The sequence below is a fragment of the Henckelia pumila genome, chromosome 3, assembly GCF_033568475.1.
Source record: "Henckelia pumila isolate YLH828 chromosome 3, ASM3356847v2, whole genome shotgun sequence".
Taxonomy (NCBI): domain Eukaryota; kingdom Viridiplantae; phylum Streptophyta; class Magnoliopsida; order Lamiales; family Gesneriaceae; genus Henckelia; species Henckelia pumila.
Window position 1 is genome coordinate 196,109,804 of NC_133122.1, and position 72,089 is coordinate 196,181,892.

Sequence of the window (72,089 nt, forward strand, 5' to 3'; positions counted from 1 at the left end):
AAATAATAGGGAAATTAGCATCATCCTTACATTATCACTACCGAAAAACTTGCATTTTGGTTTTATATTTTTATCTTTTGGCGATTTTGATAGTTTATGCTGTCAATTTTTAGCTTTAGTTCAATATCTGTGTTTTTGTTGTTTTTTTTTTAAATAATTTTTTTAGTAAAACCCAGTGTTTACAGAATCGGACCGGCCGGTTCAACCGGGAACTGGTGGTCGGACCGGTCCGGACATACGATAAAACCTAGAAAAATGGTTAAACCTGTAAAAACCGGATCGAACCGGTAAAACCGGCCAAAATCGGAAAATCGGCCGGTTTTTATAATTTTTTTAAAAAAAACCAAAAAAAATTAAAAGAAATGTAGGGTTTTTTTGCATCCGCCGTCTTCTTTCTCTCTTTCTATTTACTTTTTAAATTTTTCCTATTTTCTCTCAATCACCAACTGTGCAAGACCGCCACTTTCGCCCAATTTTCGTAACTTACCTTGGAAATCGAAAACCCAAATTGCAAATAATAGAGATTTCACCTTAACACAATGCTTTGTAAAAAAAAAAATTTTGTTAGCTCAATCCCACAAAACTTTGTCCCGCAGTGCGCAAAACAGAAATACAAGGAAATAATAATCCATAAAATACAAGAATATTTTTTGAAAAATCGTATAAAAGGGAAAAAAAAAAAAGACCTGAAGTCTCGGTTGTGGATTGGAGATATGAGGAATGGAGGAGAGAATCAATTGTTTTTTTTTTTTTTTTTTTTAGAATCGAGAGAATCAAACATAAAGTTGGACAACCCATTTCTGATGGTGAAATATAATACTAAAAGGCTAACAAGTATAAAGTAATTAATAATAAATATATTAAAATTTTATTTATTATATAAAATGAATATAATATTAATTTTTATTAATCTGGTTGAACCGTTTGATTGAACCGTTTTTTAGTGGTCGATCGGTTCGATCACCGGTTTGATTATGAAAACACTGGTAAAACCTATTTAATTTTAAGTTTTGGACCATCAAATTTTAAAAGTTCATTGAAAAGTTTTAATTTTCAAATAAAACATTTAAAAATGTTGATGGGCCGCTTAAATTTGTTAAAATAAAAAATAAAAAATCATATCACTTACTTATTTGTTAAAAAAAATTTGATTACCAAAAGAACCAATTATGTCGTGAAGAAGCAAACGTATAAATATAATACCAAAACTATAATTTATCTATTAGTGCCTGTCCCTTGAAAGAAAAATAATATAGGTGTGAGACTGAGTTTAATTCAGGTTGATCTTTAATTATCTTATCTTCGCAGTAAGTACATAACTACATAAATATATCATATAATATTTCGAATAACTAATGCAAACATTACAAGCAATTTTTTTTTTTTTAAAAAAACATTTCAATATACATGTCTACTATTGTTAAAAAAAATTTATAATAATTAACTTTAAAAATTGCAAAATTACTTTTAAAACTCGAGGAAAAAAACAGAATAGTAATTTGAATATGACAAAAACTTATATGAGACGGTCACAATGATCATTTTTTTGCGACGAGTCTCTTATATGAGTTATCAATTAAAAAGTATTACATTTTATGCCAAAAGTATTACTTATTATTATAAATATGGGTAGGGTTGGCCCGTCTCACGAATGAGACCATCTCACAAGAGTGCTACTCTTTGAATATAGGTGGGGACATGATAGCACACACAAGGGGGCAAACAATTAACAGACACGAGCCCCCAAGAAGGTGTCCAAATTGGTGGAGCACGTGAACTCTTGGCCAAAGGTCAGGCGTTCGATTTTCCCTGCCAACACTTCTTGGACTAGCCCGTCACACAGGGTTTGCCCAGTGTAGTTTATCTGACTAGTGTTGTTTGCAGGCTATTGCGTTAGTCCGGGGGTTACCCAGAGCGCACCTCAGGGTAACGGCTGTGGATTCCCACGTCACAAAAAAAAAAATTAATAGACACGACATATATACGAGTTGAACTAATTAATTTCTAGCTAGTCACATCACATTCTTCATGAAAATTTCTTAATCTTTTGATGCTAAAAAATTAATTCGAGATAAATATTTCAAAATCTAGCGACCCGTCAAATTTGTATTTTCATTATGCATTATTAAGATCTTATCTAAAATGTGTTTCCATCTCGTGAAAGGGAGGGGTTACTTGTGCTCTATAAATTAAGATCTTCGGATCCCTCGAATAATTAAGCACTCGAAACCAAACATAAATTTTTTTTAAAAAAAAAAAAAAAATCAATGTCTTCCACCAATGCTCTCAAAGAAATCTCTTTCCTACATGCAAATAACATTTCTTTTTGTAATCCTAAATTCACAACCAATATTCTAAAATTTCCATCCAATAATAATATTATGCTTGAAAACAGAGCTCCCACAGTGTGTTCTTTAATACTTCACCAAGAAAGGGTGACTTCAAAGGAACATGATCATCGTGGCGTGAGAACTACTACTCCGACAACATCGGAAGTCGTCGGTCTGATCGATCGGACGCAAGAGGCTTCGTTTAGGACAGGAAAATTCGGTAGGTACGGAGGAATATTTGTGCCGGAGACGCTCATCAGTTCTTTGAACAAGCTGGCTGCTGAATTTAATCTGATACTGCATGATCCCCAGTTTCAAGTACTTAAATCTCATCATCTACGTACTTGTCTACTTTTTGAATCATCATACATATATATATATATATATATACCCAATTTCATAAGGTTGCTTTGTATATATATATAGGAAGAGCTTGCCACGGTGCTAAGAGATTACGTGGGGCGTGAAACTCCACTGTACTTTGCTCAGAGGTTGACAGATTATTACAAGAATGCCAAAGGACAAGGTCCGGAGATTTATTTGAAGAGGGAAGATCTCAACCATGGGGGAGCACACAAAATCAACAACGCAATTCCTCAAGCTATGCTCGCAAAACGAATGGGTCGGAAAAACGTGGTGGCCGCCACCGGAGCCGGCCAGCATGGGGTTGCTACAGCCGCTGCATGTGCTAAATATGGCCTCGAGTGTACGATATTCATTGGGGATGTGGACATGGAGAAACAATCATACAATGTTCTGCTAATGAAGCATCTTGGTGCTCAGGTATTATATATTAATTATATTATAATATTATCTACTAGTTGTTGGTTACATTACATATATATAATTTCCAAAAAAAAAAAACATTAGAATTTAAAGTCGATATATATATAGGTGAAATGTGTGGAGGGAACATTCAAGGATGCAACATCTGAAGCAATACGAAACTGGGTAGGAGATTTGGAGTGCAGCTATTATTTGTCGGGGACGGCGGTGGGGCCGCACCCATGCCCGAGCATGGTGCGAGAATTCCAGGCGGTGATCGGAAGAGAAACAAGAAAACAGGCGATGGAGAAATGGGGTGGGAAACCCGACGTTTTAGTAGCCTGCGTGGGTGGTGGATCAAATGCATTGGGTCTGTTCCATGAATTCGTAAGAGACGAAGAAGTGAGACTGATCGGAGTCGAAGCGGGCGGGGACGGAATAGAGAGTAGTGGGAAGCATTCAGCAACATTGGTTAAAGGAGAAGTTGGAGTGTATCACGGGGCCATGAGTTACCTTTTGCAAGACGAAGAGGGCCAAATCATTGGCCCACACTCCATTGGTGTCGGGTACGTAAATTAATGAAAAAATTGCAAATTTAGTCATGTATATTTGTCATTTTGCGACTTTAGTACTCTATGTTTTTACATTTCAGTTTTAGTCCGCTATCTTTATTTTTTGGCAATTTTAGTAATTTTTTCCGACGTGGCGCTGACGTGGTATTAATTCAGTGCTGATGTGGAGCTGACGTGTAGAGTGCCACCACATAAGCATTTTTGAATAAAAAAGGACCGAAATTGCCAAAAATCAAGACATGCATGACTAAAACTAAAATGCGAAAACATAGGGACCAAAATCGCAAAGTGACAAACATACAGGACTAAATTTATAATTTTCTGTAAATTAATTAATACTGTCACTTTCATACAACAATCCATTATCACAAGTGTATCCAAATATGTGGAAATTAAAACCTTTTGCAGGCTAGAGTACCCTGGTGTTAGCCCGGAGCTAAGCTTTCTCAAAGACGTGGGCCGAGCCGAGTTTTACACCGTAACGGATGCAGAAGCCCTGGATGGTATATATATATATACAATCTTTTAACCAATATTCCCAAGATTTAGATTATATATTCAGAAATGATGCTGAAGATGATGTATATATAATTGCAGCTTATGGATTGTTGTGCCGGCTAGAAGGGATAATTCCGGCGCTGGAAGCGGCTCACGCGTTGGCATACCTCGAAAGGCTTTGCCCGTCTCTGCCCGACGGCAGCAAGGTGGTTGTTTGCTGCAGTGGCCGCGGAGATAAGGACGCCGCCACAGTATGGATGGCTTCTAGAAACGAAAATATAAGTCTAGGGATGTGAATGAATTCAGCTCAAGGGCCACCATTACTGTACCGTGAGCTGCCACGATAAAGATAGTTATGGATAGAAATTAATTTTATTTCTTTTTAATTATTAGATCAAGTTATCTGAATTGAACGTTTGCTATAATGTCTTGTTTATTTAGTGAACATAGTTTTTTTTTAGTTTTGTATATTTGTCATTTTGCGATTTTGGTTATTTATATTTTCAGATTCCAGTTTTAGTCCTCTGTATTTTTTTTTTTTTTGTGGTAATTTTAGCCATTTTTTGATGTGGCGTTGATGTGGAACTGACGTGTATAGTGACACGTAAGCATTTTCGAATAAAAAAGACTATGACGTAGACCTATGTTTGGACCTTTAGAAACGTTTGTAGTGTTTTAAGTAAAAAAAAAACATAAAGTAATTGTTCAGTTACGATTTTTGTAAAATATTTAATTTAAAGGTTTAGCTGGATCATGTAACAATTAAAATAATATCAATTTCCTAATTTATCAATAATTCATATACCAAAAAAACATTTAGTAACAATTTTAATAAACTCAGTCTTCAGCGTCGATCTATAAATCCCTAGCTACCATTTCAATCTTGGTATATAAAATTTGTGGTAGTTTTAGCCAAATGCTGGCCGTGTAAAGATAACTTATAAATTTCAAGGATCAATACCTTCTCCTTTTTCTCCTTTATATCCTGCTTCTGAAACGATTATGAAATTCTAATTTTTTTTTTGAACTATGAAATTCTAAAATTTTACAATATTTTTATGTTATTTAATTTTAAATTTCAGAGAGAAAAATTATTTTAAAATATTATATTTTAAGTTTTATGGATCAGTTTTCGGCCCATAAGCTTTTCTTTTAGAGAATTAAAATCCAAACATAATGTAAAAAACTTTTCCTTTACTCTTTTTCTGCGTTAGCCACCCCTCTCCCTCTCTCCAAAGCCAAACGAATTTCCCAAAAGTTTTTTCAGGGGTTTTTGGGGTCGTACGATCGAATAAATACTAGAAACATGTTCCGAGAGCGCAGATTATTTCATGCCGACAAGAAAAAGATATTTTTTTCAATCTTTGAACCACTATCCAAGCAGTATTATGTATTTGATATTGATGTGTTTATCCTAACATATATGATGTTCTATTGCGAGGAACCACAATATTTTGAAAGAACGGTGTTGTCTATATGTATAAGCTCAAGACAACGTATTGTCTCAGATGTTGGCAACATCTGGTATGACACCCTAGTCTGCTTTCGCTTTTGACACGATTCACACACAAATGGAATACCATATTTCAAATTAGGCATACCTCTAACAACATCAAGCTTACTTAGGTTTTTTAAAGTATTGAAATTTGCATGACCCAACTTTTAATGTCACGTGTCAAATTCTGTCACTTTTGTGTGTCTAAAAGGCATCTCTTCTCCAAGTTGATAACAATTATCGGATGACATTGTACTTGTCAATACGCACAAGTTAGAACTATCAAAAACTTTACAAAATTTCTTATCAAATTGAGCATGCAAGTTATCATGACAAAGCTGGCTAATGTTTATTAAATTTGTTGTAAGCCCTTCTACATGAAGTATGTTGCGAAACTTAGGCAAACCAGCAACATTCAGTGACGTTTCCCTTTGAACCTCCTCCATGGGTTACTTTTTCACTCTTCTGTTCAACATAATCAGTGAGAAACTTTTTGGAACCTGTCATAAGACGTGAGATACCGCTATCAAAGTATCAAGCACCTGAAACATTAGTTTTCAAAGCAGTATAAATCATATAACAATGAATATAAGCTTTTGGTATCCAAACCTTTCTTACAGTAGATATGTTCCTGTAGATGTTGTGGGAGGTGTTGTGCATCACATTTGGCAACACCTTCGATACAGATCTCTGTTTGTAGTCTTCTGCAACTTAAAACAGTATCGTTTGATATGATCAGGTCTATGACAGTAGTAACAAATAAACTTACGTTTCCTTATAAACTTTAAAGGAGAAGTAGATTGTGGCTTTGATTTTGGAGGATCGATGGATGTGACTTTTTTGGTTGAACTTTCTATACAGCTACTTTCTTTGACAAACACAAGAGCTTTTGAACATTCATCAATCTCAAATTTAATGTTCTCAAAGCCTAGTCCAGCCTTACCATCTCTTCACATCAAGAGCAAAGAATCGAGCTTGGTTTTGCTTGAATTAAACTTGGTCAACGTAGCTTTAGCTTTCATGAGTTTCTCCTTTACCTGACATAATTACAGGTCCTTCTTTCTCAGTACAACCTCAAGTCTTGAAGAAGCAGCCTTCAAATCAGTATTTTCTTTCCCAAGAATCTTGTTCGATTTATTTCTTTCAATCCAGTCAGCATACAACTCTTCATACATCATACGAACCTCTTACATAGACATTGTTTTATCTCATGCATTAGGATTACACTTGTTAGCAGTAGAAGAAGTTAAATAAACTGACCTTTGGGAAATGTTGCAGCCAGGCATGGCAACACCTAAAGGATTGACTTGAAAACACTTCTTTATTTCCAGTGAAGCTGTAAGAACTGTGTGACTTTCTTCATCTTCCTGTTCTTCATCTTCTTCAGATTCATTACTCAATGATGTGTTCATCCCCTTCCGAAGAGTATTAGCACACTCATTGTCATAATGTCCAAAACTTTGACATGCATGATACTGAACAGTGTCTAACTTCTTTGAAACATGCTTCTTTTTCCTTTCCAACTTCAGTCGAGGCTTATGAGGATCAGGAACCTTTTTTGGTGATTGATCTGGTCCAGCAATTCTTAAGGGCTTGTTAGAAAACATTGGAGCCTTAAGTTTCTGGTCAGTCTTCTTAACCTCCTTCATCATTTTCAAATAATCATTGAACTTTTTGGTGATTAGTGAGATAGAATCATACTCAAGATCAGATTGAAGAACTTCTTGACGAAACTAAACGTACTCCTCATATGAGTCATTTGAAGCTTGAAAGGCTATTGATTTTCCCTTATCCTTCTTTTGCGGAGTAATATTCATCTCAAACACTTGAAGAATGTTGATCAATTCTGTCAGCTTCATCTTTGAAGTGTCTTTGACTTCCTCAAGCGCCAAAGCTTTCCATTGAATCTTTCCGGTAGTGAACGAAGAACCTTATTCACAAGTCTTTCATTAACAATTGGTTCTCCAATAGTGAATGCTTCAGTGATTAACTCTTGAAGACGCTGATCATATTCAAAAATAGTTTCATCTTTACGGAGATTCTCAAATTTTGAGTTAAGCAACCTCATCCTTGTTCTCTTGACACTTTCAGACCTTTTACAGTGCTCTTGTAGGGTATCTGTAAGGCCTGAAAATATTAAATTCTTAATGATGGGATTTAAGAGTTAAATTCCAAATAAGAGTGAAAAGATGAATTTAAGAATTTATGGAAATTAGAGATTTCAATTTCGGGTCAAAAATATTTAATTTGAGGATTTTCGGATTGTAAGATTTTAATATCCGAAATTTTTAAATTAAAAGATTAAAATTATTTGAATTGATATTTATAGAATTTAAGATATAAATTCCAAGATTATAAATATCAAGAATTTAATTTGAGGATGAAATCCGAGCAAGTGCCAATTTGCAAATATTGAGAAATTTAAGGACTAAAATGCGATAAGATCCAAAAGTATTTAATTTTAATTTAAAAATATTTAATTTGAGAATATTTAGAGTTTAGAATTAAATTCTATTATTTTTAAATTATTTAGGATTGAAATTGAATTAAATCGCTTGTCCAGGGACTGAATTGCAAATATGCCAAAGTTTAGGGAATAAAATGCAAATAAGTCTATATATATCCAAGAAATTCACGTGAGAATCAGAAGTGGGCAGAAGAAAACCGAGAGAGATGAGATAAAAGCTTCTAAGCCATTTTTGATATTTCAAGCTTCGATAAAAATCGATCCGCCCGATAGAATTTTCGATTGAGCATATATTTGCGATCACGGCTCCGAGTTCTACGTTTTGACGTAAGTTTTAAGAAGTTCTACCATGTTTGAATTTTATGACGTTGTTAGAATTAAGATTTGATTGTATAAACATGTTCTAGCATATACGACGATAGCATATCTAAGACGGATCGAGAAAAGATCGTCGTTTGAACATGATTTCGATTTTTGAAAGAATTTTCGAAATTCTGAATTTTTAGGGCTGATGATTTCGAGATTGTGCTGATAATTTGGTGATGCTATCATGTTGAGATCATAGTATTGATAATGTTCATGTGTTTAGAATTTCCGGTTTTGATCCGTTACGCCGTCGGTTTGAATTTCGGTCACGGGATCAAGTTATTAGATTGTTTGATCCTACATAAGAATGAAATGATATTGAAAGCTCATATTGAATTAGATATCAATGCATTTCAGATTTGAATTGCAAGAGATCGAGTTCGAGTCGGCGAGCTCGAGAAGTTAGCCTTTGAACCAAGAAAGATGGAAGAAGGTTTGACGCTAGTTTGCCTTGAATGATTGTAATGCTTTGAGCAGATTTTGATAAAAGTTCTTTGATGTCATTTGTCCAGACTTAGATCCTCTAAACTCGAGATCGAAAGGTATGAATAGACATTAATAAGATGGGCATAATAACTCGAGATTGTTTCTGATTATCGAGTTGCCTAAAATCACATACATGTATGTTTAATATATGTTATTGTTTACGTTTGCATAAATGAAATAGATTATTCAAGATAAATATCTTTTTGAATTCCCAGAATATTTATGTAAATGTTTACTTGTTTTCTTTGATTTATATTATTTTCTGTATTGAACATGTTTTACGTATTCCATGTGATGCTTACAGATTTGTCGGTATCCTTGAATGATTATATGATTATACGATTGACGTGTTCAAGATGTTGTTTTAGCTTATGTATGATTTGATGCATCCAGATTATGTTACATTCATCTTGAACTCCAGCCTGAAAAGCCCAGAGGGTTGAAAGGCCTAGAGTGCAGATGACGTTTGGAGAACTGTAGTTGAGTGACATGAAATGTAGATTTACTTCCAGAGTCAGATGACTCATGGCACAGAATTAATATAGATTTATTTCTTGATCTAAATGACTCACTATAGTTGCACCAAAGTCAGGGGAATTGAGATATTTAACACCACCTCGATTGGGAGAGTCGGTGGTCGGGTAAAGATTTTATTTCCCCGGAATCCCAGAACTATGATTTATTGATATCAGATTTGATAGCCAATTCCTTGACACATGCATTGCATTTATGCATTAACCTAGAGATTTTTATGGTTTAGAATATGCGGTTATAAATGCTAGCATGTTATTTTATGACATTCAAGATGTGAATAAGTTTATATGCTTAAATGATGTATATGCATGTTATTCATACTGAGATTTATGCTCACCGGAGTTATCCGGCTGTTGCTTTATTTGTATGTGTGTATTGCATCAGGTTGGGGCATAAGCAAGTCAGACTTGGCTTGGATTGCACGAGATTGAAAGATTAGAAGTGGAGACTCAGGTTTTTAAGCAGATGATATGTAGTTTATAAATTTGGTAAACATGTTAGAACAACAAGCACCTTTGTATATGTTGTTGTCGAGTATTGATTTATACTTGAGATTTCATGTACTACAGATATGTAGATTGATGTTTAAATGCATATCAATTATGTAGAATCATGTTGGATAGCTTATATGATATATTATATCATTTTTCAGACTTGATAGCTTAAAAAGACTGAATTTTATGCGCAAGGGACGGACCCCGTACATGCCATGTGCATAGGTCCGGATGGACTCTGTCCCAAACTGTTTTGAGAAAAAGAGGCACGGACCCCGTGCAAGCCTCCGTGCAAGGGTCCGTGTGTCCTCTGCATCGCCAAATGTCCTGTATTATTTATTTGATTATTCAGTAGACTAATATTCAGATTGAATATTTCTAGTTATTAATCGCCCTGTAAAATTAGATTAGCACCCGAGGTCCCCACAGCATCCCATGCATCCTTGGAAGTAATACAATCAGCAATAAGACATAACATCCTCATGTTCACGCTGGAGAATATAGCGTTGATTGTTTTAGCATATAAGCTTGAAATTTGTGCCTCATCGGTTGTCCATGTGGTTTCTGGATTTATGATGTAGTCACCATCTTTGTCCACGATCTTAGGAGCAGTCCAACCGGTAAGAATACTCTGTCCTACACGTTCATCCATAGCTTTAGTGAAGTGCATCCTTGTCTTCCACAAGGCATTGTTAGTGCTATCAAGAACTGGAGGTTTCAAAAACTAGGTTGCAGTAGTAGATGAGTTCATATTATTCTCTGAAATAAAATAAACAAACCAGAATCAGTTCTTAGTGTATCAAGAAGATATCTCTGATGTCACTTGTAAGAGAAAATTGGGTTGCACATAAACAGATTCATATGTTGTCACAGAGTGTTGGCAACATGTTCAATAACATCTCGATTAACTTGCAGCGAAAATTAATAAAAGCGTGAATAAAGTAAATAAGCAACCGAATAAATAGAATCAGATAATTAAGCATACTCTTGCAACGCCTCAGGGCAAAATTTTCACTAGAAAAACAATCAAAGAGTTTACAAAACCCTAAAACTAGTGAATTATTGTCAAAATCAATTTTTTCAAAATATATGAGAAAATAAACAATAAAAACATCTCCTAAAAATTCTATACGAAATAGAATAAAAAAATAAAATAAAAAGATGAATCCTTGTTGACTAAAACCGAGAGCAGCACCAACGATCCAATCTTCTATGTTCTAAAACTTTCAACGTCGAACAAGTAAACACGACCACAATTCGAGCTTCAAAATATGATGCTTAAATTTCTACGATAGAACGCTCAAAAGCTCTATCAAATCTTGCTTGGTCGTCCTGTCTCTCTTATCTCTTCTTCAATGTATACGTCTCCTATATAAAGAAGCCAAAGAATAATCCTTAGATTGTTTTCTTATAGGCGTAGGATTATTATTGATTTGATCACATCAAATCTACAAAGATAAGAAACAAATCAATTAGATATGAGATAAGTAAATATTATGATAAATTACAACAATATCTCAATCTACTAACTTATAAAATAAATAATATTAAACTTTATCTCCAAGAAGCTTTAAGTCCAAGAAAGGCAAAAAAGATTTTAAATAAATCTTTTTAAGGTTAAGAAATTTTGTAGGAATAAATATTCCTTTCACAAAACATGTTATTTTTTCATTAAATATTTTTCTTCATTACTGTTTTTTATATAATTTTCACATATAACGTGAGTGTTTTTTTGCTAGTATTTTTCTTAAAAAAAAAAATTTAGTGCAATTATATCAAAGTATATATGGCCTAGGCTAACATACCAAAAATCTTTTCACGTGTCTATAATTATATTTTTGAACTTTTATCAAATCTAATACATATGGAATAATTTCAGTTCAAAATAATAATAGTAATATGTTGAAATATTTCAAATTTCATTTGTCCAATAAAAAAAAAAGGGTTAGGTTTGGGTTTCTTCTTGGGCTACAGTATTTCAGTTGATTTGGGCTAATTGCTTTCCATTCCCTGCTAAGGCCCAGCTGGTAATAAATTGGGCAATCGTCAGATATCTAGCGCATGGCTACGAAGAATTGGCAGGTGCTCGTGGGACTTTGGGATTAATCTATTTATATTTATAATAAAAAATAATATGTTTTATGATTGATTCAAATAAGAAATTCGACTTGTAAAATTGAATAAATAAACAAGAATTTTGTGTAAAAAAAAATTAAAAGAAACAACTCCCTTTACACGCTTTCCTTCCCACCAAATTAAATTGATCCAAATTTCCAAATTTTTTTTGGTCCGGTATGTTTGTCACTTTGCTATTTTAGTCTTTTATATTTTCAGATTTCAGTTTTAGTCCGTTATCTTTATTTTTTTTGGTAATTTTAGTCTTTTTTCGACGTGGCGCTGACATGAAATCAATTCAGTGCTGATGTGGAGATGACGTGTACAATGTCATATAAGAATTTTCGAATAAAAAGAACCGAAATTGCCAAAAATCAGAACATGCAGGACTAAAACTGAAATGTGAAAACAACATGACTAAAATCGCAAATTGATAAACATACTAAACTAAATTTGAAATTTTCTCAATTTAATTTCATTGGATCGAAAATGTTTTACAGTTCAGAGTGGCTGGCAGCCTTTTCCATACAGCTTTGGATTGCTAATTATATTTCTACAGATCATTTATTATTCCAACCAACTTCTTATTCCGTTGCATTAAATTTAGGTTGGCTTGGTGACCACACATGATGTAAGGTCATGCCCGCACACGGCACACACACAACATATAATCGGTCGTCTATATAATAATTTTTTACTTCTCCAAAATATTTTAAAAGAAATTCTGTATATATATTTTTACATCAATTTGTATTAGATGAAAGAGAAAAGAATGTTTTAGATAAAAGAAAAAGAATTAATGTCATGAATTTTGAGTTTGATTTCATAAAAATGAATTATTAAAAAAGTATTAAGATGAATAAAAAAATAGATATTTATGCTAAAAGGAAAAAATCACTTAAGCAACCAACCGTCTAAGGTCTTAGCGGTTTATTTCAACAAATCTTAATAGTATTATTTTAATAGAAGATTTAATATCTCATTATAATTTGTCATTACATATATATTTATATATAGAGAAACTCAGAAGACTATTTTCCCCTAACATAATATAACAATAAAAAGAATAGCATGAATTAAAAAATCTATTATTCTTGCAAAAGAATAATTATTTTCGTAGAAGGAAAACGTCATAGAAACATGTCAATTATCGTTTCTGTTCTCGGGATGATCAATTTGTCAAATATTGAATTTTTTTCAAGAAAAACGAACATGCATACAAATTGCAAGACCTATTTATAAATATTCTTTGAGAATTAATAAATAATACATAATATAATCTGATCATCTAAATATTGATTATTGAGCGAGGCAAAATGCATAAAAACTTGAGTTTTTTTTTTTTTTTTGGGAAAATAAATAAAATAAAAATCTCTTCCGAAGTGACAAAAGGAATTAGCTAAGTTCTAACTCCGACCACAAAACGAAACGCAAAATTAAAGATGCATAAATAGTTGTTGGTCTAACAATACAAATTGACACTTAGGTTCTTGTTTACTCCATCATCATCTTTAATATGTAGCTTAGGCAGAGTCAATACCCGAACCAATTACCCTTGCGGGGCAGTGTAAATCCATTTGAATTCATATGTGTTGAATCCAAGATATATCGATAAACACCACAAGGCAAGGATATACGCCAGGTTCGTTCTTGACTTCTTCTCTTGCGTCGCGTCCTTTATGTAAACAAACCTCTCCTCCGACATCTCGACCATCACTGCAAAATATCCCGAAAAGGGTACTAGTTATAACTAGAGTATGCTATGGATATTGGATCATGGCAAACAACAAATGATGACTCATATGGTATCATGACAAATATATTATCAAGAAATCGAATGTGTAACTAGTCATGAGTTTGGGGGAAACAAAGCAAGCTAGCTCTCAAAAAGTAAGTTACCTAGAAGATGATGTTTTGGTGATCATGCACCCTCACCCACTACCGCACCTTTGATCCTTTCAACAGTGCATTTAATAAGGCTATTAACCGTCGCAACCGAGCCCAGAGAGAGTTTGGCGGTCGGGACAGAATCAACGAGTATCTGAAAGGCAACAGTGAGCAAAGATCCACCTGATCCAACCTCAGCAACTTCTCCTGCCTGAATATTGTTTGGTCCATTAGGTAGTATAGCAAAACCGGATGGTAGGAGGGCAACATAATCGGGGTCACCACCGCTTAAGACCACGTTCATGGCGACGATGTCAACTGGAGCGTAAATAACATAGGATCCGGTTGAATCAGTGCAGCTCTCTTGTAGTATCAGCATATTGCTTTGGCTTGAGTTTGAACTCTACATGAAGATTCATCTTGAAGTTATATAGAATCGATCGACATGATGTATGAGTGAAGTGAGTTATTGATCATTGTAAGTGTAACTTACATTGACACGCAGCAAAGAAACCGAGTTTCCTGGATCACGACCATTTGCTATGTGTGCCATTTCTTGAACAAGACCGCCATTTGAAAGAATATCCCACTAATTTATTGATGCAAAGAGAGAAATTAAGGTCATGTAGCAATCTAGATAAGCTAAATGTAAAGACAAACATGTTCATGTACCCAAGTAATTAGCATGTTTAAGTTCATATATACTTGACATGATCTCGATAATCTCATCTATAAGCACTAGGAATCACAAACATGAATCAAGTCCGAATAGTACCTCGCTTCTTGAATTCTCATCCCGTAGGAAATCAAAAACTCGTTTTGGCGGAACTGGCAGCCAAAACGAAGTTGCAGCGCTAAGCACGATCCCAGGAGGTCTGCCTGGATCGTCGACACTCTTTCTGGTCATGACACGAACATCGTCAGCACCACTTCCGGACAACGTTGTCCATGTGTGTGCCGTAGAAGCACCAACGCCAGTGCAGAAGCTCATCACCATTCTTTCTGCCAGCTTCAGCATACTCTTTCTACCTTCAGGGGAAGATATCACTGCACATAGTACATAATCAGAATCTGGAAAGTATCGTTGTGACGATAAGAACGGTTGTGCAACGATCTTTATTACATACCCCCAGCTTCTCCTGCTGTAATGTTATTAGCCATCACACTTGCTAGCCGTTCACATTGGCGATCAAGCGTTGCGACCCAGCGTCTAGCCCCAAATGCAAGCCCTGAGTTGACTAGTGTCTTGTATATGCTATGAACCGCTCTATCATCCACTTCTACATGTTCAACCCATGTAACCTAGCATAAGATTTGCAAAGAATTTGATTAGGTAAATTCATCTTCAACACAAATTGCTCATCAGAACGCGAATTTAGACGTACTTTGGAGTAGCCGTTGGGCAATTCTTGAATCAAACAACCGGATGGCCTTCTTCTACATCTCGAGACAGAAGTAGGTCTTAGGTTGTCCAAAGAGACATCAACAACAGCCCAGATTCCATCACTGTGGTGTTTGCAATACCGTACAAAGTAGTTTTCGCGAGTCGGCACCAAAGGAGAGGGGACTTGGAACTCAGCAGTCATCTGTAAATCAAATCAAATCAAATTCAATATTAATCAAGAAATGATCATAAACTTAGGCATACAGAAAATGAGAAACGTACCACTTGTAAAGCTCCATTGTAGTTACCAGCCACGCCAGTAGATAAGATTTCCAAAGTCATTGCTCGAGAAACAATACTAGAAAACACACTTGACCATTGATTCTGTAAGCATCCCGAATCAAGAATATATCAAATGATCTCCAATCCAAACCAAACCAAACCAAAAAAAAAAAAAAAAACCCTACAAAATTCGATAAGGAATATAATCACGAAAACCATACCGCATCCATCAGAATCTCCACCAAGTTAATGTGATTCATAATCACAACGGTCGACTCACGAGAAGCTTCAGATTTCAACCCCAAAGGCTTCGGCCCGATCCCACGTGGGAACGTCCTCATATACTCCTCTTCGTTCAAAGCCTCAGCAGAATTACCAGTGCCAGGAATCCACAAGGGCTCTCCAGTTTGAGCCATCCTGATCAATTCCTCCATTGCTGCAACAGCAAGCTCAATAATCATTGGCTTTTCAGAATCACTCGGGCCAGATACCGATCTAAGAAGATCAGCTGCTCCGTATATCTCTCCTGCAGAAATGCTTCCATGAGACCCGAAATTTCCCACTCCAAGATCAAGCGAACGAGATGCTCCAGGTGACAGATGAGGGTAAGTGAGCATTGGTTTTCCCACATACTTCGCAGCGATTCCTGAAATCCTATCGATCTGGAAATACATACATATATAGTACATATGTTTGTATGGTTTCATCAACGCCTTTAAAACAATTAAAGATTCCATTTTTCGACTAAATTAGCATTAACATTAACATACCTCTTCTCTTAAGCGAACATTTTCAATCCTAAGATGCTGTTCATCAAATGACATCTCACCAATGGCTGCCGGGCCTCCACAGTTCGGACAGGTAGCATTGCTGAGAGCTTCTTTGTATCTTACATTCTCTGCACGAAGCTTATCGTTGTCGTTCCTGAGCTGTGTGTTCTCATGGCGTTCATGTTGGGCCTGCAATTAATCCTCACAATCAAATCAATCAAAATTAAACCTCCCAAAAATAAGAAAAAAGGTTTCCAATATATCACCTTCATTTGAGTGCGTTTGTTTTGGAACCAAAATTTGATCTGCAATGGCTCCAAACCCAGTCGACGGCCAAGCTCCTTCCTTTGCTTATCATCAGGATGAGGGCATTCCTTAAAAAACCTGCACAAACATAAAGCTATTAAAAAAAAAAAAAGGAAAACTAAATGTTAGCTGTGTAAGTAAGTAGACATAGGAGCTAGCAGCTTACGATTCCATTTCCTGTATTTGGTGCTGTGTGTGGCGATGATATCTCTTCTTCTTGGGACGTTGATTGGGATCTTGATCGTCGCCGGAGGGGGCTTCCATTATATCAGTCCCCGATTTGCTCTCATACTCGTCGTCCCGAATAAGGTCCAGCTCGTTTTCCGGGCTTTTATGCCCCAAGTCCAGCAAGTGATGGTGGCTATCGAACATGTTTGGCTGAAACATTTTCCTACTTTGTACGTACGCAGGCTGGCAAAAGACTACAACTTTGATATCTGGGATAAAAAAATTAGACTCGAAATCAGATCTGATAATTGTAATTATACTCTTTTAGAGAAATATATAGAGGAAAGGTAACAAGAAACAAAAATCTGACGAAATCTTGAAGCAATTAATGATTCTATCAGGCCAGCAGATCTGTTTCTTTACTCAACAACATAAAGTATATGCACATGAAAAATGGCCATTAAAGCTTCAATCTTTGGAGTGCGAGAGTGTTCACAAGTGTTTTTAGCGAGTATTCTGAGAAGGGTTTTCAAAGAGGAATTTTTTAATTAATGTTTAGTCCGAACTCCATTACTGTAATCCGATCTAAAGATTGTCTTTTTTTTTCAATTTTTTCTTTGGGGGCAGAGGGAAACAAAAGAGGAAAATGAAATGGTTGACTCTTGACAAAGAAACAGTAGGCCATTAAATGGGTTGTCCATTTCGCGTGCTGTTTTCTTCAGAATTGAATTGAACTTCTTTAAAGATGAGTGTGCATGATTAACATGGTAGGCAAACATTAAATTCAATCTAGAACCACTCAAATAGTAGAAAAAATGTTGTACTTTTTTTTGTGTTAATTAACAATAACAAATTAAAGATAGATAAAAAATAAAAATAAAAATAAAACTCCCGACCTCGTCAAATCTATTCAAGAAAGAGGCCTTCATTCCACCATGCCTGAGCATCAGTACTCCTCCAAGATGAACATATTCACCAGAAAACCCTAGGAAACTCTGTACTTAAAAACTTGTACTTCTCTCTCTCTATATATATATTTGAAATTGGGGGATTAGCTAGCTTTTTGGCTTTTGAGTGTCAGTGCGTTGAGTTTAAGCAGATTCTCTGGCAGTGTCTGAGAAAAAGCAAACGAAATGGTTACATGTAACAACAGACTAACAATGGACTTTTGTAAATTTTTTTTGTTTTTAAGCTCCCAAACAAGACTTTTTTTTTCTTTTCTCGTATCCTCTCTCCTAAAGTGCCAAACGGCCAAAATGAGAAAAAAAAAAATTTTAAAAAAAAAACAAACAAAAGGGTTGACACAGCGTGAGCCTCTCACTTAATTTTTTTCCGAACTGGAGTGATCCAGCTCAAATATATATATATATATACCCTCTTCAAAAAAAAAAAAACAAAAAAAACAATCAGCAGAAACAACAAAGAAATGAAACTTAATGCTGTTTTTTTACAAATGAGCAGAAGCTTGAAACTTGACAAGAAAAGGCATATATTGCTGAGCAGTTGAGTGAACTTACAGTTGAAAGAAAACCCTATTCAAGAATTAGGGTAAAGCAAAAGAGTGGAGGCTGCAGAGATCTACTTGTTCTGAGGCTTAAAAAAAATCGAGTGTGGCCTCATGAAGTTTATTGCAGATGGTGCTTTTCTTGTGAGTAGAATTTAAGAGGAATAGTGGGATATGGGGATTGAAAGGGATATAAATGGATGAGGAAAAAGAGGCGATAAAATCAAAAATATAGAGAGATTATTAATTAAATTTAATTAAAAAAAACAACAAAGAAGTTGATGATGAGAGAAGGGTGGGTGATGAAGAGGCAAAGGAAGATGTGGCAGTGGAGGAGTAATTGCAGAGCGTGTAGAGAGGGTGCGAAAGCATTAATGGCGGAGGTGTGAAGAGAGAGCCGAGTCTTTATTGCTCAACAAGGAGAAGGGTTTGGGGTTGGTATCTCGTGTTTAAATTTCCTCTGTAAAAATCACCGTAGTAAATATATATATATATTCTAGAAAAATCGAGCTTCTATTTTTATTTTTATTTTTTTTAAATTTGAATTCATTTCGTTTTTTTTGTATATTTTTTGAATCTTTATGATTATAATGTATGTTTTTTAAAATGTTTTTTTCGAAAACTATAAACATTTTGTTTGTTGAGTGGTGTGTTAATACGGGCATGCATGTGCATGTATTGTTTTGAGTATTTGTTATATGATTCATGGAGTATAATTTAAATCAGCGTATTATACATAGGGCTGGGATACCGAACCAAAATACCGACTTTTTTTGGATACTGTACCGAAATTTTTTCGATATATATACATTTTTTTTGATACATCGAATTTTTTTTCGGTATCTATACGGTATTAGTATAGATTTTTTTCATACCAAAATTTCAGAAATTTGATATCGATATCGATATGAATTTTTTTCATGTCAATATTTGTGTTACGGTGTACCAAAAACTCACCCCTAATTATACATGAAACACATTGATTGATAAGGTTAATATTTTTTAGATTCTAGTTCTTGTAATTTAATTTTCTTCATATGATTTTACTCCTAAAATTGAGTGTATATGTTTGGATAAGTAGAGTGTATATAATGTCATTAATCAATTAATTAATGGTATATAAGAGCTAATTTAATGTTTTAACTTTTAACTTGTCATGTTTTTAGGTTTTCATCATTTAATTAGTCGAGTTGAGTTTTGGCGCACGATTTTTGTTTTTTTCTTTGCTTTTTGATCTGATTTCACCGCAAAGTCCTGATCTCGATCGACATTACGTTAGATAAGTCAAAGATATATGGTGTTTTCGAAGCTAAATATCATCTCAACAACATTAATGTTCAGTACAACATCAATACTTCGATCAGATAGAACTAAAACACACGATCGATGTTCTATTTACTTCAAGATCGAACTTTGACCACTTAATGGGATCAAAACCCAAGATAGTCAACATACTGGATGGATTGAACTATTTTTCCTATGTATATATTAGGGATGCAAATGAACCGAATCGAGCCGAATAATGATAAAATTTAAGCTCGAATTCGGCTCGTTATAAGTATATTCGAGTTTAATTCGTGCTCGATTCGAAACTCGATAATTTCAAATATTTTGGCTCGACCTCGGCTCGAAATGAGGTTCGAGTTCGGCTCGAAATATTCGAACCTATTCGTGAACTATTGTTCGAATATTATGGTTCGAAAAACTCGAAATGTTCGAAAAAGTTCAAAATATAAATATATATATATATATATATATATATATATATAATTATATTATATTAATTAAATATTAAGACTCGCGAACTATTCGCGAACTATCGAACAAAATAATTTTGGCTCGAGCTTGGCTCGTAAAAAGTTCGAACATGTTCGAATTCGGCTTGATTTCGATACGTTCGAATATGAATCAAATATTTATCGAGTAGGCTCGAAAAGTTCGTGAACCTGTTCGGTACGATTGCACTCCTAGTATATATGGTATCAATTAACGCATAGAGGTTTACATGGCATAGGAGCGAGCATTAATTCGGTTAAACCAAATTAAGCAACTGAACTGAATTAATTTAGAAATTCGAGCCGATTAATTCAGAAATTCAATTTTAAATTTTCAACATTTCGGTTAAATCAGTCTGGTTTCGGTTCGTTATTTAAACAAAACAAGTTAATTGATATAATTCCGATATTTAAAAAATAATAATGAAATTTTATCTATGCCTAGAAAAAATTTGTAAAATATTTTTGTATTGGGTCATGGAATTTAGCCTTGATATTTTTTTCTCTAACCTTTTGCATATACACATATACTATATATATTTATTTATCTCTTCTATATTATTAAGTTTGACTCATAGATAGTAACCACTTTTGGTAGGTTGCATCATATCAATTTTTGTCACCAAAATACACTTACCTCATAACTAATATAATTATTTTTAAATAAAATAAATAGTAATAAATTAATAATTAAAAACGTAGCATTAATTATAAATTACTCAAATCTTATTATATTTTTGGAAAATTGCTTTTTTAGTCTTGTATGTTTATCACTTTGCGATTTTAGTCCTCTATATTTTCAAATTTCAGTTTTAGTCTGCTATCTTTATTTTTTTTGGCAATTTTAGTCTTTTTTCTGATGTGGCGATGATGTGGCACCAATTCAGTGTTGATGAAGAGCTGATGTGTATAGTGTCACGTAAGCATTTTCGAATAAAAATGACTGAAATTACCAAAAATTGAAACATGCAGGACTAAAACTGAAATATGAAAAATATAGAGGATCGAAATCAAAAAATGACAAATATAAAAGACCAAAATTACAGTTTTCCCTTATATTTTCTTATAAAAGTTTGTTATGGGCAAATATAAAACTATATTTTAGATAAAAATTTAATTTATATGCACACATCGTGTGCATATGTTTACGAGTATAAATTAAAAATTCGAATAAGACCGATTGAACTAATATCTTTTAAATCGATCCGATTTGGTTACTAACCGAACCGACCAAATGTTCTCCCGATATGTATGACATATATTAGTTTTCTTAGTTTTTTGCAATTTTTTTTTTTTGGTATTTTTTTGTGTGACTAATGATTTTTAATATATTTAATGTTGGAGATTTGAAATTTGAAATTTAGTTTATTATATATATATGCCATTTATCAAGAAAAAATAATCATATAAGAAGTTAAGATAAAAATTACCAATATAATTAGTTAATTACTCCATAGGATATTTTTCAAAGTTAGTTTTTGCATGTAGAAGTGTCAAAATAGGTTAGGTTCGTCGGGTTGCCCCACCCCGCCATACAAAATTGGTGGGTTGGGTTGAAAATTTCCCAACCCGCCTAAAAAGTGGGCCGGTCTGCACCGCCTCGCCTAAAGGTGAGTTGTGGTGGGTTGCGGGTTGGCCCGCAAAAACCCGTCAATTTACCCGTGAACCCGCCGGGTTGGCCCGCCCGCCACCAAAAATAGGTGGGTTGGGTTGATGTTTTCCCAACCCGCCTAAAAGGTGGGCCGGCCAGCCCCGCCCCGCCTAATGGTGGGTTGCGGCGGGTTGTGGGCTGGCCCATCTCGCTGATCCTTTTTTACATCTCTATTTGCATGGTGTCTCAGTTACATGTAGTGTATAATTATATTATATTATAATAAAGTATAATCGTAGAATCAAGTGCTTGTCGCTTTACTAAAAATTATAGTTGATGTGAGTGAGGTTATCAGTGTAACTCAAATCTTTTAAACCGTACAACAACACTCTTAAACAATATGGTTCGATCACTCACCCGATAGAGAAAATTATTGCACTCCAACAATCTCACTCACAATAATTGCATTCCTTGCAATTAATGGAAATCGAACTCGTGACATTGGCTCTGATACCAATTGTAGGACCGAACGTTTGTCGTTTTATCAAAACTGTATAAGTTGATGGTAATAGTGCAACTCAAAACTTTTAAACTGTACAACAACACAAACATTATGGTTCGATCGTTCTATCCATCAAAAACAATTGTTACACCCCAACATTAATAATAATATACAAAAATACATAGTTAACATAAATATATACTTTACAACGAATTTAGGACGAATAGATGACATACTACCGTAGAATACAATATTTTTAAAATAAATATGTTGCTGGAAAATATGCATGTTCGCACGTTACTAAAGCATGGGGGAAAAAGCATGAAATATGGATTTAACTTAAATAAAAATAAAAATTTATCAAATACCCCCAAATGCAAGTTTTATTAATTAGTACAAAACATAAAAGTAACCGTGTATAAAAAAGAATTAGCCAAATATATATATATATATATATATATATATATATATATATATATAGTTCTTTTATGGTGCCCAACACTATATGTCAACTTCATGCCCACCATGTACAAGTCAACTCATCTATTGTACCGGTCAACTCATCTATTGTACATGGTGGTCATGAAGTGGACATATAGTGTTAGGCACCATAAAAGAACTATATATATATATATATATATATATGTGTGTATGTGTGTGGATTTTTCAGTTGCTTAATAATATTTTTTCACCTTGTCCCCGACCACATACCCGAGTTTTAGTTTTTTTTCGCATAGCTAAAATACGGTACCGGGTTTTAGTGGTTGAGGACGAATTGAGAATCATTGGTTGCGCGGCTCAAAATTTATATATATATATATATTATATTAATACATTTTGCATTTATGTAACACCAAGAAGCATTTCAACGAATGGACAACGGCATTGAATGCACATATCTAAAATCATGCGATTTTTAATCCTTATTTTTCTCCTAAATGCTATATATCCATCCATTTGTATTTTTGTAATAAAGTTATGGAATACCGAAATCATAATAACCACTCGTTTTCACTAAAAAGTTAGATATTTATATATTGGTTAATATTTGTGCCTGAAAATATAAATTATATCGTGTCACACTGTCACTCTTTAGTTATTAGATTATATAAGAATAACAATTGTATGATGTTGAGTAATAGCACGAAATGCCCCTTTTTTCTTTCTTTGTTTCTTTTTTTAATTAAATCTAATTAGTATGGCATTTGAAAGTCGTTAGAAATTTAATTTCTACACAAAAGGGAGTGTAAAATCCCTTGTTATATATATGCGGCTAAAAATTAATCCCTCATATAGTCCTAGAGGCATTGTGTTTAAATCAAAGAGGCATTGTGTTAATATGAGTCATCTAGTATAAATTCAAAAATTAGTAATTTAACGCAAGTAAATCCTAAGTTATATTATAATTAAGATTCGATTTTGACAAGTTAGAAGATGAAAACAGAAAAGGAGACAAATTTTTGGACGACTTCAACAATTTACTTAAGCAAGCTCGGAACCGAAGCTAATATTTATTAATTAATTGCCAGTTTCACAATTTAATTCCCACTTAATTATAATGCGTATCAACATATGAATAGGTCGTTGGTTTTATAGTTTATAATATAATTAATGCCCAAAAATAATTTTAAATCTTATATGATATATATATATATATAATTTTTTTAAAAGTAGTCACGGGATGTGTATTTAATATATCATTTATTTCACGTATATATAGGAGATGAGTGATTAATGTGTTTAAGGACATCTTATGAGATTGTGACATAAGCCTCATTTAATGTGTGGTAGTATGTCTTTAATGGACTAATTAAATCTAAATTTATATACACATATCATATGGTCCTAACTTGAGGGGAGCACACACATTTTGGGTTGAGCCATTTATTATGGTTGGAATAAAATAAAATCTAAAATTCATCACATTTAATACTCTGTGGTGTAATCGGTAGCACCTAGCAAGACAAAGTAGGTCAATGCATTTAATTAAGTTAATTAAAATAGGTCATTTCGTTTAATCTAATCGAAAAACTAAAATAGGTCAATATTTGATCTTGTATTACATACTCCTTCGATTCCAAATATAAAAGTAACCTGTCTCAAATATATCGTCAATTTTTCATAATTAAGACGATATTGTTTTATCTATTATTTTACTAAGTTATCTCATCGTTAAATATATAATCTACTTACAACCATTTTTCTTATCCTATCACAACATTCATTAAATAAAAAATAAAATTGAAATTTATTTTTGTAAGAGTTAATTTTTCTATAGTTTTTATAATTTGTGTGAAAACTGTTATTTGGATGGTATTTCGAATTCTGAACACACCAGCAGTAACAGCAACAACAGCAACAACAAGTCGAGGCGAGAGAATCTCTCTATCCGCAAGAAAAAATTGTCCGTTAACAATGCTTAAATGTTGGCGGCAATCGTCTCCAAGATACAACGACTTTACAATCAAGATATAACAGCACAACAAATATCTCGATCTTCGACGAACGAAAATATGTGTCAACTTGACTTTTGTGTGAGAGAGAGTGAAGAATTTGCAGAGAAATATGATGTATCACGTTATCAGATGTTACTGATTAAATCTCTGCGTTATAACAGTCATATATATATATATATATATACTATGACTCCAAAAAACACGTTTTATGGCCTAAGAATGCAACCCATGACAGAAAAAGCCCAAAAAAGATGCAATTTTTCGGAGCACAGAAGGCGCGCTCGAGCGGTAATATTTTACTGCTTGGGCGGCCAACTTAAACCCAACTTTCTGTTTTGCAGATTGTGTGTTGCGCTCGGGCGGTAATTTTTGACCGCTCGGACGGCCAAACTTACCCAACTTTACTGTCTCGCATGTGGAGTACCGCCCACATAATAATAATAATAAATATTATTTTAACAAAATTTTATCCCCGGCCAGCCGCGCGTGTTTGTTGCATCAATTAGCGTCTTGCCCTTTTACAAAGCATCTGGTACCCTAAGGGCTCAATCTCATAATTCAAAGTTGGATTATATAAGGTGAACAATACATTGGAGTTGTTTCAACGTGGGACATCTTTTCCTCCAATTTATTTCACCAAATTCAAATTTTTCAACACTTGGGACAAGCCTTTGGGACAAGCTTTTACAAAGCATCTGGTGCCCTAAGAGCTCAATCTCATAATTCAAAGTTGGATTATATAAGGTGAACAATACATTGGAGTTGTTTCAACGTGGGACATCTTTCCCTCCAATTTATTTCACCAAATTCAAAATTTTCAACACTTGGGACAAGCTTTGGGACAAGCATTTCAAGCCATTTATTCCAACAATTCATTCAATATTTTTTTCCAACAAAAACACACATGATGTGTTTATCACAAAATGACTACCCGGGGATAGGTAAATTCCCGAGCGAAAAAGGTAAGTGAAGATACAAAATATACGAATATCTTGTCCGTTTTTTTTTTCAGTCCTCCCTTCCTTTGCCCCCCAGAATGGGCTTTTATACTCGCCCACCCGGGACCTCAATGATTACTGGGTATGACCTTACTGACAACTTTTAGGGTGATAAGATGGTTATCACGTGTGATTTAGACCCCCATAATTTCCGGACAGAGCCCATTCCTTTGGCTCGTGTTTAGTAATGATTGGATTTGTGATTTGACCCTGACATACTTCAAATAGACGTGGCCGTTTCCTGGCCCTAAAAATAGAAAGGCCGGGGCCCCACTGGTGTTCCTTTCCTTTCCTAATTTCCGAAGGCTTACTCCGGAAGGTTCTAGCTCCCAGGCCCCTTTCGATCTCCTGTGTCGGTCCGGATGCTAAGACCTACCAGGTTAAGCCTTTCTTGCAGATCCCAGGTTACTGCCCCCCAGTCCCGGGTTCTCTAACATGTCGTAGTTACACCATCTTTCCGGGTCCAATCCACCCGGGGTATCGTCATCCCGGGTATGTGATATCATCACATTTCCTAAAGATAGTCGGGTTAGGACCTGCTCTGCTGTCCCGGGAGGCCAATACCATCTTTTCGGGTCCAATCCACCCGGGGTATCGTCATCCCGGGTAAGTGATATCATTACACTTCCTAAAGATAGTCGGGCTAGGACCTGCTCCGCTGTCCCGAGAGGCCAATACCATCTTTTCGGATCCAATCCACCCGGGGTATCGTCATCCCGGGTCCAATCTATTCGGGGTATCGTTATCCCGGGTATGTGATATCAACACACAAATATAAATATGTGAGACGCAAAAAATATTGCCCAAGTCTTAGTTATGATCATCCTTCTTGTCCTACTTATATTTATCTATGTCATTAAACTGAGTTCGTCGAGTTGATCATCTTGATGTAAAACGGAGACCTTATCATGTAATGACCTGTTTGATACGTTAGATAAGAGACAGAACCAAGAAAGAAGGCAGTGGGTGCGACCGCCACCTCAACTCCTCTGAGTATCTTTCCCTTACTTATTATTTCATTAGAAAATGTTTCTTTTTAAAAATAATTTTAGCACTAGACCCCATTTAATTTAGTCAAAATCTTTAGTCAAAATCTCTCATAGACGTCCCACTAATTCTTAAAATAGGTTTCTTTAATTTAACAATTCAATTTTCTTATTAAAAACAAAAGTACAAGCTCACACGATCCATAGAAACAATTTTTAGGTAAATTTTTTTTACTATTAATATTTACTAATTTTAATAGTTTTTTGAAAAATTAAAATTATGATATTTCACCGTTCTCTAATAAAATGTGTGGCTCTGTGTTGGGACGAAATTCTCTGCTACACTTGGTGTTCTAAACTGTGTTAGACTTTGTTCAAACAAGTTTCGTTTGCATAAATTATTAAAAATTAATATATTTTTATAATTAAAAAAAATAATAAATATATTGTTTTAATAATTTATCGTACTTGAGATGTAACTTATTGTCGATTTATTTTTCAAAAACCAGATGAATCAAATGTTTTATCAATGATTAATTATATTTTGTTCTCCATAGTATTGAGTGCATTTAATTTTTGATAATTTATGCAAACGAGACTTGTTCGAACAAAGTGTGATACGGTTTAGACTTTAGAACACCAAGTGTAGCAGAAGGTTTCGTCTCGTGCCTTTACGCGGTACAGAGAAGAATAATTAGAATAGTTATAATAACACCTCATCCATTGTTGGAGAAACCCGTAGTCCTAGAGCCCGTGAATCAACTCGTTGTTCCCCTACATTATATGCATCCCTCCCGGGCCCAATGATTAATTTTCACATCTCAATATTATTATTGATAATGTTTCGAATTTACCGTTGTACCCTTCTTCTCTCCACAAAATAAACACCTATAAAATCAAGAAGACACAATACTGTGATGGATGCGAAGTTGATTAAAAAAAATGTATGATTTTATAAAAGACGCTTTTTTTTTAAAAGTAAGAGAAGAAAATTAAGAGAAATGAGACCCACGATTCACAAATCAATAGAATCAAATAAAGAGAAATGGAACTTGCAGTAAGGAACTTCATTCATCATCGTTTGGTTCTGTGAAAGAATGTATGATTTTTAGGAGGTTTGCAAGAGAAAAAATCGACAGCTCTTCTTCTTCGTTCCTTTTTTAAGTGCACGGCTAATTTTTCGAACAATCGAGGGACATTAAAGTACAAATTTAATCATTCATTATAAGTATACCAAACAGGGTACATAATTTTATTAAACTAGGTATACCTTGTATATGGGATGATGCATGATATAATGATGTTAATCAACATTTAGATAAAATAATAGTACATCACATTAATCATTTATAGAATTTGAACCAAATATTAAACCAAAAAAATACATGATCAATCAATAAATGTCTTATCATTCTCATCAAATTGTGTTTTATTGCACATCTTTCTTTATATTTCAACCTAAGTTTTTTTTTTTTTTTTGAGAAGCCAAGCGTTGCGTATTAATTATATAGTACAAAATAGGGAAAATTGCAAATTTAGTCCTGTATGTTTGTCACTTTGCGATTTTGGTCCTTTATGTTTTCACATTTCAGTTTTAGTCCTGTATGTTTCAATTTTTGGCAATTTCGGTCCTTTTTCTTCGAAAATGCTGACGTGGCACTGTACACGTCAGCTCCACATCAGCATTGAATTTGTGCCACGTCAGCGCCACATCGGAAAAAGGACTAAAATTGCCAAAAAAATAAAGATAGCGGACTAAAACTGCAATCTGAAAATATAAAGGACTAAAATCGCAAAGTGACAAACATACAGGACCAAAAAAGCAATTTTCCTAATTTTTAACAAGTAAACAACAAAAGGGCATTTCTTTTACTTAATCTCTAATGTACATATGAAATAATAATGCATAGCTTTCAAAACTAAAAATATACATGTTTACCCGAAAATCAGTAATCATTATTATATACGGATATTAATGTATTCGATTCGACGACATTATTGGTCCTGGATTATACACATGTATGCACCGTAAGATAGAGTATGATTATTTTCTACTTAAGCATGATATGTGAAATTATTTTTTATTTAATTTTTTTATTTTCAAAATTTGAAATTCGATAATAAATCAATTGACCTAACTCTCCGTGGAGAGGGCGGTCCCTCTCCGGAACTTTTGGTGTAACCCACTTGTTCACAGGCACAAGCAATTTAGAATCCCAATATGGGCCGACAGCTTTTTGTCTCATTTACGTTTTATTATTAATCTCTCCATTCCAATTATATGTCCACTTTTTCTTTTTTGTTTATCTCAAATATATAGACATATATTATATTTAATAATACTTTTTTACACTTTTTTACTAATATACCTTTATTAACTACATCTTAAAAATTGTACAATCATTTTTTAATATATTAAATAGAAATAAAATAAGAAGTCTATATAAAATCTACTTTTTTAATAATTTTTTCTTAATATGTATGAAAAAAAAATAATAAATATGGGACATAGGGGTATTAATTATGCGGTGAGTTCAATTATATTAATTTCTTAATTATAATTTAACAAAATCTCCATCATATATATATATATATATATATATCGACCTGATTTATAGTGAAAAGTATTACTTTAAAAAAATCTCGATTTTTATAAAAGACACATTTTAATTTCTAAATGGTTGAGGCAAAATAATTAAGGCTGTGAAATTACAGTTTTTTAAAATAGAATTGTGAATTTAGTGAAAAAATAATCGACAAATAGGCTTCAAAGTTAAGTACTGTTAGCTGTACCTTTGCTAGATGTACATCAAACTTAACGACAAATTAAATTAAGACAATTAGCCATATTAAACATAAGGGAGTACATTTACACTTTATTTTGTGCTACATACACTCTACTTCATGTATAAAATGGAGTGCAAATAAAAAAAAATGAGTGTAAAATATCAACTCCTTAAACATAATAGATACTATATAAGAAAATTCGAGAGAAATTAAACTTCAAAGATAACATTTTAGAAATGAATATTTAACGTTAGTTTCATATTGAGTGCGCTGTTCGAAAGCTAATTAAAAAACAGAAGCAGATAATTAATACTCTGTATATATAGAATAATATAGAATGGTATATTTATCAAGTTTGATGTATATATATAGTAGGTTGAATTTTCGTCATTAAATTCAATAAACCCAGATGAGATACAATATTTTTTTGAATAATGCTAAAGGTACAACACATATCGTGTACAATGATATTTACAACAAATATATCGTGAGATTTTGCTATTATGTCGCGATATTTTACATTCAATTTATCATGAGATTTTGATAAATAAAATTTTTGTATTGATTTTTTTGTGTTTTACAAATTGATGTACAAATTTGATTGTACATGTGGCATTGCTCTATTTTTTTCTTGCTAAGTGGATTTTGAAAGTTGGCGAAAAATCTTGAAGAATCAATAAAAGGCAGTGTTTGAGATATTATTTCTAGGAACCATTTTTTAGTTTTTTCTTAACAAAATTTGACAAAAGTGTTGAACACGCAGTATCTACATGTCAGTCATGAAACCCGTCATTTCTAATGTTATATCATCACTCCAATAAAAAATCAATGCGATAAAAAAATTGCAAATTAGTATACTAAGAAGCTAGTGAATTAATCAATAACAATAAAGAAAAAAATTACAAATTATATGAACAAAATTCTAATTTTTCACGCTGTCATGTAACAATTAAAGGGTTGTATAGATTTTAACCTTGGGTTTCTGCCTCAACTAAAACTACAAGAATCGAAATTCTCCGTCCCTTTGTGGAACATTAAACATTGTACGTCCTATTAATTTAAAGTTACAATAAAATATATTCAATATTAATTTACTGACATAATGATAGTTTTATCAATGTCATTTATATCATCTGTAATTATTCATTTGGCAAATCGGAGAAAAAGAGAACGTGAACATCCGCAGAAGTGATAATTAAGGTAGGACCAATGAGTAATGTGTAATTCTTGCATGATGTGCTATTGCAACTGCATAATCTGATATCCCAACTAAATTAATCAATGGTCAATATTCATGAGAAAAAATGATTTTTTTTTCCCAATCAACTGATCAAATTTTGGATTTTGGTACATTCAGTAGTCAAATTTTAGTTTTATACAGTACTGTCAGTTTTTAATTTTTGGTTATTTTGTCCAATTACTGAAATGACATATAACAAGTCAGTAATTTTCAATGTCACGATAATATTTTTCAATGCCATATTAAAAACTGAACTAAAACATGACTGAAAATAAAAAAAATTAATATACCAAAATCGAATGTTAAAAACTTAATAAAAAACCCAAAATTGAATAAGTTAATATTATGAAGAAATTATTTTATCTAATTATAATACCACATCACCACTGAATAATCAGTATTTTAAATAAAACACCAATTTCTCTCCGAGTCATCACTCTTGAATTATAATAAGTACCAATAAACATATACACACGATGTGTGCACATAAATTAAATTTTTATCTAAAATAAAATTTTATATTTGTGCATAATAAATTTTTATATGAAATATAATTAGATTTGAGTAATTATATTTAATTTTATGTTTTTTTAATTATTTATTTTATTTAAAAAGAATTATGATAGTTATGGGATAAGGATATTTTGGAAACAAAAATTAATATGACATAACGTACCAAAAATAATTATTAATTTACTATCTATACTTCAAACTCAACAATATAGAGGAGATAATTATTCAACATGTGGATCAACTACCCATTACCAAATCTCTTATCTCTTTCTAAAAAAAATATTTTAAAAAAAATCTCTTTTCTCTCGAGTAAATAGTAATCCGTTTGGGACCCCAAAAGATTTTGTTACATTGTACCGTATTTTAAATTTTTTAAAATTTTAAATTAAAAAATATTAAACATATAAAAATAATAATATTATTAATTGCCTTCCTCTTAATACAATACTTACTATTTATAATTAATCAAGTCATTCACATTAAAGTATCACTAATGTATGAACAAAATATTACATATATACTGGGAAAAGGTCATATCATCTTGGGATCAGAACTGTCAGAATTACAGGGCAGCAAATCGAAGGTCAATGTTTTGTTTTGTATGTTATATCCGATCGAGCTTAATGATTATGCAAAGCAAGAATAAATTCGGGACAATAATCAATTTCAAACTCCAGAGCTATGTATATATTATTGTATTATAATATAAAAGCCATATTAGTTTATATGTCGAACCTAGATTGAGAATTAAAGTGGTAACAATTAATTAACCGAATCTATAAAATTGTCTTAAATATTTATACTTATATATAACTTGAATAATTTTATATGTGATGTAAGCTGTTTAATTTATTTTAATTATGTTAAAACCTTATCTTTATTTATGTATGATAGAAAAATAATATGCCCCTAAGGGGGTGTCCAAGTTGATGGAGTAGGTGAACTCTTGGCCAGAGGTCAGGAGTTCGATTTCCCCTACCAACACTTTTTTGAACTAGCCTGTCACACAGGGCTTGCCTAGTGTGGTTTACCTGACTAACGTAGTTTGCAGGCTATTGCGTTAGTCCGGGGTTTACCCAGAATGCACCGAAAGGTAGCGGTTACGGGTTTCCACGTCAAAAAAAAAAATGATATCTATATATGGTATTTTGCGATATAACAATCTGATTATTAAATTTGGTTGGTGAGACTTGATACGACTTTACAAGATTCAATTTTTATTTTTATTTTTTTGGGAAAAAAAATGGAGTTCTGAGTCCAGTACCATTGAGTCTGTTTTTAACTTGATCTGTGTGACTCGGCCCGTTCTTCAAAATAACATTTTTTATAGTCTCATCCTGCTTTGTCAAATGGGTTTTGGTTTTGTTTTTATTTATTATTTTTATGAATAAAATAGCAATTTTGTATAATTGGTTTTAAAAAAAAGATAAAAACAAATCTAACAATTTTAACATTACATATATCTACTAATTGACGGGTAAATCAAGGTTGCTTCGATCCTAGCTAGGTTGGAAATTAATGCCTTTTAAATTAGACTGATATTTTTGTGAGCCAAACCAAAAGTAGTGCACGAGGTCTGTCGGGTTACCCAAGATATATATAAAACAACCGGAGAACAAGTGACAATTCAATTATTTCATTCTTCATTTGGGAAAAATAATAAAATAATATAATATAATGAATAAGTAAATAATTAAAAGAAAGAAAGAAAAAAAAAAAAAGAAGAAGAAGAAGAAGAAGAAGAAGAAGAAGAAGAAGAAGAAGAAGAAGAAGAAGAAGAAGAAGAAGAAGAATTATTGAATATTTATTTAAATGGTATAAATTGGTCTAATCTCTATCATGACCAAATTAATTAATACAATTTTGAATTAAAATGTCTCAACCTTGCGAAATTAAAGAATTTTATCATGCCCAAAATAAAATCATATGTGTAATTAATGCTCACTTCTAGAATCATTAAATGAACTTGAGACAATTTAAGGTTTTCCGACAAAGAAAAAAGAAATGAAAAGCAAGGGAGCTAATCTAACGAGATGTCCTAGCTAGTAATTAAAAATATGTAATCAATCGTGGTGTGCAACAAAATCAAGGTTTCGCTTTAACAAATACTTATAGAATATTTTTAAAATTATTTTAAAAATAAATATGTGTTTTGACAAGTACTCTGTAAAAATGTTTATAAAGTTAAAACAAATATTTGGACAACTATTTTAAAGAACGATTTTATACTTTAAAAGTATAAATTCAAAAGGTTTCTGAGCAACTCTGAAAACTTTTTAACTCTAATTTGACTCGCGTTTTTTAATTATAAAACCATAAAAAACAATTTTTTATTGCTTTTTAAAAATTATACTTGAATAAACACTTTTTTTCAAAATATTTTTCAAAAGCTTTACAAAATTCTTATCAAAGTACATACTTAAAATTTTAACACTAATTTTTTTTAAAAGTAATTGTTAAAACGAAGTCTTAAACTTTTCCGAGCCATGTGGATATTATTATTAGATTAAAATTTGAAAGTTGACATATTCTTGAATCGAGCTCGAAGACGTTCAAGTACCTTCTCGAGCCAAATTCATATTAATTCGGGTCGACACAAAATCAAGCCATGCATTAACAAGTCATACACAAACCAAAAAACACAAAACAAAAACAATATTCAAATTATTTGCCGAATTAAATTAAAGAAACATGATCAGCTTTTGGAATCACAACGTACTTAAATATTTTTTTGTAAAATTTTTTTCAATTTCCCAACTTTAATTAGGATCCTATATTGAGCCATATAAATTCTAGCTAGCATGCATAAAAATTTCCAGTCCAAAACAGCTAACTAATACTTGAGTTTGGACTTGCAAACAGACGATGCATTCTGAGCTTGAATATAGACAGATATGTCACACGAACTATAACTCGTAGCCTTTATTTTCAAGAATTCCAGCACCTTCGCCCTGCCGTGGAAGACGGTGGACGAGGTGAAATTCAGGCAGCCGGTTGTATAATCCTCCCAAAAGTACGAATTCGACGTCAAATGATCCACGATCACCAACACGTCTGACGTGATATCGCGCTGCCCACGAGCCGGTATCTCGTCCCCCTCGATCGGTGCTTGGGCGGCTGGCGTGCCACGGTAACTTATATAAGACGTAGTGTTACCAAATCTAAAGCTTCCATAGTTAGGATTCTCGACATTTACGGTAATTCCTAGCGTGACATTGAGCTGAAACGGATCGAAAAACGAGTTGAAGTTGAGTAAGGTGACTCGACGAGTTGTGATCTTGGGTTGTTTTGGTTTGAGAATGGTGAGACAGAGGATTAGTATCGTCAAAAAGAGAGTGATCGTGAGGATTGTGGTGATGCAGCAGCATATTTTTAAGGTTTTTGGTATCTTTCTAGGGCCCATTTATGATTTTGTGGAGTACTGAAATCAAGAAATATATTTGTGTGACGGTGTTATGCTCTAATTTCTTGGTGGGGTACTAAGTCTCCTGATGAAAAAAAATACTCACACACAAATATTCGTTAGGCCAGCAGTAGTTTTATAGTTTATTATTGTACTTGTGTGTGATATTTTATATATATATATATATATATATTATGACGATGAACCAGTACTGATGCAATAAGGTTGTTGAGAAAGTGTCGGTAAAGAAAATTAGTTAAAGTTATGTTACATATTCTACCAACTCGGACATTTAAACATAGACCATAGTACTTATATTTATATGATAGTCGTTTATTTAAGAGTTAATTATGAATAAATCCCCAAACCCAAACCTTTGTTTCTCCCAACTCCCTCCCTTAAAGATTCTTTCTTTGCACTTCCTAAAGACCACAAAACTTGATTATTTTAATATTTAATTCTTGTACTCAATATGGATTATTTTGTGCTTAGATCTGAAGGTTTTATACTTATATCTAAAGATCTCTGTGCTTATATCTCATGTTTTAATGCTTATTTTGGAACAAAGAATTATGTGCAAAAAATGGTATCAGAGCTTTAGGTTAAATATTCAGACTTAATATTATTCGTTAACTCATACTTTTCTTTGTTGAGGAGAAGTTTTTTTACAAAAGATGACTGCAAACGAAGGTTTGAATCAAGAGGATTTTATTTATATGAAATCCTATAAACAAGTTAATCTGTTCACAATAGATTACTTACGACAGAAAGATGATTTCTAACTCTCAATTTTTAGAAATTACCCCAGATTCCTCTAAACTCTCCGGAGATCTTAGAGAAATTCAAAAAATGGTACAATATTACAGCAATCAGCTGTATGAAATACCTCGGCAGATTGAAGGAATCCTTAAGAAACAAGAAGAAATTCTTGTAACCCTAAAGGATCTTCAAACTAAAATCACAAATCTAGAACAAACTTCAGGTTCTAGAAAAGGAAATACAGGAGGAAGGTTACCACTCTCATTTGGTACCGAACCGTTGTTACATCAGAAAGGTAAAACCAAAATGGTTCAAAAACCTTTAACTGATGATGAAAGGATGATTAATCTTATAAAAGCAGTATCAGAGAAAAACACTATCTGATGACTACTTTAGAGAGATTAAATCTCGAGGATCTACAAGATCTCGCGAATTTTTTTGCGAATCTCAAAGTAGTAGATCTAAAAATGAACTCCCCTGAGGGTGAACAACCCATAGGAAATCCCCCAAGATATGCGGTTAAAACAGAAGAACCACATAGTGAGTTTCAGGTTGGAGAAAATTCACATCCAGCAGGAACCAGATCAAGAAGGAGTAAAATCCCACTCCATCAAACTCCTTACGGAAAAACTGTTTTAGATCCAATACATCCTTACGGGGTTATGTTAAACCTTGATGTTTTGGACTTCAAAAACAGAGAAGATCTTATAGATGATTGGACGTCAGCTATGAGAATTGCAGCCGGGACATTAGATCTCAATAAAGAAGGATTCATCAAACTTCTAGAAATGAGTCTAATGGGATCTGTCAAGATTGCTTGGGAGATGACTATGCCAGATACGAAGGAATCAATCTTAGCAGGAGAATCCCTCAGCGAAATTGGAGAAAGAATGGCCACCCTATTTAAAGCACAATTCATAGGGGTAGACTATTTCAACAATCAAGATACAGAGAAAAAGAGAAGATATACTCAAGCTCTGTATAGCCTCGAGTTATATGATATCTGTTTAGTTGATGAATATATTATGTTATTCACTAAATACAGATGGAATTCAGGAGTCGAGGAAAATGTAGCTATTCAGCTATTTTTCGCAAAAATGCCAAGTCCCTGGAGAGAAATGCTGATTAAAGAATACGTTCCAGGTCATCTTGACACTTTGGCAAGACGCGCGTCCTTTTTGAAAGGAAAATTGGCAGAATGGTGCCATATGGCAGCATTACAGAAGAACTACAAGAAAATAAGGGGTATAAATAAACGTACACCTTTATGTTGTAAAGATAATGATCTTCCAACGATCATTGGAAACAGATCACAGGGATTTAAAAGAAAGAAATTCAGAAGTAATCCCTACAATAAAAGAATGAGAAGTTCTTGGAAACCAAGAACATTTTGGTCCAAACAAAAGGCCAGATCTTATAGGTCAGGAAAAAAAAGTGGACCTACAAGAACATCCCCAGTAACAAGCTCATCACAAAGCAAGGGAAGAACACCATCAAGAAGAACTTTCAGAAGAACTCATACAAGAGCAAGTGAAAGTTTCAAGGATTGCAACTGCTGGACATGTGGAGCAAGAGGACATATATCTACAAATTGTCCAGAAAACGAGAAAAAAGGAGTTAAAATCTTTGAAGCAACACCAGATATGGATGATGCGGTCTTCTTTCAAGATCTAGTCCAAGTATATCAATTTGAGGATATCCCCTCAGATGAAAGCATATACGAAAAAGAGATATTGTTTAGTCAAGAAGATTCTGAGGATGGATCAGAATCAGAATCAGAATCAGAATAAAGAAGAAGTGTTTCGGCATGAAACACATGAAAGTTTGGCTGGATTCTTTAGCCAAACCACAATATCTCATAATATGGTCCAAAGGATTATGAGAGAAAATCCAACGTTACAAAAGTACTAGGGATTTTCGGCAGGACAAGTAGAAAGAGTCTTAGGCAACCTAGGGCTTAGACAAAGAAGACATAATTTGATTTACAAAGTATCCAGAAGGGAAATGGCAATCCCATGGAGTTAACAAGTAATCAAATAGAGATGCAGTTAATTCCTTTTGAAGAAATAAGAGAGGAATTGCAAAAGTTGAAAGGTGAGGTAGCAAGGACGATGTCTTGGATTCATATTGGAGCAATCCAAATAATGATCAAGGCAACTTTTAAAGAAGGAATAGATTCACCCATAGATATCGTAGTATGCGATAAAAGAATGGGAAATATTCAAGATGCTGTCCTAGGTACTATCTCAGGAAATCTTTGTGCAGGAAAAATTGTAGGAGTTATCTATCCAAAAATAGCCTACAATTTAGCTGACAGGGACTTTAGTCGAGCCTTGACGTTGCATCAAAACTTCAAGGAAAAGAGACTAATGAAGGAAGGCAATAGACCATATTCTATTACATATCAAATTTCATACGCTCTTTCTAATACTCATCATTCTGAATTATTTATTAGAAATGAGTTCATTGAAATTCCAGAGATCTTTGGGAAAGTTGCTCATGCAATATACCCAGAAAGAATCGAGTTTCCTTTAATTCAGGAAACAAACATTCAAATTCAAGACAGATCGGTTCTATACAGAGACCTTAAAATAGAACCTCGAAGGTTATCTTTTCAAAAAAACTGAATGACAAGTAGGAGATGGGACAAATCTCCTATTCAAGAAATTCCACCAGAAGAAAAAGAGTTTTCTATAATAGGAAAACTTAGATCTCCAGAAGGATGGAAAGAAGTGAAAATAGTATTCGATATTACAAGTCATCGGAACCAGTTCCCTTGTAACTCGATTTACTATTTGGAACAACATGAAAAAGGAACTTACCAAGGATTGATAAATATTGGAGAATTGGAAGTTCAAATATGTGGAATTCCAGGAAAAGAAGTGGATCAGCTCATTCTTGGCCTAGAGTTTCTGGAAGACCATAAACCATGGAAACGCCTTGAAAAAGGAATAGAGTTCATGGCAGAAGAAAAGACTTGGAGGATTCAATAAGAATTCTACGAGATGGAAAACCAAGAAAAATGGATAAGGGACAATCCCTTAATCAGATTCGAGAACTCTGTTTACAAACAGAGGAAGAAGCAGCTGTTGAAATTAGTAAGTCATGAACATGATTTACTAGATCACATTGAAGAGGTAGAAAGAAGTAACCATACTCTACCTTCTGAAGCCTTAGGAAGATTAAAGGTGAATAGTCTTAATCGGATTACTGAGTTACAACACAGTCTGTTAAAAATGGCAGGGCCATTTAGTAATCCCTTTAAAAAATGACAACAAGTCCTTTCTCCATATACATTCCGATAGGGATGTTTTATGAACAATATAAGGCTGAATACTTTGCAGCTTATATTGATTCGGGAGCAGGAATTTGTACAGCAAAAAGAGGAGTCTTCCCTGAAAAATGTGAAGAAGATTTGCCAAAAATTGCTGGACGAGATTTCTCTCGAAGAATTTTAATTCTTTGCAAAGGAATAAAACAAGCAGAGATCCTTATAGAAGGAGCAGGTCAGACACCTTGGTACAAGGTAAAGACACCACCAATCTATTTCCATGATACAAGAGCTGATATCCTGTTAGGAAATAACTTTTTACAAATGTTTAAGAAGTACACACAGGACAATGAGTCAAGAAGACTTATGTTCACTACAATTTGTGATCATAAAATTATCGTTCAAAGACTCAAAGTTGCTTTTTATCGACAATTGCCGATAATATTTCGCAGCCAGCGTGGTGATAAGGGACAACTTTTTCACCCAAAAATGAAAGATCCAAGAAGGTTTGGAGAAACTATGTTGAAAGTAACAACATAACAAGAACTCCAAACAGAGGATATGGAGCTTCTCAAGGTAACTCTAAATCATAGAGATATAGAGTTAGAAAATAAGATATCCCTTGAAGATGTCAAAAAGAGGCTCAAAGAAAGTTATAATGAGCATCCTTTGGCATGGTGGGATAGAAATCAACTCAAAGCCAGTTTTACTCTAAAGGAAGGCAAAGAGTATAAATTCGTCAGATATAAGCCTATCCCGATGAACATAACAGATCAAAGGGATATGAGAATGATTATCAAGGAACATTTGGACCTTGGTCTAATCAAAGAAGGAGTTTCACCATATAGTAGCCCAGGTTTTCTGGTCAGAAATCATGGTGAAATAAAAAGAGGGAAACCCAGGTTAGTTATTAACTACCAAGGTATTAATAAAATCCTGGAGTTTGATGGGTACTTCATACCTAGTAGAGAACATCTAATTAGCTGTGTACGAAATGCTAGAGTGTTCTCAAAATTTGATTGTAAGTCTGGATTCTACCAAATAAGAATGAAAGAAGGCAGTAAGAAATTCACAGCCTTCTCTACTCCACAAGGACACTATATTTGGGAAGTTATGCCTATAGGATTGGCTAATGCACCCCAGATATTTCAAAGAAAGATGGATAACCTTTTTAAAGATTATTTCAACTTTATGTTTGTTTATATTGATGATATTCTTATAGCATCAAAAAATATAGACGAATACGTTAAACACTTAGAGATTTTCTCTAAAATTTGTAAACAAGAAGGACTGGTGTTATCTGAAAAGAAAGCAGTCATAGCAACAAGGAAAATTGAATTCCTCGGTATTGAGATTGATGAAACTGGAATAATTCTACAACCCCATATTGTGGAAAAGGTAAAGAATTTTCCAGATAAACTCAAAGATGTAAAACAACTCCAGAGTTTTCTTGGAGTAGTTAATTTTGCAGGGATGTTCATTAACAATCTAGCAATGTACAGAAAGGTGTTCAGTCCTTTGTTAAAAAAGGATGCTAGGTTTATATGGACCGATGACCATACTAAAGGGGTAAACCAATTAAAAGAGATATGTAAGAATCTCCCAAAAATGGCTATACCCGTAGATGAAGATGATCTGGTATTATTTACGGATGCCAGCGACGATTGGTGGGCGGCAGTCCTTACCAAAATCACTCCAGATGGGAAAATACCATGCAAATACTGTAGCGGTCTTTTTTCAGAATCTGAGGCCATTAGATGGCATATCAACGAGAAGGAATTTTATGCGGTTAAAAGGGCTTTTGAAAAATGGCCATTATTTTTACTTGCTAAAAAATTCACTCTGAAGGTTGATAACACCCAAGTAAAAGCTTTCCTAAAGAATAAGATTGAATCTAAACCTGAGAAAGCTAGATTATTAAGATGTCAAACATTATGTCAAAATTATATTTTTGATATTGTTATTATTAAATCTCATGAAAATATTCTTGCAGATTTTTTAACAAGAGATGGAAGGCAGTGACGTGGATTCCATCCTGAAAATGCAGAGGCATCTCAGGGAACACCTTGGGTTGCTTCAAAACGAGTTTAACCAGTTAGCCATTAATGCTGAAATGGCCGGCAGGTTACAACAAGCTGATCGGATCAAAGTATCTAATCGAATTATAGGATGTATGCAAGCTCAAACACAACTATGGGCTGCTATTCAAGGGCCAATTGTGAAGACTATAGAGAAACCATTGGTTTCTCATAAACAAGATATACTAAAACCATTGGTTTTACAAGAACAAGAAATACAACCACCGGTTGTGAAACAAGATGTTGAGGAATCTAAAACTCAAGAAACAAGAGCTAATCTATCATCAGCCTTTGATGATCTAGATGAAGAAACAATTGATGAGGATAACTCATCAAGTCTACCCTCCGCCTCTGGGGTAAATGAGGAAGAGATCAATCTTAGGCCCAACACTGACAAGGGCAAATCTAAGATTGATACTAATCCATCTATTATTTCTCCATTCCAAGTTTATCAACAGAAGTGAGAGAAATTGAATACAAGGAATGAAATCAACCCGAACACTTGCAGGGTTGATGTTGCAGGAATATATCCAAGGGTTTGGCTAAAAAACAATGTCAATCCTAAAGATGTAAAACTCTGGTATGAATTTGGGGCCTTGGCCTCAGTTTATACAACATCACCAAGCTTTCTGGAGATATCACAGTTACCAAAATGGATTCAGGAAGCAGTCCAAGAAACATGGGCAAATAATGATCATTTGACCAGAGGAGATGTGCTTGAGTTATATTTTTTCAGTGCAGCTCCAGAACCAACAGTGAAAGGATCACACGAACCCTTTCATTTTATCAAGCTGAGAAGATCTGATATAAACAGTCATAAATTTATCAAGGATCCTAAAACTGAAGAAATACCCTTGGTGTCCACTTTCGGGGAAAATGAGATCTCAACCAGAAGGGCATGGGGTATTTGGGTCTGTCTTACTGAGATGGACAAAGTCAAGTTCCATTCAAATTTTATCAGAATTCTGTGAACGGATCGTTCCTGTTGAACACAATGACAGGAAAAACTACAGCATTTGCGGAAGAACTCTTCGAAAAGAAGAAAAATATTTTGTGGAACAACAAGCTGTCGGGGAGTAAAGAAACTCGCCGAAAATTTTGTAACATGGCTCATATTGGACGATGGTCAGAGAATATCTGCCCAGAATGCCCAAATCAGAAGGAGCCAGAATTTGGAAAAACCTTTAGACCCCGAACGGATCGAAAGGATTTTTCCGAGACAAGCAAAGGTGGACAAGGACCACCAAAGATGCGTTTTCACAGGGGTCTACTTCAAAAGAAAAAGATGCCCCGACAACAATAAAGCAGGCAGGTGAGGAGAATAAAGCCAAAAGAAAGTGGCAGGCATGTGATTCCTCCACTAAGTAAAAGATGCCATCAATAATGGCATAAAAAATTCAAGACAGCTGTCTCCTCCACTAGTAAAAGATGTCATCAATAATGGGATAAAGAAATACAAGACAGCTGTAAGATTCCCTGAAGTTTCTCGGTGAAACGAGTGGAACTACAGCTATAAATACAGGCATTTGAGGAAGCTGAAGACATCGATCATTCTCTTCAGTTTTCTTACGAATAAAATTGTTGTAATATTTCTCTTTCTATTGTAATAAGTTTTCGTTTATGTATTTCAAGAACGAGGCTACTATGAGTAGCTAAACAAGTTATCTTCTCCTCTTCAAAGGAGTTGATTTATGTAATAATATTATGTCTGAATAATTTTTCTAAAGTCTCTTGTTCTTTCATGTTCATATTTTATAATTAAATTTATATACCATACGCCTTAAGGTAGAAAACGAATTAAGGTTGTGCTGGGTGTCGTTGAAGGAGCTTGTGCAGAAACCATCTGTTGCAACTGCATGGTTGAAGTGTGAGGAGCACTACGTAAAACTCGGCAGGTATGACCCGACGATATTATGGTCAAAGAGGTATTTAAATTTGATTTACTTTACGGAAGCATGTTGGACCCTAATCTAAAGTATATAGGCTGGAAACCTTGCGCAACCAATAGTTCTTCACGACATGAACTGGTTCGATAGGTAAAACAATGCCAAAGTACAAAAGATTAGTTAAATACTTGTTTAATCAAAATTGGGGACCACTAGGGAGTGCAAACTAAAAAATTTAAATGTAGAGAGTTATGAGAAATTTATGTTTAGGTTTAGAGATTTTAAAATAATTACCCCTTTATTTAACCACAAAAGCACTCAACGGTTACACCTACTTGTTCCCCCCCCCCCCCCCCCTGTGTCACGTACATTGGCTATTTGCAAAATCAAATTTTCGAAAGCAAAATAAATCCAACTTAATCTTGAACAAATTAAACGATTGAAATTTTTATGAAATTGAATCAATTAATTAAATCCAACGCTCAAAGAAATCGAATTTACAAAGACTAAAATCTCAGAAATTACTATTCCCTCCATCTCAAATTCTCAATCATTTAGGTTACATTTTTTTTTTGCATCCATCTCAATTATATAATATAGTTTTCATATTTAATATCGTTATCATTCCTACTCTTTTATCAATTTGCTACTATTAAATTAATATCATGAACTATTTGTATAATTATTATATTCGATTAATATTTTCATTAAACCAAAGCGAAATGAGAAATTGTTTTAGGTTGCGTTTGGATTGAAATATTTCAAATCCATGGATTTCGATTATAAGTTTAGTGTTAACCATGAAACATAGAGAAATCTCAAATTCATATTTTAATTATTTATACATTACTTAGATGGATTAAAAATGATTCTAAATCACCATTTTATTGGATGAACTTAAAATACATCCTAACTACCATGAATTATCATATAAACACAAAATAAGTGGATTTGATGTTTGTGGTGTTACTTCTCTAAACAACAAAAATGCATTTGAAATACATTGATTTGAAATACTTCCATTTAAACGAAGCCTTATAGAATTTACATTCCAAACATTTTTTGAATCTGTATCAAAAGAAACATAAATTTAAATAAGTGTGACGAGGAGCGTAAGTGACTGATATAATCGAACTTAAATTCCCAAAATATGTATATATTGCGACGGAAGTTGGCAAAAATGGATGGTGATAATCTCTATGCAAATTTAATCGATTGGATGGTTAATTTCGATGTGCAAATGAATTTTAACTCATTAGGCAAAGACGGTCAAATTTATAATATTTATTAATTGAGTTCTTTGTGAAAGTTGTGAATACTATGTGGACAGATATGTGACAAATCCAAAAACGGTCCAAGTGCAAGCGACAACAATTCCATTTTATGGCCAGAGGTTACAATTTGTATTAATTAAAAGTAAACCCTTGTAAATTATAATCACACAATGTGGAAAATAAGTTTTTTGGTCCATTAACTTGTCCATGTTTTGGTTTTGGTCCATTAACTTTTTCGATTTGGGTTTTGGTACATTAACTTTGTATTTTCATTGTTTTTTGTTCAAACTGCATACGTGTCAACTTCTGATTGATCCAAAATGCGGACGTGGACCAATCAGAAGCTGACACGTATGCAATTGGACCAAAAAACACTAAAAATGCAAAGTTAGTGTACCAAAACCCACATCGAAAAAGCTAATGGACCAAAATCAAAGAGAATAAAGTTATTGGACCAAAAAAATTATTTTTCCCACACAATGTGACACTAATGTATATGGAAAAAAATTATTTGTTGTAAATTGGTGTAACATTCTTTGTTATATCAATCACTTCTTCTTATGTGTTTGGTGGAGAAAGAAATTGAACTTTGATGTAGTGGGATAAGATACACATGTCAAGAAATGATTGGTGTAACAGACAATATTACACTAATTTGTATGTGTATACACATATCATATGAATGTCTTGTGTATAATTTATTTTAAAAAATTTTGATAATGATTTTTTTTCATTTTTTTAATGTCAAACTTAAGAATAAATTGTAGGTATTAAAGTTAAAAGAAAATCATAAAAACGAAGAGGTCAAGAATATTGGTCAGTTGGTCTACCGTCTAATAGTAAGGGTGAGGCTCGAAGATCCATTTGATCATGTGTTAAGAGTTCCACTAGTGCGGGTTTACGGTGATAGATAGATTTCCCCATCCCCAATTATATATATATATACTATTATAAATTTTGCTATGCTGCCCACTTTCGGTGCCCACCTCCATGCCCACCTTTGAGGTGACACTCATCCATTGGATGAATCATTTGTATATGATTCATCTTATTCATTGGATGATTGACACCTAATAGGTGGGCATGGAGGTAGACACCGGAGGTGGACACCGGAGGTGAGCAGCATAGCAAAACTCTATATATATATATATATATATATATATATGGAGTATAAAATATTTTAGAATTAATATTATTTTTATAAACTTGATTTTAATTATAATTTTTGTTTAAATGTAAAAATAATGTGATAAATTAATAGTTATGGTAATGGGATAATGGAAAAAAATATGAGAAGATTTTGAATGAAGAATCTACTTTTTTAGACTTCACTATTAATTTGAAAATGTCGACAACATTATTAAACATCTTAGAAAAATGATAAAGGATAAATTTAGAAATATATTATAATGACCTGATATAGTTATTCTATTGGTTTTATGCAATATAATATAGTGTATATATATATATATATATATATATATATATAATATATGTGTGTGTGTGTGTATTAACGTGTGAAGGACAATTATGGGTTAGCTAAAAGACTTCACAAAAAATTTAGTTATATTAGGACTTTGTTTTATTAAACTAGCGCATCTATGTACATTAGCGTGCATATTTATATACACAGACACAAAATTCTTTGTTTTTTTTTTTTAAATTTTATTAATACACATGGTACCGTTTGGTATATTGGATAAAAGTGGAATGATTCACAAATTTTTACTCATCTTATGTTTTTTTTATTTTTTTGTTAACACAATGTCATCTCATGACCCGGTATGACATTATATGTGAGCTTGATTAAACATCCCTTCTCACCCATGGTATTAGTGGAGGATGAGTAGAAAATAAAAATGAAAATTAAGAGATTTTATAGTAATAAACACAATAATCCTACAAAATTAAAATCATACAAACATATTGTTCATATCTATGTATTGCTTATCCATATCATCATGTTTTATCATACTTCTATTCACCTCTCATACATCTTATCCATGAAACCAAACGGTATCATGAGGCATGTTAATCGTGATTATTTTGACTCGGAGATGGTATCAGATAATGCAAACAAAAATTTTAAGGTAATTCAAATTAAAATCTCGATTCAAATGCAGTATAAAAAAAAAGGCATGTCAATTCAAGCGGAGCGGCCCTTGGCCCGCCATCAAGCGGAGCGGTGCAAGCCGACCCAAATTGATGGTGGGTTGGGAATACCCCCGCCCAACCCAACCCGCTATGGGTTGCGGGTTGTGCAGACCAACATGCCAAAAGTTAAAAAAAAACTAAAAAAAAAAGTTTAAAAATATGAATTTTTTTTAAAAAAATCATACACAAACAATTATAAATGATATACATATTTAAAAACTCATTAAAAATAAATAAATAAATATAAATAATATAACTTTTTAAAATTAATCAATTAAACATAAATTATAATAAATAATATAAATCATTTTGGAGCTTATAATCATTTATAAAACATTTCAAACAATATAAATTGTTCAAAATATATCAATCCAACATAAATATTTTAAATATTGATTATAATATAATTTTTTAAAATGTAAAAATCAAAAATAAAAATTGACGGGCCGGCCCGTCATATTTAGCCCCGCCCTTTCCTGTTGCTCAAACGGGCCAACCCGTTTCGACCCGCCTCCTGACGGGCTGCCAAAAGCATGACCTAACCCGCCATTTTTTAATAACGAGGTGGGTTGGCCCGACATACCAAATTCAAATTGACGGGTCTAATAAAAAATAGATGTGCATGATATTTATAAAATACTTTAAAAAGGCCTCACCACCATACCAAAAAAACGATTGTTAGTAAAGTAATAGATAAGCTTAATAAATAAAAGCTCGGACAAACAATTATTGGACAGCATCCCCTATTGTCTCTGTAGAGTCTGTACTAGGCTTTCCGGAACTTTGCTTACAAAGAAAAAAGAGAGAAGAAAAGGAAACATATCATAATGAATCCGGTATCTCTAGCCCAACTGATGATCTACCAATCACAGCCTCTAAAATCTGCATTTCACCACCCAAATTATGTCCAAATTCAACAGATCAACTTGGCTTTCGTTTTCGATACTCTTGAATTCGAGTGATTCGGGGAGGATGTCGACTTAGATTTCTTCCGTTTCTGCTGCTTCTTCATGCTACCAACTTCTGTATTAGGTGATAGCTCTTTAAACATATCAGCTTCCGATTGCTTCCCCATTATTTCTCCAAAATCTGCTCAAACAACATTCATCACACCCTTTTATTCTTATTCACAATGCATCAGTAACATGGACTAATTCTTCTTATAAAAGCAAACAAATGCAAATCGGTTAAGCTCGAGGCGCAACACAACATAAGGAGTACCCAATGGGGTATCCAACGGCCCAGATTTGAAGCAAGCTAGATGTTCATACGAATATCTCGCTTGCATCAAAAGACGGGCCGTTAAATCTGGCATATGGGCCAGCATCGACCAAATCCTATCCCACATTGATGTTTAGGAAGAACACTTGCGAGACTACACAATTTCAAAGTACAAACGATAATCTCATAGAGTTAATTAAGCTCATTAAATTAGGTAAGAGATCAGTCAAGAATGCAACCCGTGACAAACTTTATCTTTTATGAAAGAGACATCGCACATGATATAGAAAACAAATGCCCGAATGTCCCATCTCTCTGTACCAATATATGCATTAGCAAGCTTCACAAGTGTAAAACTAAAGAGGAGGAAACAGAGAAAGAAGCCAAGAAGGCAAGAACACACCCACAGAAGACCATGGAGAGAGGGCAGAACCATTATGTCCAATCGAAGTTGCTGTGAATTCAGGCACTGTCTTAAACTCACTCATCTGCATCCACGAAAAAAAACGAAAGTTTCAAAACCAAGAAAATGCATCATGATTCTTGTAGGAATTAGAGACGAGAAAACATACCCAAGTGGGAGCATTCCCAGAGGGGCCATCCCACCCTATGTGCGCCAAATGCTTGACATCCGTTGGATACCCAATCTCCATTTCACGCTCTTTGACAACTACAAGAACAATGCTCGAAAAAAATCAACACAAAACACCCTTCATATATATGGAGCTGAAAAGGGGAAAATGGGTTACCAAAGATTTGAGAGAGAGTGTGTTTGAATCCTTTATAGATCCCCTTGATCCTAGTCCCCATTTTGGAAGCTTTTTAAGAATTCGAAGCACGGTGGTGTCGGAGAAAGCGCCTAGCAATTGGATAGAAAGCAGGTGATTAACAATGTGCATGAAACAGTTCATATTTTTCATATCTTAGATTTTGCACTAACATATGCAATCAAGAACTGCTAAAGAAAAGAACATATATAGGAAGTTGATATAACACACCTTCAGAAATTAGATGATTCAGTGTAGAAAACTCGCAACACACATGCAAACCATGAAATCAAGAAACTATGTGAATTTTTAGAGATTTCAAGAAGCTAAAAGGCTGAATTCAGATGATCTGTACTGGTTTTTCAGAGAGGGAGAGAAGAAAGAGCAGGACTAGCTCCAAAACCTGCCAGAGAAAGGTTGGTGGATTTAAAGGAAACAGAGACAGTAAAGTAAAAATAACAATATTTATCTATCTATGGTCGAAAGTACAAAATCCTCACAAATAAAGATCGAACCTGTGAAAAGTTTATAAAATGTGAAAATTTTGTGCTTCTTGTGTAATTCTCAGTCCACGACACCAATCATTGTAACAGTAGCATGCATCCTAATTCCATTATATTTTTTTTCCTAGTCTTTAATTATGGCCATCCATTTTCTTGCCCAAAGGCTAGAATCTTTTGTTGATGATATCGTGTCTAAAGCAAGTGGATAACTTAATTTTTTATAATAAGGCTTGGTCACATGCACACGTCACCATTTCATTCCCAGACTTTTACCTTAAATTTTTAATATTTTAAAATACCTTTTTCTTTTCTTTTGTTATAATTATATATTCGTGATTTATTCAATCTCCTTCCAAGAATAGGAAGGTTGTCACCACGTTTTGTTCTGTAGGTTTCTAGGACTGCAGCATTCATTGAATAAATATTGCCTTTTTTATTCGATTTATAGAATTCAAAAAGCTCTTAACAACCGAAACATATATACTTAAGTTTGGCCATATTATATATACTAGCGACAATGTCGCACACGATGTGTGTGCATAAAAAACCGCTGCTCGTGAAAAAAATGGAGAATGAAACTTTTTTTTTGAGAAGATAAAAATCAAGTTTATCAATTTAGAAAAATGAAATCGATAACTGCATAAAATTTATAAGCAAAGTGATGACCAGTTAAAAAAGTTGAAAATGAAGTGCTAAGGGTATTTTTGAAACAAAAAAAGCTTCACCAAAAACAATTTTTAAAAGGGACTCTCCCTTTATTAATAGTATGAATATATATTTTGAAGAAAGCCTTTTTTGTTTTTATATTATATTATACATTAATTCTTGATGACGGATTATTTTAAAAAAAGGAAAAATTAAACAAAATGAGTTCTTTTTTTAAAAAAATGAATTTCATCCGTATAAGGTTGAAATAAAGTTAACAAGTTTGTTTTGTTCATATTTCCAAAAAAAAAAAAAAAAGTCTTTTTTTGGTTTGTTTGTTTTTTTTGTTAAAAAAAAGGTATAAAATCAACTAACACCCACTCTTTTCACCAAACTTTCTGCAGTCATCTGCAATTCACAACATTGCATATCTCCGATTCTTGATTATCAATCAGAACCCATGAGCTAACCCAAATTAAAACTCCTTTAATCAGTTGTATTAAAAAAAATCAAGATAAAATATTTCCCTACAAAAACTTTACTCTCGTAAATCCTAGTTCTAAGGGGGGGCTTAAATGTCTAAATCTCGAGCGGAGCTCCTCCGTCATGATGGCCAAGAATCAACTAGTATACAGTTTTCAGCCGTTCTTCAAAGAAAATTCATTTGTTCAAGTTTGCTCAAAGTAATTAGAGATGTCCAATTTGTCACAAAGAATCATGCACATGAATGAATAAAAAATTACAGCCCCCTATATAATTTGCCTTCTCAGGTAAGTGGCAAATTTTGTGTTTTTTAAGGAGTGAGATGAAAAAAAAATAAAAATTGGGCCAATAAATAAACCATTAATGAAATAATCATGGTTTCAGAAAATGGTTTCATATATAATTTTAATAAATTTCCAGAATTTTATGATTAACCTCGCACTGCGTTGTATAAAATCGTTGAATTGTCAACGAGCAGTGAGAACATAACTAATGGAGCCTGTAGTATTGAGTAATTCAAGAAACTATAATGAACCAAATCTATATCACCAAATTTACTAATATTTACATATGTAATCAGAAATCTTGACTAGTATACAGCTTCACTTGCCTGGGCCAAACTTGACCATATACATCCTTCTCTGTATACCTTCGATCCCACGACCAGGGTACATCTGCATACGAGGTGTTTTCGGATGTGGCTATTGTTAGATGCAGATAGCAGCGCAATATATTACTTTCAATAGAATCAAGAATACAAGGCCAACCTTGGGAGGAATATGGCCTTGGAGGAAGTTCATAAGGCACGGGCAATGGAATTATATCACTATGTTCTTCCTTATAGTTTCCTTTCCAAGCCAAGGTGACCAGTTTCGCTTTCTTCACCTCAGAACTTCTTGCTGACGCACCTTTACCCTGAAAATCAAAATGCCGAAGGCAAGAGAGTAACACTGTTATATTAATACAATCTGGAACAGAAAACTCATGGTGAAGTATCAGCACTTGCCTCCCATTTACTTTCATCATCTGTGCAAGAAAAGCCACATTTATAATTGCCGGAAAAAGGTAAAAAGAGCACTCCAAGCTGGCATAATTGAGAAACATGAAGCAGATGTCAGTTTCTTTCAAGTTAATAATAATAAAGGGCACAGTTGTAATATGAGGGTGGCATGCATTATCCTATTAGCGCAATGAGGGACTTCAATTTCAACTGTTTAACTAGTTGGTTAGATTGTTTAGATGATGTATGTGAAATTATTCAAACGACCTCATAAGAACGGATCATAAGCTGGGAATTGTTTTTTTGAAGTGCTCCCCAGGCAGCTTTGCTGAGGTTTGCTGAAGTAAGCAGAAACCATCTGTTCAGCAAAACAATGTAGCCTTAAACAACAGTGAGTAGCAGAAAAGGTATTGAACTCGAGTAAAGTGGTCACTAGCATGGACTCTTACGCGAGGTTTTGACCATTATAACGTGTGAATGTCTTTATATGAGGCATTGCACGACTGCAACAATGAAAATGTCAAAACACAAGTCCATTTTTTCATTGTATCATCCAAATGAATTGAAGGATATTGACGAAACTGACAAAATTATTTCTTCAGAAACCAAATTAAACCATTCAAGAACCAGCACAGCAAGATGCATTTCAAACATACCATCGACCTGTGTGACTTGCCTTCCATTTTGCCCAATACTTTTTCAAGAATTCTTTCTCTACATTCTTCAGAGGGCTTGGAACTGCATTCCCAGCTGCATAGCCCTTGACAATAAAGCAAAAAATATGTAATCCTTCACTCAGTTATTGAAGGTGACAGAGAAGAAGTCTAAATAAATAATCAGTATTGGCATTGCTATTAACTGTGCAAATCAGTTGAATTTTTTTGGGGGGTGGGTGTCTTAACATTAAAATAGCACGCCAAGGTATTCCAGGACATGTAAGGCAGTGACAACGGCAAAACCAAACTGCTAACCAGATTAAAAAAATTTGATGATTCTGATCATCAAAATAACGGTATCACTACATGTGCTCTCCTGAATAAGAGTGGGGAAAACAACAAAGACATCGTTTTCGTTCATTTTATCGCAAAAATGAGGGACCGTTTTATAAAAACAATTGTGGGTGATATTTGTCAGCTTACACATTACTTTTCTAGATTTTCCTAGATGTTTTTATTACTAGTCAATTAATAAATTTCATATCCAAATAGCATCAAATACATAAACTCAACATGACTGGTATTACTTCCAAAGAACACCGGATGTCTTCCACAGTTGGCCATATTATCAGCGGCTTTCCAAGACCCAAAGGCTTTTGATCTTCTGTCATCCCCGCCGACATTGAAGATGCAAGCTCAGCCATCCATTTTTCATCCAAAGAACCTAGCGAAGAAAACTGCAGGAAGACAGTAAAAGAACAACCCAATAGAAAGTAAGAAGTAGACCATGATCTCCACGGAGACTTCTCACATGGTACAAGAAAGTCAAATCAAATGAATCTATCTTCGGCGTGGAATATTTCCTCTCATGAATTTGATACCTGCACTCATCTGTCTAATCTACGTTTATACAAAAATTACAAGATTTCATGACATGCCCAAAAAGCTAAGAAAAATAACCTGATAAATGAGAGGAGATTTCTCAAACTCTTGGTCGAAGGTGCACTCCTGGAGGATGGTTCGCAACTTCATATGTCCCCATTTCCTTATGCTGGAACCAGAATGATATCCAGGAACAGATGAAATGAGTCTGACCTGGAAAGGACAGAGATAATCACATAGTTCCACATCATGAAGAAAGTAAACTTGATAAAATTGTCAAATTGAGCTATGATTTCAACACATTAATAGTTCGATTGATTGCACCAATTTATGACGACCATACACCAGCATATCACTGAATGTCCAGTAGTGAGTATAAAGTATAACTTAAGAAAATTAATGGTTAAACAAGAAGGATAGGTTCTTAGCTATTAAATAATCATAAAATGAACCAGCCAAAAAAAAGTATCATAAAATGAAATTTGTGGCAACTAGGATAATTCAAAGAGAGATCTGGACCAACAAGGTTGCATGTGACATTAAAAAGCTTTTACAAGGATCATACACTTACAAATCAAATCAAAGCTAGTATCATTTCACAATTTATCAGGATGAAATACAACATTCAAGATCTACCCAACTCTCAATTATCAAGGTTAAATGACTATAATCATCATACTCAATATTGACTGCGGAGTATAATACAACAAAAAGACCATTAATTCCCCATTTCCCCTAAAAAATAAAAAAGGAATGAGAAGAATTAGATAAATACCACTGCACTGCTGTAATCAAATTTTTTGAAGAATGATGCATTGATACTGAAGCTGCCAATAGCTGATAAATTAGCATTGAATCCAGGCCACTGCAAGGAAAAGAAAAAAAAGTTTCTAAGAGAAACTAATTTCAATATGAGGCAACCAAATTATGAAAATTAAACAAAATTAAAGCTTCTTGGTCATGCTCAGTTTAACATCAAGCTAATAGTTGTTTTTTTATGACATCGGGACAAATAATGCTGTCCATATAAGCAGACCAGTTAAATTTCAGAACTGGCATCATATATGCAGTTCAACTAGGAAGAACCAAAAAAAGAAGGGAAGAATCTTGAACAGTTCATGTAAGTCTTTAACCACTACTTCGGATTGATTTGATATGCCATACAAATAGTAGTACCTTCAATACACTCAAGTAATCAATCAAGTCACTTTCAAATCCACAACCACTATTTGCACTGATGGGATCTTTCCATGGAAAATCTTGCATCCACAATGCTTGGCTTTTGTTGTTCCAATCAACATATATCAAGTTAGCTGTATGTACAATGACTCGGACACCTCGAGGATAGACAAGAAGCATAGCTTTGGAATGGTGTGTTCCATATGAAATGGGTAAAGGAGGCTTGTGGAGAATCCAATTAGAAGGCTTGTTTCTCTGAAAATAATTGGCAAAAGGAAATGAATCACTCAAAGAAGCAACAACATCAAATTTAATAAGACAATATTGGCCAACCTTCATATACTCGAGCGTACCATCACCTTCGCCGTGAATAACTAAAACGTGAGGGACTCTTTTAATTGTCGGACATGCTACAAAAGAAAAAAGGAAAGAAGCCAGTCAATTTAAGAAGAATTGATGCTAGACCAGACGCCAAAACCAATTGATGAACAAGGTTGTTCGTGATGTTCCTTCTAACTGATAAGCACCTAACACATACTGATCCTAACAAGAAGTTTTGCATACCACTTTGCAAAATCACCATAGTTGGTTTTATCAAAGCCTCCTAAGTAACTATGTATAGCAACAAAAACAAAAGCACTGAAACCATCAAATTCAAAAAAATATCTTTTAGACTGACATCATACTTGAAAAATAAAACTGATATGGTTAGAAAGACCAATCACTGGCAATATATACCACGTTAATTTCTGGACTTCATTAAAAATTGAGATGAAGTGTAATATTTCTTCCTCCATGCTTTAGAATGTCTTGAACAAATAAGCTGTATTTAACACATAGTGATGTTAATTCAACTAAAGAAAGCAGCTTCAAGTTCAAAACTTCAAACAAACAAATTAATACTCTGTTACGAACAAAATTTCCAAACTCAGAAACAACAATTACTGGAAAATACAATTCTCCTGCCCTGACTTCCGCTAGCAAATAATAACTGGAAGAAAATTAGGTATATCTCATTCCCTCCAACCACTCCAGCCTAATATCCTCCCTATTTTCCAACTCCTCAGTCCTTCCCCTTCTCCAAGTAACCTTTTCTAAAATATTGAGGAAGATATGAGCTTTTTAGGCCCAACTTATTAATATCACCAACAGAAAACGTGACCTTATTGAAGAAAACTCACCAGAAAGTAGCCAATCAATGTCTACCATGTAATTCGATAGGATAGCTACTAACACATCCCCCTGCAAAACAAAACCTTTAGTAGAAGTCAAGTCACTGGTATGTAAACATGATTATTCCCTTTCAGCCATAGAGTTATAAGCTTCCTTCATTAGTTAAGCCCCATTACTAAAAGTTGAAATTGACCACAACTGCTTAAACCTATGACATACTCTAACCACAAACGACTGCGTCTTTGCTGTGTGGTGGGTATAGGATTCTTACTTGAATCACATCATTGATGGATACGGTGTTTGCATTTGCCCATTCTGGCAATTCTTTTACTCGCAATAGTTTAAACGGTAAAGGCAACTTATCCTTCGAAGTTTGAAAGTGGAGTGTATCCTTAGATGAATCCTGAGGCCCCTGAACATTATGGTCCCTGGCAGCCTACATAGCAGGGATATAAAGTAGTTAAAAATACTATTCCCAGAACAAATAAGCAAAAGACACCCATAGCACATTAGTATCATTTGGAACCTTTTGCATTCTCGTGCTACTAAAAGCATGATTTTTGGAGTCACTGCTTCCATCGTTCAAAGGCCTTTTCTCTCTGTTAGTAGTTGGGGATGTTTCCACTTGCTTGTTAATGGCAGACACGTATCTGAAAACGTAATTCCCAGGTATCAGCTCTATGACATCACCAGGTAGAATCTTCCACTTTTCTCCAGACAAAAGCTTCTTTCTTTCATTCTTGGACCTCCAAACGACTGGGTTCGTTCCTTCCTACATTTAAGATTTCTAATGAAATATTGTGTAGAAAAGAAACAGTAAAATGTTTAAATAGCATGCAAGAACATATTATTGTTTCATCGATCAAAAACAAGTATCTGCTACTTTCTGCTAAAACAATTGAGCACATTTGCTAGGAAAAAACCAAAAAAACGCTGGAAGATACATCAGCAAGAGAACGAGAGAGAGAGAGAGAGGGAGGAATATACAACAAACACATCGGCGGATCCATCATCCAAGCAATTGATGGTGAGATGTCTCCGGCTGAGGCGCTTATCGATGGTGGGAATGCACTGGCGGCCGACATAATTAACGCCTGTAGAAATCGGTATTTTGGGTATTGCAGAAGCATTTTCTTCCTCGAGATTACTGTTCAAAGGCACCAAGAATCCAATCTTGGAACAAGAAACAGACGGGAAAAGGAAGGGAAGAAAAGAAAAATGACGATGTCAAACATAATGTACCAACAAAAAACTAAAGCAAATAAAATTATCACTCACCAGTGGAACGGCGGCCATAGTGACTTGGAATCGGAAGCGTGCGAGAGAAACCGAAACAAAAATTCGAAGAACAGAAGCAACTGGGCGGATGATCAAAGAATTAATTGGGCTTTTGGCTGTTTTAATTTCATATTTCCCCCAATAAACTCTAAATCGAGGCTGTTGTATGAAAGGAACAAAAGAATGATCCTTCCAACTGAGTATTGTTTGTATTCGACACTCATATAATCTTTTCCAAAATAAGTACATTTACTCTAAAAATTCCTTTGTGCAAGTTTATTTAATTTTGTTTATTTTTGTTACAATTGGGTCACAAACTCGAGACGACGTTTCCATTGAGATATTGGTGTCAAATGAGTTACATACTTGTTTTTCAACAAGGTACACAATGCATGTAAGCACTATGTTTTCTTTATGTTTAATTTTAAAAAAAATTTCAAAAATAATTTAGGTGCTTATGTCCTCACTTACACGCACCATGAGAAACTTTCCATGGGGTCACCCATCCTATAATTTCCCCAAGTCAAGCACGCTTAACTTTGGAGTTCTTTATGTGATGAGCTCTCGAACTTTGGAGTTCTTTATGTGATGAGCTCCCGAAAAGAAGATGCACCTTCTTGATATGAGTAGCACATATGAAATCTTTTAAGCTCTCCTCAACTATGCAGTCCCTTACCTACACAGTCTCAGAATCCCTCTCATTCCGGCAGAATCGGTTCATTCATGTCTCCCTCCGCCTAGAAGCCTTTCAGGAGCCGCTCATTGTCCGTGCAACCTCTTGGCACCGGCGATCACTCCCCGCCTCTTCAGCCCCGGGCGTCACAATGATAGTTGAGACCATATCATAAATCATTTCATATGACCAATAATTTTTATAGTTTATCTGAAACTAAAATATCAAGTTTAACGCAAAGTTTTGATTTCGAGACACGATTGTAACAAACTTTTTTCTTTTCAAAAATTATTTTGGTACATTCTTACATGTATTCGAAAAAATATCACCCTAACAACATTTTTTTGAATTTTTAAATTAAAAAACTTTTACCACAACGAATATTTGAAATGAATAAATATGATTAATTAAGTGAATAAATTGTCGTCCCTGTCGAGCTTGCTGGTACTGGATAAGGTGAAATAGATGAGCAACATGGTCCCTAGGCTTGACCTACAACATATCACACAAGTTCATTATAAAATCAAAGTTAATGGAAGGATAAAATCATATGTTAACAATAAAAATATATAGTTATTTACGATTTGGCTCACATGGTTGCAAAGAATATAAACATCCGTCTGGTATCAATTGATATTTGACTCCGGAACTCAATTTCTTGGCCAAAAGTTTACTTTCTACAGCTATCTTATTGCTGATGATGTCATCGGAGATGTTGATCTGATGATGGAGTAAAGGGACAACGCAGTCGTCTGCCGCCAACACTAATGCCTTCTCAGGCGTGCTGCCTCCATGGGAAGTTGTCGCTGCAATGACGTTAATAGGGAAAAACAAAAGATTTGGAATTCCACAAATATCAATTACCACTTTTATTTTTCAAGTTCATCCAAATTTCAAAAAGAAAAAAAAAACTTAATTATATAATTTAACATCATGTTAATCCAATTTACGAGAAAAAAAGAAAAAAAAAAAAGAAAGACATTGATGTCAATTAATCCAGACTTTGAATGAAAGAACACACAAAATCCGCCTAATTACTAAAACAAATATCTATCACAAAAACTCGAATTACTAATAAATACAATACAAGCAAACAATGTGTGCACGGAACACTAGTGTTTACCGTAAATATCCTTCCTATAACTTTTGCCTCGTTTTTGAAGAATATCACAAAGTATCTCTCCACTTTATTGGGTTATTCTATGCTACATGGGGAGTGTTTCTCCCCTTATTTCAATACCATTAGATTGCATGAGACCCATATATTTTTATGAAAATTGACATATGTTTTGATGATCCAATGGTTGATATTTGACCACATCATGGGGGAGAAGTACTCCAGGTATAGCATAGAATAATCCCATTTTATTGGACTAGTCTGTCACGCAGGGCTTGTCTAGAGTGGTTTAACTAGCTAGCGTAGTTTGCAGGCTATTGCATTAGTCTGAGAGTTTACCTAATGTGTATCAAAAAATAGCAACTGCGATTCTCACGTCATAAAAAAATAAAAACAAATTACGTGACAACAACTCACATGATTTGTTCCTTGTAACAAATTTTTTTTCCTCAAGTATTTGATTTTGTACTATAACTTTAAAAAGATTTATTTTTAAAAATAAATGAAAATCCTCGAAAATTTCAAAATTACAGTTAAATCATGTATAACTCATACATTTTTCATTTTTGATCTTGTTATCAATAATCTTAATCCACTAATTTTGTCTTTTCCCCTCAATTTAAGTCTTTTTTTTTAACGTGGGAACCCGCAGCCGCTACTTTCCGGTGTGCTCTGGGTAAACCCCGAGACTAACTCAATAGCCTGCAAACTACGCTAGTCAGGTAAACCACAGTAGGCAAGTCATATGTGATAGGCTAGCCCAAGAAGTTGTTGATAGGGAGAATCGAACTTCTAAACTATGACCATTCTAATTAAAAAATAAAAGAGAGAGACTAAAATAAAAAAAACCAATCAAATTATTGAACTAACATCGCACGCCAATATATGTGATACATATCTCTGGATGAAGTTGAAAGAGTGCCGGTGACTCTTTGGTTCAAGTGGAGCCTTTCCTCGAAAAGTTTCTCTGCAACTTTAATTAATGGCATATATCCACCAAAAATCATATATCTATGTATATTATATACACACCCATATATTAATTTGTGACGTAATAAAAATCATTTTTTGGTTTGTGAAAAATACGATGGTAAAGCACTATAAATTTTTTTTTGAGTCAATCTGAATAAAAACTTTTGATTTTAAAAATTAGAATCATTAATTTTTTACGACTTTGCTCGAAAGAGATATATACACACACAAATAAAAATTGGAAAAAAAATGCATAGAAAATTGATTTGATTTTAGTCTGCTATATTATCAAAATTAAGTGCTAGTATAATATCTTTAATTCATTTTTCTGGATAATTTTGGTTATTTGTTTTGTATTTTTAGTTTCTTTTTTCAATGAAATTAAATAACAATGAACACATCAACATAATCTAAAAGAAAATGACTAAAATTGAAAACAAAAAAACAAAAAAAAAACAACTAACTAGAACAAACATCTAGAACGTACAAAAATTGTAACCAAATTTGCAATTTTCGTAAGAACAAATCAAGCATTTTTAATAATAATAAAAAAATTAATGAAACAGCCCGGGCAATTGATTTGCGGATATATATATATTTAGGGCTGAGATAACGAACCAAAATACCGACTTTTTGGCATACCGTACCGAAATTTTTTCATTATATAGATATTTTTTTGGTTTATCGAATTTTTTTTCAGTATCTATATGATATGAGTATAAATTTTTTCTATACAAAAATTTTGTAATTTTGATATCGATATCGGTATAAATTTTTTTCATATCAATATTTTTTATACGGTATATCGAAAACCCACCCCTATATATATTCAGACATGGTTAGAGTTTTCAAATAAATGGAGAGAACTTCCTGTGATTGTTGGGTTGACATTGATTTGTTTGTCTAAGAGAAGAGAAAATGGGTCCACCACCAAGTTAGCTAATTCAGATTGAATCTGCTTTGAGTGCTGAGATTGATCAATATTAAATATTAATATTCAAGTGATCACTGCCCATCTAATTAATTAATTATATTCCTCCTGCAGCCACAAAATTGAACAAATACCCTCTAAACAAAACGTACACAACTGGTTTTGGATTTTGGAAATTTTGGACGAAACATCGAAATCAGGAAATGAATCCAAAACCTGAATACTGATCGATCCCATAAAGTAATATCAGATGGAATTACAAAATTCATTTGCTAGCTTTCCAAGTTGTAATCTACTGATATAAAAACTTACAAAGTGGTGATGACTAATGAGCGAGAATTTGGTGACACTTCAAACATCATGAATTAAACCTTTAATTATTAATATATAATACTAAAAGCAGAGTTGGTTGAGGAAGAAGAAGAAGAAGGGGACAATCGAAGGGAATTTCAAGGAAGGATCTGTGAGCAATTCACACGAGTTCGTAACATCTGGTACATGATTAATTAATTAGCTCCCTGCTTTAAATTCAATTATTAGCCAACTTTAAATTTAATTAATATTATACTATATACAACACCGATCTTGTATAAATTTAATTATCGTCATATCTACTATTATTGTTGTTTATCAAGCTTATCCATTTTTAATAACGATAGTACCAAAATTCCTAGTTTTATAAATTAGATAGATTAATCTCGAATTAGATATCTATTACATTTATGAAGTTCCGTAAAACATTTGCCCAAAGAATTATTCATTAAGCAATATGTTTAATATGAGAAGATGTAGCAGAACCCCATGTGCCATTTGTTTTTGTTTTTGTTTTTTCAAAAATGTCATTCATTTTGTAAAATTGATATATTTATTATATTTTGTAATTATTTGTAAAGGAAAACGTTATGTATATATTTCCTATTTGTTAAATTTGATAAAGTTTTTTTATTTTTTTTTGTTTTCGTTGAGAAAAAACAAAATGTACGAGCATGCAACGCGTACTGTAGAATACTAATATCAATTAATCGTGAATTCAGCAAATAAAAATAATTGTAGTAAAAAGAAAAGAAATTAAAAAAACATTTATCAGACAAGTGGGAAATATTTGTCATAATTAAAGTATTATAATTCAAATTAATTGTTGTTGGAAGTTATTTGTTAATAACATAATTATATAAGAAAAAACTACATCTTTTGCTCAGGTAATTTTGACATTTTATGGTTTAGTTATTTATGTTATCAAATTTTAATTTTAATATTGTATTTTCAAATTTTTGGTCATTTTATTAATCATTTTTCATCAAAAATGTCAATATGTCAGTGTCACTACATATGTTAACGTTATATTTATGTTGCAATAGTGTCTTTATGTTATCAAATTTTAATTTTTTGTTTTGCGTTTTTGGTATTTTTGGTCATTTTAATAATTTTTCATCAAGAAATGTCGATGTGTCACATATTATGTTAGCGTTATATCAGTGTTGTTTTGATGACGATAACACTATAAAAAAAGATTAAAATTGTCAAAAAAAATAAAGATTACGGACTAAGATTTAATAAAATAAATAAAATTGCAAAGAAAACAAACAATTTCCCTTATAATATAATCAGTAGTACAAGATAATATTGATAATTATACAAAAGGCGCATGATTAACTTCGAACTTATCTTCAGTTTACCTTTTTGATATGCATGGTTTTGTGGGGAAAAATTCATTGTCATCCCTGAGGTTTGAAGCCAATTTCAAATTCATCCCCGACTTTTGAATCAACTTCAATTTCATCCTTTATCTCTCATTTGGATTAAAAATCCTTTCAATTAACTTCATTTTTTAGGTAACTTTACTTAAATATCCTTTTTATTCATTAAAAAATAATTTTATTGTTTACTTTTACAAATTTGAATATTATTGAAAATTCAAATATTTGTTTCGTCAATTTGTGCAAGTACAATCCGTATAATTAAATTACAATTATATAGACTATTAGGAGTATATTTTTTAGAAAAAAATTAAAATTTGAGTAAATGCAACTTAAATTGCACAAAACTTAATTGTTAATTATAGGTTAAATTAATAAATTAATAAAATTAAAATATAGAGAATTACATCCAAAATTTTGGTAGTCTAAGAAAAAAATTGAACAAAATAAAATTATACATGCCTAAGTTGCAAAATAATTAAATAATGAATTAAATACTTAAACCATTATATATAGATTGACAAAATATTTACACAGTGAAATAATCAAATAAGCTGCATAATTGTAATTAGTGAAATAATAGTATTAAACACAAAACGGGCTATCCATTTCACGAAACCAAAAAATCCACTAATTAATATTAGAAAAACCAAAAAGACCCACCGATTAGCAAAAACCATGCACTAGTTAATATTAGAAAACTTTACCACCAACTAATTAGCAAAATAGTTACAGTCACTTAACAAAATAAACCACTATTTATCCAACTAATGAAATAATTAGTCAATCAAGTATTTCATCGAGACAAAGAACGTGGGCAGCCATTAGTCTTCCATCCAAAGTAAAGATATCCAAACCTCCAAACTTCATATATCTCCCAAACATAGCAAATTCTTAAGACAGCACCCTAAAATCCAATATACAATTCAATCATTAGCAACCAAAAACAAAAAGAAGAAGAAAACAGACATGTATCAATGAGAAACAATACATGCATCTGTAACAATTTGACTTAATTACTGGTTTGACAGATCCTGTGCATTCCTCCTTGTACAAGTCCTTTTATTGTGGCAGTCACTTTGCATATGTGGCAAGTGACATGAATGGATCATTTTTGTTTTTTCAAGGCTTCATTTGGCTCCTTTCTTCTGCTAGTTTGCAATCTACCTTGTTTAAAAACTTTATTTGCTTTCTTAAGTATTGAAGGCTTCAGTGGAGGAATCTGAGAGTTCTCTGGCCATTTTGATTCATTTGAAATTGCATTGATCATACCACTATAATTCCTTAGATATGCCTTGGTAGTCAAATATGGGTCCACATACTGTGTTGGATCATATCTCATATACAAAATGCAATTCATAGCATGTTTACAAGGCACCCCACATACTTGCCACTCTCTACATTGACAAATTTTGTCATTAAGATTAACAATATATTTCATATTATCATACACTTCAAACATGAAGTCAGATGCCGGCATTACTAGTAACTTCCTTCCTTCTCTTTGATTTTTTTTCCACTTTTGCATTGACATTTGGTGGCAATTTGGTTTTCCAATTTAAAGCTTTGCTATACCGGGTAAAAAACCTCTTCATTATCTTTCTTCTGTACCACTCTAACAATGTTATAATTGGCATCTTCCTCATTTTCCCTGTGAAAGCATTAAAAGACTCACTCATGTTATTTGTAACATGGTCCATTTCTGAAGTTGTATCAAATCCATGCCTTGACCAAGTACTCGTATGTTCTCCACACTTTTCCATAAGCCATTTATATGCTGCAGGATCAGTTTCTTTAATTTTCTCCATAGCATCATCAAAGTCTTGTTTCAAATATGCTTTAACAGACATTAAAAAGTTTTCTGAGTTTAGGACCAGGAAATTTAGCTCTAAAATTTGCATACAAATGTCTAGCACAAAACCTTTGTTCTAAATTCAGAAACACTGATTTGACTGCCTTTTTCAGTCCTTTTGTCTATCACTCATGAAAGTTACAACCCTTTCATCTTGCATATATGAATTGAGACAATAAAAAAAATAGTTCCAAATATTTTCACTTTCCCCTTCACAAATCATTATTGCTAGTGGAAAAATCCCAGAATTAGCATCCAAAGTAACTGCACTAAGCACCTCACCCCTGTATGGCCCTTTGAGAAAACACCCATCAACTCCAATAAAAGGTCTGCAACCCTTGATGTACCCTTGATATTGTGATTCAAAACTAATGAAAATTCTTTCAAATTTGGGTGTACAAATTTGGTTATTGATATCAAGGCCATCACATTTCAATTTGATAAAAGCTCCACCATATGAATCCTTAATGGCAGTTATATATCTTGGTATCTTGGCATAGCTTGTTTCATGGTCTCCCATAGCTGCTTGCATAGCAATTTTTCTAGCCCTAAACAACTTACTGGAACTAGCATGCATCCCATATTTCGACCTCAAAGCACTGTTAAGGTCCTCCACTGATTTTTCTTGATTGTACTTGTATTCTTCTCGAAATTCATTTGCAATCCAACTAGCTGTTGCTCCACTACTTTTCAAATTTCTAACACAAGTATGGGCCCCTGTTATATTTTTTTTATCTTAAAAGTTACTCCATCAGCATAGGTGGATGCATGTATCCTCCATGAACAATCATTATTATTACACGTAGCTGTGACCCTCACTTTATCATTCTTAAGTTTTTTGAGATTGATCCCCTCTTGAATTGTATATCTGACAAGAATGTCCTTAAAATTATGAACATTATCAAAAATCAACCCTTCTGTCAACATTATAATCTGATTACCATCATTATCATGTTCAAATTCAAAGTACTTTGCCTTCAATTTTATCACTTAAATCTTTAGTTGGATTACTTATGGACAAAATCTTATCAATATGGTTGAGCGATTGGTCCGCATCTGAGTCCTAATCACTCAAATTGTCCATCTCTTCATCGGTGTTTGAATCAAGGACTTTACATTGTTCATCTACATTATCTCTCTCAAATTCAGAATCACTCCAAACAAATATTTCTTCCATCTCAATGTTCTCCTCTTCTTCTTCTGCATCACTATCTACTACTATATTTGCATCAACTAGTTTGTCAGATTCATAGATATCTATCATGTTACAGTTACCGATTACATTTTCTTTGGAGATAGATGCAACAATATCTAAATTCACCAAAATATTCTCTAATCCCAAGGAAAGGTACATTGCAATCAAACATTTAACATCTTGATCAGAACTAATTGCAATCATATCATCCGTATGGCATCACACCTTCAACCTTTATCACATTGTTTAGCCACTCTGTTCTATTCCCGATTGCAGCCCCACAAACATCATTCAATAGAGATAAATATCCATAATTAGTGCTATCCAAATCTAACACTCTGCATTTGTCCCCCAAGAAACTGATTTCCAAATTAAACCTCATTTCCTAGACAACAATTTAAAATGATGATGTATCAAAGCAATTAATGGAATTGGAGCAACCCAAACATAAGTATCGAATGAATATTATCGTTACTTAAACTTTTCTGGAATAAAAGTCATGGAATAAATCACTACCACAAGACACTTCAGAACCAGCTGACAACCTGTCCACATAAAATAAAAAATCAGACACAACACAAAGTCAGAAAATAAAATTTAATTCACATAAATTAGTAGCAATACAATAAACAAAAGACATGACCAAAATAATCCACATCCAAAAATATCTGAAGGCCGCAAGCCAACGCCTTCATGTCTTTAACAATATTGAACTTCAGGTTATTAAAATTCAAAAGATAGTGATGTCACAACCTTATTAGGGGAAAAACAATGATTAAAGTCAAAATACTCAAATGAATAACAATATCAAACTCTAAATTTTCTAATTAATTCAACATAATTGTTCCTAAATCACATATATGAAAATCAAAACTATTGTAAAATCATTAAAAATTATCTCAAGAACAAGAACCTTGCATTTAAATCGTTCAAAGCATGAGAATATTAATCTGTTTAATTTTAGTGCGTGAAGACGTGAAGTGTAGGGTTTTTGCTCTTACTTTTTCTATTTGAATTGAAAATTGAACATTTTAATTTATTATATATATATATATATATATATATATAAATGAGAGTTTTAATTTAATTAAATTGTTTTAATTACTTAAGAGGTAAAATTACTAATATGGCCTTGTTTTGGTAGGAAAGTGAGTTGAGAAGTGGGGTCAGGGATGAAATTGAATTAATTCAAAAGATGAGGGATGAAATTGAATTAATTCAAAATGAAACGTCAGGGATGAATTTATATTTTTCCTAGGTTTTGTGGGTTGGGTCACCAACAATTTGGCCACTTGACTTGATTACAGATTATGACAACTAATCATTCAATTTACAATTATAATATTCCTCTTCATTTATATTTTATTTTATCTATATAAAGGTATAAACTATTTAATTTTCTCGTAAATTTCTTAATCAAATACAAAACGTACACATTTGATCGAAATGAAAATATTACGGCTTGCTGTAAATCATTTTAGAATATTACACTTCAAAGGGTTTATTTTTAATTTAAGTTTTAGGATCGTCAAAGTCCCAAGGTTGACTTCTATGCTAATGATCTAGCATGTTACAAGTGCATAATTTACAAATCTTAATTTATAATTAAAAACATTTTTTTTTGAAAAAATAGAAATTGAATGCACAATCAATAATTAGTGGTCCATATAATTAGAATGATAAAGCGATCTATAATTTAAAGGGTTGGGATTTTTACATGAAATCGAACCTACATTTATCATTTATGGAACACAAAAATATATATAAAGCCTACATTTTGTTTGTTATTCTCGGGCCCATGAAAGGAGTCCAGGATATTTCTGTTGGACCTTTTAATATGGGCTTCCTGTAACAAAAAAGTATCTCTCTTGAATCGAGGTACATGCATATGATACGCTAACAAATCGAAATTAAGTTCAAAGAGACTCCAAATCTTGCCTTCGATGTATATTCAAGTTGTTAGAGTAGGTAAACTCATAGTTAGTAATTAGAAGTTTTGCTCTATCAATACCTCCTCGAATGAGTCTTGTGCGGTTTACATAGTTAATGTGGTTGCGTTACCTCGTGAGTTTACACAGTGTGCACCAACAGTTAGCAATTTTTTTTGATGGTACCAATAGGTAGCAGTTACGATTGCGGGTTTTCACAAAAAAGTAAAAAAATTTTGATCACTTCAAATCCAAGAAACAATTATTGGGAGAAGAGATAATCTTAAACATAATAAATGTGATTTTTAAGTTTTTGTTAACCACAAATTATTGAATATATTAGATATCGCTTGATGCGGAAGATATGACATTAATTGATTACTCACTCTTATTTTGTCTAAGAATTGACTCAAATTCTACAAATGATTAATGCCATATAGAATATTTTATCTAAATATATTGATTATCATCCTTATATTCAATTTGAATTACTATTTAATTAGGTTTAGATATCACCTTCTTTTCTCTTTTTTCCCCTTTTCAAAAAAACCCATTTCAATTTACTTCTCCTTTTCTCAAAAAAAAAAAATCATTTCATTTTATTTCGAGGAACCCACCTCCTTTTCTTATATAATTTATTGTTCTATCTATGAACCAAGCTCAATGGACAATGATGAGAGGTAATTCTCAAAACTTTGACTTTGTATATATTTGTTCCCCACACCTAGGGTGCAGGTTCAGCTGGCGCCCAACTTGCATCATTTTATTTTTTAATTTTTTTTCAAATTCATTTGTGAACATCTGACTTTTAGAAAAAATAAATAAAGAAAGCTGCAATGCTGGCACTAATAGATCTCTTGCATCAAAATTGTACATATATATACACACACACATACTCATATATATATATGCAATGAAAGCGTTATGAATTTACAGAACATCTATATCAAAAAAGGAAGAATAATTCTCTATGCTATATATTTTTTTTCGGGTTAAGACAATCCAGACACAGGAAAACCTAATTATTTGAGTAGTTTTCAACCAATTCCCAGTGTCCAGCACTTTGTGATTGTATTAAAGATGAACAAATATTGATTTTCTCAAGCATGCATGAAAACTATGAACTTTCAAAGCCTGGATATTTTAGTATTAAAATGATAAGAATATATGTGTTTGAGAGTGATAATTGTAATGGTCCGGGTGCATCTCTTCACAGCTCAGGGGGCCCGCAACCATTTTGCTACTCATGGCCTTCTCCCCACCTGGCTAGGAAAGTTTTTGCCCTCCCCAAGGATCGAACCTTGTACCTCCAGACTTAAGTACAAAGTTTTCTGATCCCTGATACCATTGAGCTAGGCGCCCTTTTATGTAATGATCACACCCTCTGCATCTGCCATCATCTAGGCTCAGCTATGGGTGGGTCTCACTCATGGTCTTCTCCCCACCTGGAAAGAGGTAGCTCAAGTGGTACCAGGATTTAGTTGGACTTGGATATATGCCTGGTGGTCCAAGTTCGAATCCTGGAAAGGGCAAAAACTCTTCTTTCCAGGTGGGGAGAAGACCATGTGAGTGGTCCAATTGATGTAGGCCCCACATGAATTGATGTGAGCCCTACATGATTGGACCACTCACATGCTGCCACCTACCCCATGGGGTAGGGTCGAACGAACCGTAAGACAACCCAATATTATTGCTTGATATTGTGTTAAAATGTTTGTTGTATCTTGGGGGTAATTTGTCATTAAAACTCATAAGCAAACTTTGAGAATTGAGGGCAAATAAAACCTTAAAGGAAAGTATTTCTATACGCCTCAAACCTGATCTAAATTCAGATTCTTCTTCGTTCGTGTTGAAAGTAGTGTCCATTCTCGATTGGGCTTATGAAATATATCTTCTTGGGCTTGTATCAAAGATTGATATACAAGCCAGCTGGTTAGTTTTGGATTGGGCCCTTGGCAGTTAAAAAGATTCAGTTGGGAGTCCTAACTGAAACGATCATAACTCTACTTTAAATAATAATTAAATAAAATGCGGATTTTAAGAAAATTTTTGGCATGACCTATTTATTTATATTTAAACCCGCCTGTCACAGACAGCAACTAAAAATACAACCAAAAATACTGAATAAACTAGACCGAGAAATGAACGAGAACCGGAGAAAAATATTCGACATTTCAAACGTCCATAAATCATATAATTTGATAATTACATGCCCAAATACAATCGATAAATCCTTACGTTTGCATTAATCCAATCAACAAAAAGAATGAAAGACTATAAAACATTAAAGTAAACTTTTTGCGGAAGACTAGCATAGGTCGGAGGGATGTGTCGTGCCTGCATCACAGTCCACTCAATAGTCTTGCCCCTCAATCTCAAAGATAATTTAACCTGCACCAAATAGATATAGTGAGCCTAGGGGCCCAACAAAAATATGGTGAAGTAACAAGGGTTTAAAATACATATGGAAATACTTAAAATACTCTACTTATAATACTTTGGGACTTACTCAGACAAGTTGAATGATAAAAGAGAATGAGATTTACTGCATGCAATGAACTCACACATAACTCATATTTTTAAACTTGAAACTTTCTTAAACTTAATCTGAACCTCATGCATAACTGAAACTGAATAAACTGAACTGAACTGAATAAACTGAACTGAATACTACTTTGTGCCCTTTTTTTATACAAAATAAACTTCCCAAAAGGGAGAACTTAAATATAACATATGTATGGCTAAGTCCAACATAATGAATGTAACTGAATAAACTGTACTGAAACATAGTCATATAAATTTTGAACAGTAACTATGAACTTAGATCCTTGAATTGTGACTCTGTACTTTCGATCATGATCATGGCTGCAGTGCATTATGCCGCAAGAAAGTCAGGATAACCCCCAACTCGTCTTGCCCATACTTGGTAAGGGAAGCCAGGATTTCTCCCAACTCGTCCAAACCCATACTTGGTAAGGGAAATCAGGATTTCTTCCAACTCGTCCAAACCCATACTTGGTAAGGGAAATCAGGATTTCTTCCAACTCATCCAAACCCATAAAATTTTTAAGGGAAGTCAGAACGTCTCCCAACTCGTCCAAACCCATAATAAATATAGTCACAATCATCTCACTTCGTTCGTAAAATATTTTCTTTCATACTTTCTTGCCTTGATTTAGAAACTTAGCATGCATATGTAGATGTAATGTACTTGTAAATATTTACTCGATAATAATGCAAAAGACTCAAATATGGATGACGGGGATGGTGATTTAGGGAGCAAACCAAGGATAGGAATCTAAACCATAAATTTGCGCTTAGGACATTCCGAGCGGTTCGCCCGTAAAGCTTATAACTCACTCGATTCTTACTCAAAAAGAGTTCCGCTTGAAACATCGACTCCCTCAAAATTAGAACTAAATAAAGAAGTCATACTCAATGCACCCTTCTTTGCTTAATCATGCTATAAATTCAAATTTCCGGACAGCAAGCTTAGACCGTAAAAATTATGCGCCTCTTTACTCAAAAGCCTAGAACTTATCCAACATAACCGAATTAATTCCCACTTGAAACGACATATTCAACATCCTAAGCTAATTCCAGACCCAAGCCCTTCACCAAAACATGAGTGTAACACTATTTTACAGACCATACCCGGACAACCCCCAACCCTTAGCAAATTCTGCTCGAAAGCTCATCTCTCTTCTCCAAAACTTAACCATGAAATTCTCATGCTCCCAGCCCTTAACTTAAGACCTAGACCACTTCCTAGTCCCGCAAAACCCTTAAGACCGACTCCCTCACAAGCCAATAACCCAGCCCAAGCAACAGTCCCTGCCCCTCCTGAAACCCGATCCCTTCAACACCAAACTGACAGCCCTTCGCCTCCAACATTTCTAGCCATTTCACACATCCTAGGAACTACCATGTGAGCTACGTTCTCACCCATGGTAGACCCTAATTCACCACCCCAACAACAAGAAAAACTCGAAACAACACAAGCCCAATCACAAAAGGAATTCGAAACTGAGACAAGAATTCATACATTAACATGAACTTCTAACTCACAACTAATCATTACAAAAAAAACAACATAGTTCAAGCACAAGTATGAGCAACACACCCAATGGAATCAGAAACTCGAACGGCTAAAGCAAGGGAAACAGATAACTCGACGCATGTGTGGAAAATGCACAAAATACACGGACATCCCATAAAATCAAACAAAATTCGTAAACACGCAGAAAAACAAGCACACAATGTAATAATCTACTTGGTGGCCAAAGAAAACCCATAATCTTGCCTCACGCTAAGAAAAATCGGATTGAGGGCTTCGAGTAGCTGGAACTCGAGTTGAAGAAATGGTGGAACAACCCGTTCAGCTCACCTAGGGGAAAAAATTCGCCGAAAAAAAGATAGTTTGCGGCAGCCGATGACTAGAGAATAAAAGTGCCGATCGCGTGAGGGTGAAATGGAGAGGAAGGGGAAGAAATCTATCGGCTATATCTTGAGGGAGGGGAAAAGATGATGGGCGTGGATTTGGTCTTGAAGGATTGAGATTCTTTGTGCTATATGTAAAATAATATATAGTATACAATATGTAGTATTTTATAAGTGTTAGGCCCAAATTCCGCAAATACTCAAATTTGAAATATTTAAGAATTAAACACTTTAAATATTCTGATGTCACGATAACGAGTAAAATATTTAAATAACAAGCAAAACGATTAAAATAATTTTAAACAAACTAAACTAAAGTTTAAAAGCATTTTAAATAAATACTCAAGCGAAAATAAAAATCTTTAAAATGATTTGAACAATTAAAAAAGATTTAAACAAATAAGCTAGACACTTAAAATAGTTAAAAATTATAATTCAAAATAACTAATCGCTAAACTTAGACTATTTAAAATAAATAAGTTGGATACTTGAAAATATTTAAACAAATAATCTAAACAGTTAAAATCATTTAAAAGAATAAACTAGAAAATTAGAATCGTGTAAAAACAATTAAAATAATTTAAATATGCAAGCCTAAACCTTTAAAATATTAAAACAATTTAAATTGCACAATAAAATCATTTAGACACATAAATTTAAACAATTAAAAACATTAATTAAATAGTTAGTACAATAAAAATTATTTGAATAAATAATAAAAATATTTTATTAACACATAATTCAAATAAAAAATTTAATCAATTAAAATTAAAGATAATAATCCTAATATTTATTATATTTAATGCATGCGATTTAGTAGATTGGGTTTTAGGTACTACACTAACAACCCCAACCGGGGACCAAAAGAAAAGGTAATAAAAGGAATCCAAATGTGAGAGTTGCAACCGGCTGCTGATTAAAAAGAAGATTTCATCTTGCATATAAAAGGAGATCATTCCAGTCGAGAATAAGAGAAGAAAGATTCAAAGAGAACTACATGAAAGGGAAATCAGAAGATGATCAATCAAGAAATTAGAAGTTGAGAGAAATTGATAATCAATTGTAAATATTGTTTTGATCTTTTGCGTTTGAGAGCTCTGTGTATTTGAATCACGATTGATCTTCACATTGAAAGTGCAATAAAAGAAGTGGTGTTCCTCCCGTGGATGTAGGCTGCTTTAGTAGCCGAACCACGTAAATATCTGGTGTACATTACTTGTTTATTAATCTGCTTATTCATGTTATTGTATGTTTGGAGATTGAGTATTGATTCAAGCAAACGAACGTGATTACATTGGTGTGAGTTAGTAGTGTTCTTGATTGATTTCCTTGGAGAGTTTCTGGAAAATAGAACAGGGAAATGTGTAAGGCCATAATTCTGTGAATTTGGTGATCGAACTA

General features: G+C 33.4%; 5 protein-coding genes and 1 long non-coding RNA gene across 10 annotated transcripts; 2 read left to right on the forward strand and 4 right to left on the reverse strand.

Annotated features, from left to right (window-relative positions):
• Positions 1-2,243: 2,243 nt before the first annotated feature.
• On the forward strand, positions 2,244-4,625 carry LOC140891431 (tryptophan synthase beta chain 1-like). Its single transcript, XM_073299911.1, has 5 exons — positions 2,244-2,648; positions 2,757-3,113; positions 3,225-3,661; positions 4,076-4,170; positions 4,265-4,625. The coding sequence occupies exons 1-5, from the start codon at positions 2,268-2,270 to the stop codon at positions 4,459-4,461; spliced, it is 1,467 nt and encodes a 488-aa protein (XP_073156012.1). The 5' UTR covers positions 2,244-2,267; the 3' UTR covers positions 4,462-4,625.
• A 3,693-nt stretch (positions 4,626-8,318) lies between these two features.
• LOC140893448 (uncharacterized) lies at positions 8,319-10,103 on the forward strand. The gene is made up of 3 exons (XR_012153148.1): positions 8,319-8,454; positions 8,851-8,926; positions 9,898-10,103. It is a non-coding gene; the product is annotated as an uncharacterized lncRNA (long non-coding RNA).
• Positions 10,104-13,436: 3,333 nt separating this feature from the next.
• Positions 13,437-18,796, reverse strand: LOC140886780 (homeobox-leucine zipper protein MERISTEM L1-like). 3 transcript variants are annotated; one of them, XM_073293620.1, is made up of 13 exons: positions 18,437-18,795; positions 17,816-18,033; positions 16,918-17,188; positions 16,712-16,829; positions 16,446-16,634; positions 15,897-16,337; positions 15,676-15,777; positions 15,395-15,595; positions 15,137-15,311; positions 14,785-15,056; positions 14,503-14,598; positions 14,022-14,412; positions 13,438-13,838 (listed from the first exon to the last, which is right to left on the reverse strand). In XM_073293620.1, exons 3-12 carry the CDS (start codon positions 17,136-17,138, stop codon positions 14,044-14,046), a joined length of 2,184 nt encoding a protein of 727 aa, XP_073149721.1. In that variant the 5' UTR covers positions 17,139-17,188; positions 17,816-18,033; positions 18,437-18,795; the 3' UTR covers positions 13,438-13,838; positions 14,022-14,043. The 3 variants fall into 3 exon arrangements, with proteins under 3 accessions (XP_073149722.1, XP_073149723.1, XP_073149721.1); XM_073293621.1 differs by lacking the exon at positions 17,816-18,033 and having other exon boundaries at positions 13,437-13,838; positions 18,437-18,796; XM_073293622.1 differs by lacking the exons at positions 17,816-18,033; positions 18,437-18,795 and adding an exon at positions 17,290-17,553 and having other exon boundaries at positions 13,437-13,838.
• Positions 18,797-46,918: 28,122 nt separating this feature from the next.
• LOC140890296 (CRIB domain-containing protein RIC10-like) lies at positions 46,919-48,127 on the reverse strand. Its single transcript, XM_073298058.1, has 5 exons — positions 48,067-48,127; positions 47,890-47,987; positions 47,721-47,805; positions 47,043-47,185; positions 46,919-46,978 (listed from the first exon to the last, which is right to left on the reverse strand). Exons 1-5 carry the CDS (start codon positions 48,125-48,127, stop codon positions 46,919-46,921), a joined length of 447 nt encoding a protein of 148 aa, XP_073154159.1.
• On the reverse strand, positions 47,890-56,107 carry LOC140888530 (tyrosyl-DNA phosphodiesterase 1). 3 transcript variants are annotated; one of them, XR_012152094.1, is made up of 18 exons: positions 55,884-56,107; positions 55,593-55,778; positions 55,132-55,377; positions 54,877-55,041; positions 54,614-54,674; positions 53,766-53,842; positions 53,430-53,687; positions 53,029-53,118; positions 52,332-52,466; positions 51,959-52,108; positions 51,372-51,475; positions 51,165-51,218; positions 50,983-51,073; positions 50,722-50,799; positions 50,483-50,630; positions 50,326-50,389; positions 48,067-48,176; positions 47,890-47,987 (listed from the first exon to the last, which is right to left on the reverse strand). XR_012152094.1 is itself a non-coding variant. In XM_073296221.1 (17 exons), the coding sequence occupies exons 1-17, from the start codon at positions 55,899-55,901 to the stop codon at positions 48,475-48,477; spliced, it is 1,938 nt and encodes a 645-aa protein (XP_073152322.1). In that variant the 5' UTR covers positions 55,902-56,107; the 3' UTR covers positions 48,320-48,474. The 3 variants fall into 3 exon arrangements, 2 of the variants coding, with proteins under 2 accessions (XP_073152322.1, XP_073152321.1); XM_073296221.1 differs by lacking the exons at positions 47,890-47,987; positions 48,067-48,176 and adding an exon at positions 48,320-48,487; XM_073296220.1 differs by lacking the exons at positions 47,890-47,987; positions 48,067-48,176 and having other exon boundaries at positions 49,539-50,389.
• A 6,632-nt stretch (positions 56,108-62,739) lies between these two features.
• Positions 62,740-64,052, reverse strand: LOC140890297 (uncharacterized). The gene is made up of 3 exons (XM_073298059.1): positions 63,926-64,052; positions 63,330-63,842; positions 62,740-63,110 (listed from the first exon to the last, which is right to left on the reverse strand). Exons 1-3 carry the CDS (start codon positions 64,050-64,052, stop codon positions 62,740-62,742), a joined length of 1,011 nt encoding a protein of 336 aa, XP_073154160.1.
• Positions 64,053-72,089: the final 8,037 nt, after the last annotated feature.

Excerpts from the sequence above, each read along its gene's own strand:
- LOC140888530 (XM_073296220.1), bottom strand. Across the intron at positions 53,688-53,765 it reads GTACGCTCGAGTATATGAAG|AGAAACAAGCCTTCTAATTG; the intron begins GTTGGCCAATAT and ends AATTATTTTCAG. Across the intron at positions 50,800-50,982 it reads TTATGATCCGTTCTTATGAG|CTTGGAGTGCTCTTTTTACC; the intron begins GTCGTTTGAATA and ends CAATTATGCCAG.
- LOC140890297 (XM_073298059.1), bottom strand. The coding sequence starts at position 64,052 with ATGTTGACAGAAGGGTTGATTTTTGATAATGTTCATAATTTTAAGGAC. Across the intron at positions 63,843-63,925 it reads AGTGAGGGTCACAGCTACGT|GGGCCCATACTTGTGTTAGA; the intron begins GTAATAATAATG and ends AAAATATAACAG. Across the intron at positions 63,111-63,329 it reads AATGATTTGTGAAGGGGAAA|CATATTTGAAACAAGACTTT; the intron begins GTGAAAATATTT and ends TGTCTGTTAAAG.
- LOC140890296 (XM_073298058.1), bottom strand. The coding sequence starts at position 48,127 with ATGGGGACTAGGATCAAGGGGATCTATAAAGGATTCAAACACACTCTC. Across the intron at positions 47,186-47,720 it reads CTCTCCATGGTCTTCTGTGG|ATTTTGGAGAAATAATGGGG; the intron begins GTGTGTTCTTGC and ends TTGTTTGAGCAG. Across the intron at positions 46,979-47,042 it reads CGAATCACTCGAATTCAAGA|ATTTTAGAGGCTGTGATTGG; the intron begins GTATCGAAAACG and ends GGTGAAATGCAG.
- LOC140891431 (XM_073299911.1), top strand. The coding sequence starts at position 2,268 with ATGTCTTCCACCAATGCTCTCAAAGAAATCTCTTTCCTACATGCAAAT. Across the intron at positions 2,649-2,756 it reads TGCATGATCCCCAGTTTCAA|GAAGAGCTTGCCACGGTGCT; the intron begins GTACTTAAATCT and ends ATATATATATAG. Across the intron at positions 3,114-3,224 it reads TGAAGCATCTTGGTGCTCAG|GTGAAATGTGTGGAGGGAAC; the intron begins GTATTATATATT and ends ATATATATATAG.
- LOC140886780 (XM_073293621.1), bottom strand. The coding sequence starts at position 17,138 with ATGTTTCAGCCAAACATGTTCGATAGCCACCATCACTTGCTGGACTTG. Across the intron at positions 16,830-16,917 it reads CAAATACAGGAAATGGAATC|GTTTTTTAAGGAATGCCCTC; the intron begins GTAAGCTGCTAG and ends ATGTTTGTGCAG. Across the intron at positions 15,312-15,394 it reads TGCCCAACGGCTACTCCAAA|GTTACATGGGTTGAACATGT; the intron begins GTACGTCTAAAT and ends ATCTTATGCTAG.